This window comes from Muscardinus avellanarius, assembly GCF_963383645.1.
Source record: "Muscardinus avellanarius genome assembly, chromosome: 3".
NCBI classification, from domain to species: Eukaryota; Metazoa; Chordata; class Mammalia; order Rodentia; family Gliridae; genus Muscardinus; species Muscardinus avellanarius.
In genome coordinates, this window is record NC_137788.1 from 139,312,228 (window position 1) to 139,373,175 (window position 60,948).

Here is a 60,948-nt window from a genome sequence, read left to right on the forward strand (position 1 = left end):
GGTACTTGTGTGTTTCATACCTGGGATGAAACTGGGGGAATTCTACCTCCAAGCTACAACCCCAGCCCTATTTTATTTTTTATTTTGAAACAGGATCTCACTGAGTTGCAGAGGGCCTCGCTCAGTTGCTGAGGCTGGTCTCGAACCTGTGTTCCTCCTGTCTCAGCTTCCCAAGTACTGGGATTACAAGTGTGCGTCACTATGCCTAGCTTAAGCCTTTCTTCTTTACAGGAGAGGCAGTTATGGCAAGGAGGGGAAGCCGCCTGTATGACAGGACATTGGAAAAAATGCAGGAAGGCCCACTGGCCAGTGTTCTAGTGTGGAGGGTTGTACATATCTTGGCTGAGGCCAATCCCCTGGGGAAAGAAATCCAATTTTGTGTTTCTGAGGTCATGTGCTGTCTTCTCTTCCCCATCTCTTCCCTGCCTCCTTCGTGCTGGCCATAAGGCCCCTAAAGAGGAGTGGTGGGGTCAATGGAGGGGGCCAGGCATCTTTTCTGCCCAGTTCTGTGACTTCTTTGAGCGGCCATGGGTTGAAAGTTGCCTCCACACCAGCGAGTCCAGTGTGGCCTTTATAGTGCCACACACTGCCACAGGATGGCACTGCAAGTCTGTGGCTCCATTTCATCTCTTCTTGGTGTCCTCTGTTGTCGTGATTGGGATTGGCCTGGTCTGTGAGCAGCACAGGTGCCAAGGGCAGGATCTGGCTTGGGGCCTGTGTGGGCCATTGTGGTAGGAGGCCTGGAGGTTGGCTGGCCCAGAGGATCCCAGGCTCCTTTCCTGCTTGAGACTGGTGGCAGGAGGGCTGCTGACGGAAGGCCGTTTCTTGTAGTGTGGTTAAGTCTAGCCAAAGATGCCGTCTGGGGACAATAGCAGCTTGGTTCTGTGTGGCAGCTGTTGGGCACGTGCAAGGCCGTATGGGCGAGCGGAGGAGGTGACGATAGGCTGGGCTTTGTGCAGCCGAAGCCAGGTAGCCCTCTGACCAGTCCGGATGGTGAGACCCAGTCTGGGCCAGCTGCCTTCTTGCGTCGTTTCTCACTGCATCTTCAGCTCCGGCCAAAGTTACCATGGGAGGGCCCGGGAGGGGGACACTCAGAAGAGGAGGGAGTCAGGGCTGTGGCTGTGCTCAGGACCCAGCCCCTCAGCGGCAGAGGCTGGACATCTTTCCGAGCGTTTGTGGCGCTCCTCTTATAGATAATGTCCGAGTTTTCTTTACATACCTGTAGCTGTTTTTACTTTTCTGTTTTTGAAGTCAGTTTGTGTCTTGACGTGTCCCTTGCAATATCCCTATCGTTATATATGCTGTGTGCCTTATGAAATGCTGGGATCTGGAAAATCCAACCAACCAACCCACCGGCTCCTCACCGTCTCCACCTCTGCCTTTGACTGACACCTCAATCTGTCAATCGGAACCGCCTACCATGCGATTGGTCGGATGGCGTTTCGGGGGGCGGTGCATGCAGAGAAGCCAACAGAGCAGTAAGCGCAGCAGCCGGAGTGTGGAAGATGACAAGGAGGGCCACCTGGTGTGCCGGATCGGCGATTGGCTCCAAGAGCGATGTACAGCCACCTTTCGTAAAACTTTACCTCTCTACTTTCTACCCCCCTTGTTAGACAAGACCTCTCCTGCCTGGAGGGGCCTCTAGTGCGCGTGGCGCCTTAGTGGGGCCACCAGTAATTGCCTGAATGACACAGACACTAGCAACTTCTGTTTTTAAGAGTGTAGCAGTGAGAGAGAAACCTTTTTTGTTTTTGAGAATTTGAATGCTGTGAACTTGCAGGAGCTGCCACCCTCCCACCCTCCAGACTCTCATGCCCAGCTTCTTTTCTCTCGTAGATGAGATCGTGGGGAACCTGGGTGAAGGAACCTTTGGCAAGGTGGTGGAGTGCTTGGACCATGCCAGGTGAGTGAACCAGGACACACAGCTGGCTCCAGATGTGATCTTCCTAGGAAGAGCTAGGTTGAGATTTTCAGGGTGGTAGCTCTCAGTTTCCTTCGTTTTGAAGGGTGGCACCATAGCAGGGTTCTGACTTGTACATGTTGAGGTTTTGCTGATATCTTGAAACAAGGGAGAAATGTTGGGGATGCAGCAGTTACATGATACCCCTGTCTAAGAATTGCTGGTCAGTGAATGGTTCTGCTCAGATTCCCCACTTGGCCAGGGCTGCAGTGGTGGGTATAAGAACAGGGCTTAGGTCCTGGCATCTCTGTGGCCTGAAGCTGCTTCCAGTGAGCTTTTTCGGGTTCTTGGCCTGGCAGTAGGTTGGGAGTGCTGCCCAGCCCAGCCCAGGCCTGACAACCTCCTGGTCTCCCCAGGAGGTCACACAGGTCCCAAGCGAGAGAAATGAGACCCAGGGCTTTCTTACTAAGCAGGACACTAACTTCCCCCATGTGGGTAGGGTGTCATGTTGTCCCTGCCGCGTGGACCAAGGAGAATGCGGTATACCTGTGTGTGTGTTGTGCCACTGGGAGAACCTCACCCTTCCCAGGCCCAGCAGTTCCCTTACCATTTGTCAGGACCGGAGCCTTTGCTTCCTTGCCTGTGGTTCTGGGTTGCGGAGGCTACCCCCCCGCCCCAACAAGTTTCCTCCTTGTCTTAATTGCCCTCTTTATTGGTTTAGTACTTTAGCTTGTCTCATTTGAGCTATATGTTATGGCAGCTGTTATTTTAGAGAAAAAAAAGTTGCACAGGGTTTGCTTGTATCAATCTTGGTTGTGATGGAGCTGGGTGCCACAGTGCTCCCACAGTAAGAGGGCTGCTCAGTGATAGAGCTACCTAATCTATCTTGACCCAGCATGCCCAAGACTCTGGGTTCCATCCCCACCCACCACAAAAAGGTAAAGAGGATAGACCCAGGTGTTAGCTATCTCCGTAACCATGAGATAAAGCCAGAATGTGACTTAAGGGAAAGCTTCCCTTCATTCCCAGTTCTCATTTAAACACCCCTTGGACTCTGTGGCCCAAGAAGCTAGAGATGGGACCAGTGCATGTGGGGACATCTATAGACCAGTTGGAAATAGGGCAGATCCAAGAACCACAACACGTGAGGGCAGCTCAGGTATCTAGGCTGTGTTCCTCTGAGTAGCCAGAGGGAAAATGAGCATCTCAAGTCACTAAGTAGCAGGCACAGAGTCCAGAGGACCTTAGGGTACCCAAAGAGAGGGCAGGTCTAGTGGAAGGTAATGCAGAAGCAGAATTCAGCTAGTGAAAGAAAGGGCCCCATCTTCAGAGCCAGCAGACTTGGCTGAGGCTTCTTTGAAAGTGATACACTACCCATGTTGAAGATTGGGCGTCATGGAGGGATCCTGTGCTAGGAGAAGGCTGGAGGAATGGCCATTCTTCTGAGTTTCTTCGTTTCACAGAGAATCTGGGAAATGGGTTCCATCCTCAGTACCGCAAAAAAAAAAAAAAAAAAGTGCCTCTGCCCGTGGACCTCTGAGCTTGTCCGTAGGCTCCTGGAGGCCCCAGAGTACACACCCTTGCGGACAGAGGCCATTTCAGTCCCCACGGGGCATCTCAGTACTAGCTGTCCCTGACAGGACCCAGCAGCCAAGCCCCAGCAGGTTTCCTTTTCTGCTCAAATTCTGCATATGGCCTACTGGGGTGGGGGTGGGAAGGACAGAGCAGGAATTGTTCAAATCCTCGTTGGACGCCTCTCTGGATGCTGGTTAATGCTGTGACTAGGAGGAGGGAGGCCGAGAGGGTGTGGTAAGGGGAGCAGCCCGGCCTCACAGTAAGGATCCCACTGGTCCCTTGCCAGGCCTTTGGTCCATCCTAGAGCCCTTGGAGATAGGCTGCGAGCGCTCTGGGGCAGCCTGGCTGTTAGGCTGGTGCTGTTGGCAGGATTGGTCCTTACCCCTTTGCCAACCCCCCTACCCCCCTGGAGCTGGAAGTGGCTGAGAACATAAAGCCCGAGACCAGTGTGGAGGCTGAGCACGTTAACTGAGGCCAGGGGAACTTACTGTTGGGTGGCGTAGGGCCGTGATATGTGGGGCAGGCTGGGCCTCAGTTGTCTGCTTTCTTCAGGGCAGGCCACCTGGAGCAGGGCTGGTCAGGAGTTGCTGGGTTGCGTGTTGGGAGCTGGATGAGGGAAGGGCTGGGCAGCAGCTGATGAGACCTCTGCTTCCTTCCTGGACACCAGAGGGAAGTCTCAGGTTGCCCTGAAGATCATCCGCAATGTGGGCAAGTACCGGGAGGCTGCTCGGCTAGAAATCAATGTTCTCAAGAAAATCAAGGAGAAGGACAAAGAGAACAAGTTGTGAGTGTCTGCCAGGAGTAGGAGGGCAGCCTCCTGGGGAGTCTGTTCCTGCCCAGCAGTGTGCCCCAGGGGCTTTGCAGTGCCTTCTCACCACCACGCCGGTGCCAGGGGAGTTTGGCAAACTAGTCTTGCCCAAAGGAGTGTTGGTCTTCAGTCCAAGCTCCGTCTAGCCAGCTCTGTGTTCTGAGGAGGCCCTTTGCCTGCATTTGTGTTGGGGGCTGCACTGGGTTGTGAAGCCTCCAGACCTTCAGAGGAGTCCTCCTTTGGCAGACAGACACTGAACCTGTCCTCTTTCCCAAGCACTGTGCCAAGCCTGGGCCGAGCAGGTCTGCACAGGCCCTCAGGAAGCTCAGCAGTGTGGGGAGGCCTGTGGTGTGCTGGGTTTCCTCCAGCCCTCTCTTGGCAACCCCGAGGCAGGGCTTCTCCCATCCCAGAAGTGGGTGAGCTCCAACAGAACCCTTGCCCCTCCCCACAGCAGGAGGTCCAGTCCTTGCCCAGAGCTCACTTGGGTGATGGCAAGTGGGGAGATGTGCTTCTGGTGTTCTCATGTGGATCTGCATTGTAGTGTGTGACCCAGTGGCCTAGCAGCAGGAGGCACTGGCTCATCTGAAGGGGGTGAGGCAGCCCCAGCACAGAGCCTGAGCCCCACCCATCCTTCTCTCCCAGCCTGTGCGTCTTGATGTCTGACTGGTTCAACTTCCATGGCCACATGTGCATCGCCTTCGAGCTCCTGGGCAAGAACACCTTTGAGTTCCTGAAGGAGAATAACTTCCAGCCTTACCCCCTACCACACGTCCGACACATGGCCTACCAGCTCTGCCACGCCCTTAGATGTAAGTCCACCCTCAGATGAAGCATGGGTGGCCACACTCCTGCAGCAGTCCCCTCGTGGTCCTGCCTTGCCTCCCTGACTGTAGGACATTGCTAACCACTCTGTTGGGCCTGAGAGGCTCCAGGCAGGGCCCTGGGTGGAAGGCCTTCTGTCTTCAGGTAGGAACCTGTGAGGATGGAAGGGCTAGGGTTCCCTGGGTAGGGAGCTCCTGGGCTGAAGTCTGCCCCCAGGTGCTCAGAGAGGAAATGGGAAAGAACTCTCAAATTAGCCCAGGAACCAACTCTGCTTCCCACCTTCATGCCAAGGAGAAAAAGGTATTAGCCAGACCTGACAGCGCCCGTTAACCAGAAACCCTGAAGTGTCCTCAGTCTGCCTGCCGGCCTTGAACATATTTAGTGATGCCAGTGTTCAACGCCATCAGATTTGTGGCAGTCGTGGTAGTACTGACAGGCCCTTGGAGGGGAGGGGGTTAAGACAAGGCTGGGAAGCGCAAGGCCTGGGTTGTAGCTGGGACAAACACAGGGGAGCAGCTCAGCACAGGCCTGCACAGCTTGGGCTGAGGCTCACTCCAGCAGAGGGGCTCTCAGTGGGGAGCGCTGGGCCACACAGTTGTGCTGTGCCAGGTGGGAATCTTGGTTCTGAAAGTGGCAGGAAGCCACTGTTGGTAGGACTTAGGGCAGAGGCAAAAGGCTTCCCTGGTCAGGGCTGGCTTCACAGATATGTGGCCTGTGCAGTCAGTTGCACCTAAGTTTTCAATACGGGGATCTGTGTTCTCATTTCACAACACCCTGAAAATTATGTAGTGTGGCTTTGGTAAGAGACTGGAGAGTCCTAGTCCCTGCAGAAGAGATGAAGAGGGTGTTTGGATGGAAAACCATCTCTTCCCTAGACCCCTTATAAAGGCAGAGCCCTCTGAGATCTCAGGAACAGAGCTCTTGAGAAGAAAACCAGTGGAGAAGCAGGATGGGGTCCAGTTCCCTGCTGAGGTGGGGTGTAAACAGCTCTGGCAGTTGCTAGCTTTGGAGAGGTCTGGGCTAGAGCTTGCAGGAGGGCCAGGGAGAGACAAGGTTCTCAGGGTCTGCCTCCCCTTCTCTTCCACTTTTCTAGTTCTACATGAGAACCAGCTGACCCACACAGACTTGAAGCCAGAGAATATCCTGTTTGTGAATTCCGAGTTTGAAACCCTCTACAATGAGCACAAGGTAGAGGACTGGTGAGGCAAGGTGTGGTGCTCTCGGGGCTGGGTTACCAGCTGGTAAACTGATCTGACTGGCCTGCTCTGCCTTTCAGAGCTGTGAGGAGAAGTCGGTGAAGAACACCAGCATCCGAGTGGCTGACTTTGGCAGTGCCACCTTCGACCATGAGCATCACACGACCATCGTGGCCACCCGTCACTACCGCCCACCTGAGGTGATTCTTGGTGAGTGAATTGCCCCAACCTTGTTATACCAGGCGGTTGTCTGGAGGACACAGGTGGTGGCATGCTTGGCAGTCTGTCACCCAGGGTGGGTGGTGTCATGAGCCTTAGTCAGGACCTTGTGAGAGTCCCATCAGCCAGACGTCTCTAGGCTGGATCTCAGAGCCTCTCCCCATCTTGGCTTGCAGAGTTGGGCTGGGCACAGCCCTGTGATGTCTGGAGCATCGGCTGCATTCTCTTCGAGTACTACCGGGGCTTCACACTCTTCCAGGTACATCACTGAGCTAGATTCTAACCGGCTGTGCGCAGGGCACTGGGGTGGGAAGACCCCGCGGCTGAGGAGACAGGTGACTTCTGCGCCCCACTAGTCACGAGATGCAGACTCTTCAGGGTTGTCAGTGCTCAGGGATGGAAGAGGCTGGCATAGTTGGAGCGCTTGAGTCTTCTGCTAGAACAGCAAGGAGGGAAGATTGACAGGAGTAGAAGTTTTAGGCCATAGGCTTAGCATGAACAAGGGTGAAATGTGCCAGGCCTGCGCACCTCCAGGGGAGAGAGAGAAGCCCACCAGAGGTGTGCAGCTGGACAAGTCTACCTGCTGGCCCTGGGAACAGGCCGGCCTTGTCCCTGGTCCAGGCTTGTGTGCTGCCACCAGGCCAGGCTGGGGCCGCATTCTGTTGATAGGCTTCCAAGGCTTCCATCTGCTGGGGCAGGGATAGCACTTGCCCGTCTCTTGTCACCCCTTACTCTCTCTCCTTGAGGGAGCTGAGGCTGGACTGATCCCTCCTCACTGTGTCCCTGGCCTTCTGTAGACCCATGAAAACCGTGAGCACTTGGTGATGATGGAGAAAATTCTGGGGCCCATACCATCACACATGATCCACCGTACCAGGTAAGGAGCCCCCGTGGCTCTCAGGCGGTCCTCTTCCCGTTCTTGGCTGTGGGTCAACAGGGTGCCAGAGCGATACATGGTCCTTACTGGACATTCCATGACTCCTCCCAACCTTCTTTGTATGTCCCTCCGACTGAGCTGGCAAAGCTGCTGCCCTTCCCAACTCCCACCAGAGGCCTGATTCTGACAGCGTCTGCAAATTGATCTCCCTTGAATTTTCAGGAAGCAGAAATATTTCTACAAAGGGGGCCTGGTTTGGGATGAGAACAGTTCTGATGGCCGGTATGTGAAGGAGAACTGCAAACCTCTGAAGGTCAGTTTCTGGCTCCCCCCAACTCAACTCATGCCAAGGAGACCCCAGGCACCGGGCAAACAGCAGACCGGACGGGCAGCTAAAGGCTGCCTCCTCCATCCGGCTCTGTGGGAGGCAGCACCCAAGGCTGCTGGCTGCTGGCAGCGGGGCTTCCTGGCAACTGCCCCAGAGGGGCTTTTAGCCTTACCCCTTCCCCACAGGGTGGCTATGAATACAATTGGGGAACACCAGAAGAGCCAGATATCAGAGACTCTGCTGCTTCCTGTCCCTCTCCTCTGTTTTGGGAAGAACTAGGCAGGACAGAGGCAAGGGGGAGGGAAGACATGACCAGGTAGCCTGTCAACTACACTTGGTGTCTGGACAAGTGAATTTTGCAGAGGTGATGTCTACCCACCTGTCAGGACTTTGCATGTGGGGTAGAGGCACCAACCCAGTGAGATACCCAATAGCCAAAAAAGTCATGCCGGAAAGGAAAGCAGCTGCAACTGTCTGTCCAGAGGGCGGAGTAGAATCCTCCAAGGAGGCAGCAGTGCCGCCTCAACCCCATCCAGCAAGGCGTCCTGCAGGCAAGGGGACTGCTGGCTTCCCGCGGCCCTGTCGTCACACTGAGGCGCCTTGTGTCCCTGAGCAGAGTTACATGCTCCAGGACTCCCTGGAGCACGTGCAGCTGTTTGACCTGATGAGGAGGATGTTAGAGTTTGACCCTGCCCAGCGCATCACACTGGCGGAGGCCCTGTTGCACCCCTTCTTTGCTGGCCTGACCCCCGAGGAGCGGTCCTTCCACAGCAGCCGCAACCCCAGCAGATGACAGGAGCAGCCGGCACCAAGATGGAGAGGGACTGGGCTGCCTGCTGGCCCCTTTCTCCAGCCTCTCCCCCAGGCCTTGGCCAGAGCCACCAATGAACAGTGCAATGTGAAGGAAGGCAGGAGCCTGCAGGGGAGGAGGCCTGGTGCCCAGCTGCCAGAAAGCACAGATTTGACTCACGCTATTTATATGTTGTAAAGTTATAATAAAGTGTTTCTTACTGTTTGTAACCCCTGGTACCAGTGTGTCCATCTTGGGGCTCTTTGCCTTCTCCCTTCCCTGATCTTATTAATAAAGTCTTTCTTAGCAGCTCAGCCTGTGGAGAGCTAAGTGTGAACTGGGCCAGGTGCAAAAGGGTAAGCCAGTGAGCAGACCAGAAGCTGGGGCCTCCCTCTGGGCTCAAAAGCAGAGCAGTTCTGATCCCAACGTGGCAGGCCCATTACAAGACCTAAGAAGGCTACTTCCTGCCCCGCATCCCCACGGAGTAGGTCTTACCCATCCTGGTAGGAAGGGAGCAAGCCATGTGCACCCAGCAAGTATGGTCTACTGAGTCTCTCGAGACCATCCGGCTGGGCTGGTAGGCTGCAGAGGCAATACTTCATCACAACCTACAGAGCAGTTCACACAGCATAAAACTCAAGTCACTCAGCTTTATTACAGTGCTGGTTTTTGGTTCCAAGAGCTGCATGGATGATAAGCCTTGACCACCTGACTAGGGGCCCTTGGGGACTGGGCAGGATGCCTCTGAAAAGGGCTTGAGTCAGGAATCACACCCATCTTTAAAACCTCTGGAGAAGGCCAGGCAAGGGAGGACAGGGAGTGGCCCAGGTACCCCCTGGGGAGATCAGAAGGGGAGGCTCAGTCACAAACTCTTACGTGGTCACTCCACAAAACCACTGCCCCCAGGGACAACTTACTGGCACTAGAAGTGTCCCTCAGTCTCCACTGTGCCCCATGGGGGAGGGGTGCTGTAGTTCCAAGCAGCCAGAACCTGTAATGACTGCTAAAATGCCTGTTATCTAGACTGCTCCCCAGATTGTGGCCCTAGCTTGGGAGCTGCCTGCCCTGAGAGTGAGCAGTGGCTCAGGAAGGATGCAATGCACAAGACTACATGGTCCCTGGCCGCCTCCCATCGCTAGAGACAACACTGCAGAGAAAATAGGAGAAAGGGGCTGGCCTGTCCTGCCTTGCCTGCTCCTGGCTGGCCTCCTAGAAGAGATAGGCAGTCCAAAACCTAATGGCACCAGGGCCTACCCTGTGTCCAACAACCCTTGGTAAGCTTACTTTTCCACCCACCGCTCAATCAGTGGTGGGCTCAAAAAAAAAAAAAAAAAAGTACAAGTGCTTTACAAGCGGCTCCTGTCCCATGCCAGCCTCCAGGGCCCAGGCAGGTTCTAGGGTATGGCACCTTAGCATCTGAGCGGTGGGTATTCCTGTAAAAGCCTCGCCCCTAACCCATCTCAGTTGAGCATATCCAAGACAGGCCACCGGCTCCAAGCCTATGGGACTAGAATAAACAACCTGAAAAGATTCAGAGCTGGGTGGCATCCAGGCAGGAAAGGACATGCACCCTGCTCTGTGATGACAGCTGTGGAGGGCTAGCTCAGGGAACAGGCAGAGAGAGCCAAAAAGTAGAGCATGTAGGTACAGGTGAGGAGGCAGGGAATGGTGGCCTAGGACAGAAGCACCAGGAGCCCCATCTGGCTCAGCACCAGGCTTCCCAGGGCCTCCCTGTCCTGGACATGGTAGCAGTACCCTGAGGGGTCTGGCCTCTTCTGGCACTATGGTTGTTGGTAATAAAACCTTAGGTATATAACCTGTACTGAAAATGACAGAAAACCAGCATGAAATTTCAAACCAGTAACACCATCCTGATGCCACCCCCTTATCTGCCTCTCAGAGTGATGGAATGGATAGACTCTAGGAAAAATCCTGGGGTAAAATTTATACCAGCTCAGGAGAAGGGCTTAAAAGCCCCAATGAGCTTAGGAGGGGCTGAAGATGGAAAGCACAGGACTGCCCTCTGGTGGACGGGTGTGCTCAGCCTGGACTACATGATTAAAGGAAGAGAAGCCAGGCTGGAGAAGCTGGGGGGACACAAAGCCACACGCTCTCAGCAGAGCAGGTGCACGCCTCCAACAGGACCTGGCCCACCCTCCAAGATGCTCACCCAGGCCCAGCGGCTGTAAACCTGAAACACAGTCTGAAAGCTGCCTATGTCTGTAAACAATGCCCCACCTGGCACAGGGGACCAGGTGTAGAGATGCCTAGAGCCACTGTGCTCAGCCTGTCCCTGCCCCACACCCCAGTGAGAAAGCCTTTCTAAGAGCAGGTGATAGGCCAGCTGGCTAAGAAGGCGATAGGCCAGTTTTAAGTATTCTGTTCTCTCACAGGAAAAAAAAAATCCAAGAGAAAAACTTTACAAGGTCCATGAAGCTTCACATCCTTAAGGCGTTCATCGTCGGGTTCAGTGGCAGGAACATGGGACTGCAGGGTTCAGCTGCCCAAGGCCTCTCTAGGCAGAGTGCAGGGGGATGACAAACTTGCAGCCAAAGGGCGAATGGTAGTTGATGCCCACCTCCTGAAAGACCTGCTGGGGAATGCCAATGTCACACAAATAGACACGGCCTGCGTGCTCCCCCAGCGGCAGAGGCAGGCCTAGTGCCAGTGACCATTTGGCATCAATGCCCTGTTCAACTTCATGCACAGGAGGGTCTATGCTGAGTACTGGTGCCCGGTTCTGGTTGGCCCAGGCCACAGCTGCCTTGTACCAGGGCTGATCCCGCAGGAAGGCATTCTCAGGGCAATCCAGGCAGTTGATGACCAGGTCCACAGGGCTAGTGGGCAGATCTGCAGGTAGAAAGAATACCAAATGAACCCAAGAGCACACACAGCTCAGGGTGGGATGAGCATGCAGGTGGCCCCAAGAGTGTCTTGTTTTCTGGACACCTGATGCCTCTGAAGACTGGGCCAGGGCACACACAGTCCCTGGGAGTTGTCAAGGCCATCATCACCTGGTAGACCACTGTCATCATGAGGTTCCTGAGCTGAAGCGCTGTTCTGATGAGTGCACGGAGCTCCTCAGGACACTAGGCCCTCACCTCCTCTGCCTTGCAGGCAGGCCTCTCTATATATACATCTGACCAACCCTGGAGAGAACAGAGTCCACTACTCAGTCACAGCTCTTACAGGGAAGCCCAGCTCAGGGCCCAGCAGAAATAGGAGATGGACCCAAGACAATGAACAGGTGAGAGTGTGTGTGCTTATTCCACTCCGCACTGGTCTACCCACTTATGCTAGCCTGTCTGCCCTCTACTTAACCCAAACTTAAGAACAGGGAGAAACCATTTAAAAAGGCTCTACTGATTGGGTGTCGTGGTGCATGCCTATAATCCCAGTACTTGGGAGGCTGAAACAGGAAGATCACAGGTTCAAGGCCAGTGTATGATAACTTAACCAAGACCTTGTTTCAAAATAATAAGCCAGGCGTGGTGGCGCATGTTTGTAATCCCAGCATTTGGGATTACTGGAGGATCCGGGTTCACGGCCAGCCTCAGATACTTAGGCCCTCTGCAACTTAGTGAGACCTTGTTTCAAAATAAAGAATAAAAAATAGGGCTGGGTGTGTGGCTCGGAGGTAAAATGCCCCTGGGTTCCAGCTCCAGTACTGAAAATATAATAATAATAATAATAATAATAATAGTAATAATAATAATAAAATGAATAAAAAATGTCCTCAGATAAAATTCCCACTAACAACATCACCCCTCCCCAGACATTTTTTATACCTCTTGAACTAGCCTAAAAGGTTAACCTGAGAATAGCAGAGGCCAGACCAAACTCAAGAGTCATCATCGCCAGACTTGCTTCCTGGAATATGAAGCCTTTTGGGTATCCAGAAGAACCGCTTGAAAATCACATTAGGGACTCCAGCCCACACCTGGCCCCCATCTCAGCTTCTGGTCCACAGTAATGAGATTCCACAAGTAGAGGCTCATGGCTTCCTTGCTCAGAACATGCCAGTAAGTAGAGTCCTCATGGGTCATGAGAATCTCGAGAGGGAGGTGCTGCCTGCCTTCTGCGCATGCACAGGCTCTGCCCCAGACTTGTCACCTGCCCTGTAAGGCTCTCTCTGGTCATATTTACTCCCATTCTTCTCCCCGTTCTTACTTAAACCACTCTCTAATCAGACTTTCCCCCACTCCAGCTTGCTCTTGTCGAGCTCACCCGTGGCCGCCACACTAGATCCAATAGGCAGTCCTCAGCCTTCCTGTGAACTGAGACTGGTCTGCCGACACACTTGTCACAGTCTCCTCTCTCATCTGGCTTTCAGGATCACCCTCTGGCTCTTCTTACCCCTCCCTGACCAGTCCAGCTGTCTCCTTTGCTGGGCTCTCAACTTTGACCTGAAACAAAGAGCTAAGCCCTCGGCCCTGTCTCTCTTCTCTTCTGGATTCCTCCTGGCTTTAGTATTACCTATACACCTGGAACTCCAGGATGGATCCTTCCTTTCACTCCAGAAGCATTCAACCTCCTGCCAAGCACAGACCCCACCCACCCGACAGCATCCCAAACCGAGTCTCTGCTCTTCTTCCCCAAACCCCCTCAAGTCACAGCCCCTCAGTATTAAGTCAAGCACCTGTGCTCTTAGTTCTTCTCTCTCACTCCCTACACCCCATGTGTGGGTTCCACCCTTAAAACCGATTCAGAATCTAACTCCTTTTCACCACCTCACCTGCCACTGCCTCAGCCAGTAAGCTCTTGCTCCAGTTCTCAACAGCATCCCAGCCACCCCCTTCCCTGGGCTTCTACTCTCAGCACCCAAGACACCCGCTGTGAGCTCCATGAAAGAATGGATTTTTTTTAAAAAAGTCTGTTGCCACATCCCCAGGACTAGAAACAGCACCTGTTCTGTAAGCGTTTGTGAAACTGGTAAGTGGGTCTCTAGCTCTCTATCTGAGTAGTGGGAAAGGGTGAAAGGAGATGGATGGGAAGTGGGCAGTTAGCTCCAGATTCCTCAGAGGCCGAGTGCTAGTCACCACTGGGTGGCAGCACGAGACCATCAACCACCGACGGAGGCCTGCCCAGCCTAGGACGGGACTCACTTTTTCTTCTTTTGCTCTGATGGGGATGAAGCCAAGAGCCCCAAACATACAAGACAGGTGCTTGCCATTGAGCTACATACATCACCAGCCCTGGCACTCACCTTTGAGACTAGATACTTGCTGGCCTTGAGTCTTGCTGAAGAGAGTCAGCTCATTGGTGATGGACTCCAGCATCTTGACAAAGCTGGGCAAGAACAGGACGACGTGTGCATCGTGGTTGGCTAGGTGCCTTCCACAGCTGATACCCTGAGCTCCCTTCACATGGGGCCCGCACAGCAGGGCCACCGTGGGCCTCTGGTGAACATTCTTAGGATTCAATCTGAAAGAGAAAGCAAAAACGCAGTTACCAATTACGGACTGGCCAGTCCCTGAGTCCCATATAAGACAGCAGGCACCAGCTGTTCAGGGCTCCCTCCACTGCTCAGCAAGTGCGAGACTCCAAAGTGGCCAATCCACAGCAGGCCAGGCCCACGGGTGCCAGTCCACTCTCCCACGCCCCGTCACTTCCCTGCTGGGTCCTCCCACCAGGGAGTTCACCCAGATCTCACTGCAGACAACACTGCTGCCAGGGTGCTGCTCTCTGACCCGGGAACTCTTACTGGTTCTTTCATGTGGCCTGTCAGGTCCCAACTTTGTACGGGGGAGATCTACGCAGCTCTGCAGCCTTCTCCATTCCAGAAAGGCTGGGCTCATTCTCCCCTCCTCAGAAAGCACTTCTTTTTTAAACTTCCACCTGCCCCTTTTCTTTTAGCTCTGGCTCAAGGTTTACTTCTTTGAGGATTATTCTAGCTCATACTAATTTTTCTCCTTTACTCAATCCTAATAAATTCACAGTAAATACCAATTTAAGATGGTTCGAAACTGTTCTCAATATCAACTGCCAATCCAAGTTCTCTTCCTGAGTTGCCAGTGAGCTAGTAAAAGCAGTTCTAGAGCTATTACTAGTACCTCTTTCTCCCACCATCACCACCAACTGGGGTTCCACCCAGGGACATCTCTGCCTCTGAGCCACTCCCCAGATCTTTTTATTTTGAAACAGGGTCTTGCTAAATTGCTAAGGTTGGCCTCAAACATGCAATCCTCCTGCCTCAGCCTCCTAAGTACTGGGATTACAGGCATGTGCCATGGTACCTACTTCATCGGATGCTGTGTGGATTAATTAATGTACAGCAATGAGCAGTGCCCCACACAAAGTGGCCAACTGATGCTGCCCACAGAAGGGGCAGCTGCCTTGGATGAAGCAGTCACTTGCTACTCAAAGCCCAAGTCGCCTCTAGTCTCAGAGAAGCCACTAGTAGTAAGGAGGTTTGGAAGACGAGCCCTGCCTGGAACTGTGCCCAAATCATAGGCAGCACAGCTGGCTCAGGAGGCAGGAAGGCGCTGAGATGAGACTGCAGAGCTGTAAGTCCCTGCTTAGGGATGGGACAGTGATAATCATCATTTACCAAAGGGAAGGCGATAATAGATGTTGTTAAGTCAGGGAGGAGCTCCCTAATGGTCTCCATATCCAAATAAAGTTTTGGGAAATGAGCAATATGCACTTTGTAAGTGCGAAGCTATTCATTATCCCCACTGCTTCTGCATCTGGAGGAAGTATGACAAGTGCTTCTCTGCTGACATCTGGCTCGCCATATCTGTTCCCCAAATGTACTCTCCCTCACCCTGTCATTTCCCCAACAGAAGGAAAGCAGAGCTCACACCACACACCCGGCAGTAGGGAGAAGAGCCCAGGCAGCAGGAACAGGCCCGGGCGGAGCGGAGGCCCGGCTCCACCACACCAGCAGTGTGCTGGGCAGTCCTTCGGCCTCTGGAGCTGCTCACCTCCAAATACGAGGCCACAATACTGTGATGGTGGATGTCTGAGGAGCACTTTAAGCGGGAAGCAGGATCAATCAAGGGACAAGGAATAGTGACTCACCCCACGCCAACGGGTATGGAGGGACCTCACATCCAGCTTGGATCAAGCCTTTTTTTTTTTTTTTTGGCACAGTACTGGGGCTGGAACCCAGGGGCATTCTACTTCTGATACCTCTGAGCTCCACCCCCAGCCCTTTTTTAATTCTTTATTGAAACTGGGTCTCACTGAGTTGCAAAGGGCCTAAGTAGCTGAGGCTGTCCGCGAACCGCGATCCTCGGTCTCAGCCTCCCGAATGCTGGGATGACAAGCGTGCCCACCGCGCCGGCTCTGTTAAGTCTATTTTAATGTGATCACGATGACTTCAGAAGGAGGCGGCCTTGTAAATGCAGAGGGCGCGTCTTCCTCCTGCTTGCTCCACCACAGCACTGTGACTGGAAACCTCCCCGACTACTGCAGAGCAGGAGCAGGGATTGGCTCTTGGCACCCTCACTGCTGAGCACAAGGTCTAAGACATGGTTTCAGTAAATATCCACCAATAAAATAAAGCATGTCTCCTAATACACGAGCTGGAGGCAGGTAGGAAGGGGCGAGCCTGCGCTCCCTACCCAGCTGCAGGTGGTTCTACAGGTTCTCAAGCATGGAGAGCCCATTTGCATCGCAGGTGTCTAGAAGGCAGGCCTCTGACATTAGCGAGAGCCCAAAAGCCAGATAACTGGCATCAGAAAAGAAAGGAAGAAGAAGAGGAGAGGACCTGAAATCGGGAAATGGGCAGAGGAGGACAGAGACCCTGGCAGCACCCAGGAGAGTGACTTCAGAGTCTCACATGAGATGAGAGCAACTGTGTAGCCGCTGTCCTGTCTGTGTGTCGCTGTGGGAGGACTCGGCTGAACATTCACGCATTCACCCTGCCCGTCCACAGACACTAACCTGTTGGGGCCTCCGAGCAGGGTCAACGCCATCTGACTGGCGCACACACCCGTCATCTCCAGTCTTCGTTCCAGGGTCAGTCCATGCTTCTCGGCCACAGACAAAAGCTTTTTATGTAGCTCATAGGAAACACTTGGGACCACCAGGCCAGAGTCTGTGGGTCAAAAGGAGGTGAAGAGAGAAGGGAAAATGACTATGGGAAATTGGGTAAAAACGCGCATACTCTGCCCAGGATTCTGCAAATGCCAACAACTTAAGGCCGACCCTCACCTGCCCCCTCTTCCTCTTCTGGGACTGAGGCATTCTTTGTAGCCTCCAGAGCTTAGGCAGCAGATGATGAAATATGTCACAACTTGTTCCAGGTCATCAGAGGGCGCAGGAATTAACTCATGCTCCCTCAGCAGTTGAGCTTTTGGACCAGGAAGGACATATCCACCATTATGTTTTTGGTACCAACAAAAAAACAAAACAAAAAAAAAAGGGCTGGTACACAGAATGCAACAGCAACCTATTAATTACATGAAAAGAGAACATGTGGCTGGGCGCAGTGGTGCACACCTGTAATTCCAGTACTTGGGAGGCTGAGGCAGGAGGCTCGCAAGTTTGAGGCCCAGCCTCAGCAACTTAGTAAGACCCTGTTTCAAAATAAAAAAGAAAATAGGGTTGGGGATATATAGCTCAGAGGTAGAATAGCCCTGGGTTCAAATCCCTAGCAAAACAAAAACAAACACAAGCACACAGAGAACATGAGCTGTGTGCTATTGTGCATGCACTGGATCCCGGGGACTCAGGAGGCTGAGGCAGGAAGATTGCAAATTTAGGGCTATCCTAGGCAGCTTAGCAAGACTCTCTCAAAATAAAATTTAAAAGCGCTAGGGATATAGATAATTTGCAGAGCACCCCTGGGTTAATGTCCAGTACTCCCCCCACCAACACACACAATAAATAAGCATGGCTTTTCTCAAGGTCGAGGACAGGCCATCTCAGGCAGTGGGATTTTCCTCACAAGCGGCCCCTCATCTTGACCAAGAAATGGAACGGATACTAGCTATCCTTCTGACCCGCTAGAACGCTGCCGTTCTCCTTCATTTTGAGTCAAAAGGCTCATTTCATGTGTCTATTCCCTACTGGCTTTTCTCTACTCTGCCCTCTTTGCTTACGTAATTCAGGGAAATCAAGGGATTTCATACTAGTTTTGTCTAGATAGATCAGATGTCTTTCTAGATCTGGGTCCTCAGCTACACGGTAAGCCAGGTGTGGTGGCACATGCAGGGAAGTGTAACTGTAGAGTCATGTTTCATGTGAATCAAATCAAAAGTAAAAAATCAAAACCAGGGGAAAGTCTGTAAATCTATCTGCTGATTAAAAGTAAAGCCATACACTGGGAACGGTAGCACACGCCTGTAATCCCAGTTCCTGGGAGGCTGAGACAGAAGGATTGTAAGTTTGAAGCCGGCCACAGCAAATCAGTGAGGCGCACATCAACTTAGTGAGAGCCTGTTTCCAAGTGAAAAATAAAATAGGGCTGGGAGTACAACTTAAAGGTAGAATGCACCTGGGTTCAAGCCCAGAACCAAAAAAAAAAAAGTTGGGAAGAAAAAAGAAACAGAGTTAAGTACTTTCAAATATGATCAACAAGCCAGGCATGGTGGTACATGCTTGTAATCCTAGTACTTGGGAGGCTGAAACAGGAGGATCACAGATTCAAGGACAGCCTCAGCTACTTAGTGAGGCCCTCCACAACTTAGTGAGACCCTGTTTCAAAATAAAGAATAAAAATCAGGGCACGGAGTGAAGCTCAGAGGTAGACTACCCCTAGGTTCCATCCCCAGACCCACTAAATAGATAAATAAATAAATAAATAAATAAATAAGACAGCTTATTTATTTATAAATAAATAAATAAGACAGCTATTTATTTATTTATTTATTTATTTATTTATTTATTTATTTATTTATTTATTTGGTGGTACTGGGGTTTCTGGAAGCCCTTCTACCTCCGGGCTACACTCCCAGACCTATTTTTTATACTTTTTTTATTTGGAAACAGGGTCTCCTAAGCCAGCGCGCGCAGCTAGCTTCGAACCTGCGCGATCCTCCTGTCTCTGCCTCCCAAGCGCGGGGATTACAAGCGTGCGCCACCACGCCCGGCTGACAGCTATTTATTTATTATAAATAAATAAATAAGACAAATATGATCAACAAATGTTTATAGAGAACAAAACATTAAGCCAATGGTAGGGTGAGGAGTGGTAGGAGAGAAAAGAAGTGTGAAGACAGATGCTACTTCCAGAGCCTTACAATATAGATGGAAACAAACAAAAAATACACATGTGCAACCATTAGAAAAAAATATACAACAGTCCTAATCCTGAGCGCTAGTGCCAAGCATAGATTTCAAATTAGTAGCTGCAGACAGGAGGTATCAAATTCTCAATGTGAAACACCCCCTGAAAGATAGGCAGGACTGCCTGATCATGCAGGCCCAGAAACTCCGATGGTTCCAAGCTAAATGAACTGATTATTGCCTGTACTCCTAGCACTACAGGATCTGCTAGAATCTGCGGTTCCCCAAATCAATCGAGAGACTCTCACGGTAGTCCACCTGCAATTTTAGAAACGAGGCTCACTGGCTCTGCTCAACAAAGAGTTGTGACACTTGGTACAGGACCACGGGTTTTTCAATCCAGGCAACTCTGGTCCAGATGACGTAGAATTTGCCTCTGCTGTCTCTTTATGGCTGCCCTTCAGACTGCCCTACCTGTAGCACCTGAGAACACAGGATGGGGAAATAAGGTGGGGCTGGGGCTAGGGGCACTATGGTAAGCATCCATGTGGCCGGGGTCCGTGGTGTAAAGAAGTGATGTGGAATGTCACAGGAGCACAAAGAGCTTCAGTGGCTGCATCTAAAATCCAAATCTATTTCTCCTTGAATTACTTCTGAACACACACATAAGCCAGGCGTGGTGGTGAATACTTGTAATCCGAGCATTCAGGAGGCTGAGACCTGAGGATCGTGAGACCCTCTGCAACTCAGTGAGACCCTGTTTCAAAATAAAGAATAAAATATAGGGCTGGGGTGTAGCTCAGAGGTCTAATGTTCCTGAGTTCCATCCCCAGACCCGCAAAAAATAAACAAACAAACAAACAAAAAAACACATAATGCAGAGAACAGATTTCCCAATTACCAGTTAAAAACACTGCTGGTCTTAGAAGCATTAGAAGGCTACTCAAGAGACTCCTGGTGACGACCAACAGAGGAAAGTGGCCAGGGTTCCAAAGGCAGAATGGAATGCCAACTCTGTCAGTATGGAATGGTGAATCAAATTTGTCCCGAAAATAAGACGTAAGAGGCATGACCACCAAGGCTCAAAGACTTAGCTGGACACGATGGGAAGAGCAGAGCCACAAAGAAGGAGGAAAAAACAAACCGAGGCTTCGACCAGCAGCTCCCCTCCCAAGTGGAAGTCAAGAGAATCGAGTCTGGGCAAGGGGCGCCAGAGCTAGATCAGAGCGCTTCATTCTAACTTCAACTGGATCCTTAGCAAGAAATAAAGAGCGCCGTTATCCAGGTCTTCCTACTCCTAATCTCAGCAGACATACTGTGGAGCTAGAATCACCCTTCAGGCAAAGCTAATGGGACAATTTCCAGAGTCAGCAGCACCCCACTGCCCCACGTCTGCACTTGTACATGTGTGAGGACAGAAGAGGGCTACATAGTGGAAACAAATGGCCAAAGTTAAATAAAAAATCTACCCAAAAGAAAGGACTCACGAATAGAGGAAAATGCATTAGAATCTGGGAAACAAAGAATGCCTTCTACCTCTCCAAACTCTGCCCTTGGCCTAACCAGCTCATGCCAATCTCCCACAACGCTGCTGACTCACATTCGCCAGCGTCTGTCTAGCCCACTCACAAACCTCTCCTCCTCTGCCTGGTAGCTGCCCGTGCCCCAAGGCTTCCCCTGCTCTCCCTCACAGAAGCCTTCCGGATCCGGCCTCGGGGAGCTCTCCTGCCTCTCACACCCTCACATGCCTCAGTATCTTTCCATCTCCTGTTACAGTTTAATAACTTGAAGGCAAGGACTGTCTTAAGGCAACTGACACATAATAGGCAGTGTACGACCCAAATTGTCTTAAGTATGTCTAAAGACTTTTATGAGTATTGAGCAAAGATCCTTCTCTGAAGCCTGACCTTTCTCCTAAGCAGTGTTCCTTGGGGATCTCTCACTGCTGTACACAGAGTACTCATACATATCTAGCATTTATTTTTCATGGTACTGGGAATTGAGCCTAGGGGCATTCTACCTCTGAGCTACAACCCCAGCCCTATTTTATTTTTATTTTGAAACAGGGTGTTGCTAGGTTGAAGAGAGTCTCACTACATTACTTGGGCTGTCCTCGAACCTGTGATCCTCTTGTCTCAACCTCCCAAATACTAGGATTATAGGCATGGACCACCATGCCCGGCCCACACCTAGCATTTTATATTTAAATTTAACACTCCTGTGTGCACCCCCCCCCCCCACACACACACACCCGATCTGCTTTCAAGGAATTTTAAATCAGAAGTCTGGATCAATCCAGAGAGATGCTGATTAATTGAGGGGGTGACCACTGGACACTATTATTTTGCAGAGTAGGCCCAAGCTACAGGAAAGTCTGACATCTGTTACTATAGGAGACAGCAGCCCTGCCAAAGAACCCAAAGGGCTCCAGAGTGAAAAGATTTGGGTTAAACAAAGAGGTAATTTGACTGCTTTTCCCATCAACAGACCAATTACAACACTACCCCTCCATCCATACACACAGCTGGCAGAGTACTGCCAAAAGGAGTATGAGCAATTAGTGAATAATGGCGTGGACACTGTCGACACCACTTAACATGAAGTCAATAGGAAGGACACAGCAGCAAGCTGTGAGAATCCCTACACCCAAGCCATAACAAATGGTAAGAAGCATTTTGTTCTCTTGCTCTCCTGGAGATTAGCAGGAAATAAAATATTTAGTATTCTGGAACACGAATGCCACAAAGGCCAGACTGGAGAGTTACCCAAGCTACTCTGATAAACTCTTGATCTAAAATGGTCCGTTTCTGAAAGAGTACTAAAGAGAAAAGACTGTAGTCTATTAAACTGTCCCTCTCTCCTTAAACTATATTCTTTCTCCTTATACTATATTCTTTCCTCCTTAACTTACCACATTCAGAAGAGAGAAAGAGATGTGACAGGTAAGAGACCGTGTCTCTCTGGGCCTTGTGTTCCTATCCGTGAAATGAGAAAACTAAGCCAAGTGACCAAGTAACTTAACACTAATATTTTATGGTCCTAGATCATTTCTCCATTATTCTAGATACTTTGTCTTATTCTGATCCTAACATATGGACATTAAATCCAACTGGAAAAGTGTTTTCAGCTCTGGATTATCTGACTACTGCTCAATAAAACCTACTTGAGGCTTGTGCCCTGACGCTAAAGCAGAGATGAAAATCACCTGTAAAAAGAAGTTGCTCTCACCAAGCTAGGAAAAACCTAGCAATTTAATTAAGTCTAATTCTATGCAAGGCTGTCTACCCTTACACAAGTAATAAAACTCAAAGGAGCCTAGCAGTCACACTGTCACTGTAACTTAAGAAATGTCCTTAGTAAAAGGGCATGCCTACCACAATCTGCTAGTTCATAAAAGACTGAAACAATTTCATAGTCTTTCTTAAGTCTGACAGTCTGCCCATTTTTCACATGGAAAGTACACGCAAGCAAGCTCTATGCTCACCAAATACAACAGAGCCCTACTATTGTCTACAAAGAAAGCTATGTCTGATTTTCTTCTGGATGCAATTAAACTATCTCCATAATTCTCCCTATAACCACACACATTCAATATTTATATACCCTACACTTCAGATTTCAAAACAAAACAGTTCCTTCTCTAGTTGCTAATGATTTTCCTTTTAGCTCTTAGGACTACTTAAGAACAGTTTACAAACCACTGTTTCAAGAAGCCCCATTAAAGCCAGCTGTGGTGGCGCACACTTGTAGTCCCAGTACTTGGGAGGCTGAGACAGGAGATCTCACAAAATCAGCCTCAGCTACTTACTGAGGCTCTCAGCAACTTAGTGAGACCCTGTTTCTAAATAAAATATAAAACAGGTCTGGGAGTGTAGCTCAGAGGTAGAAAGCCCCTGGGTTCCATTCCCAGTACCACACACACACACACACAACAGCCCTGTTAATAGTGTGACTTGTGAGGAAGGGGCAGGACCAGGAATGAAAGTGACCACCTCTCCCATAGTTGCCTTTTTTTTTTTTTTTGGTACTGGAGATTGAACCCAGGGGCATTGTATCTCTAAGCTAGACTTCCAGCCCTTTTTAATTAATTCATTAATGTGTGGATGTACACACATTAATACTCGTGATTGAACCCAGGAGGGCATTATACTGCAGAGCCATACCCCAAGCCATTTTTTTACTTTGAAATAGTCTCACAAAGCTGCTGGGCTCACTTCAAACCTGTGATCTTCCTGTCTGTCTCCCAAGTACTGGGATTAGAGGCGTGTGCCACCACACCCGGCTTAATTTTGAAACAGGATCCTGCTAGGGTGCAGAGACTGGCATTGAACCTGCAATCCTCCTGTTTCAACCTCCCTAGTATTGGGATTATAGGTGTGTACCGCCCCATTGGGTTCCACATGTGCTTTAAGCTTTGTAGGCTATATGTTTGGAGAAAAGAATCTAACTCTAAAAACAAAGCACAAACTTAAAACTCACTGAGGTAACAGAACTAAACTATATATACAGTGACATATAAAACTTATCACTACACTACTGTGTTACATGAGAATTATACTAATCAAACTCTCAAACAAGGACAGCATGACAAACAAATGTAATTTATTGAGACTCTAATTTTAGCCAGTGGTTTAAATCATCTGTTTTTGCAAGTAGTTAATAAAACAGTGCTGAGCTTTTGAGGAAATGTAAAGTCAGTATCAGGAAACATAGATCCGATTATTAAATCTAAATAGTTCCTAAACTTTTAACTGTCAATCACACACATTAAACCACAGGTTCTTGCTGGGTATGCTTATGTACATTTGTAATCCCAGTACTTGGAAGGCTAAGACAGGAGGATCATAGGTTCGAAGACAGCCTCAGCAAGTAGTGAGACTCTCATCAACTTAGTAAGACTTTGTTTCAAAATAAAATAGGGCTAGGATGTAGCTGGGAGTAAGAATGCCCCTGGGCTCAATCCCCCAGTACTACTAAAAAATAAATAAAAATAAATAGGACTGGGGGCATAGCTTGGAGGTAGAATGCCTCTGGGTTCAATTCCCAGTACCAAAAATAAATCAATAAATCATAGGTTCTCAAACTTATTTGGCATAACAGCCCCTTTTTAGGAAGAAAAAAAATCAGAACTCCTCTGGAAATTTACCTTCTTTAAGCAAATAAAGAGAAAGATGCAGTGACAAATATGCATTTTTTATGTATCTATATTTCATTCCAGCACACCCCAGGGGGTGGTACTGCCCACTTTGGGGGCCTATATGCACTAAATAAACAGCAGAAAAGATATTGCCAGAAATAGGATATAAATGCACATATAGAGAAACTCTTCCTCCACAGTGGTAAGGTGCTGAAGTGACCACAATCCCCAAGAGGCAATACTGGACCAATCACCAAGCCAGTTAAGTTATTTCGTAGTGCAAGATTCTAATGCAAAAAACTAGGTCTCGCTGGGTGTGGTAGCATGTGCCTGTAATCCCAGTACTTGGAAAGCTGAGTGAGTCATGGCCAGCCTCAGTTACTTAGTGAGGCCTTCTGCAATTTAGTGAGACCTTGTTTCAAAATAAAGAATAAAAAATTGGACTGGGGGTGTAGCTCAGTAGAACACCCTGGGTTTAATCCCCAATTCTGCCACAAAAAACCAAAAAAAACAAAACAAAACAAAAAACAGGTCTTTCTGCTTCAAGCATAACAGAATAATAGAAAGGGAAGAGTAGACTATGGGATGTGGGACCTGGTATAACTCACCTGTGCAGAACTCCTTGCCCACATTGTGGGGCACTGTGATTCGTCGGTAGACAATGGGCTCAGACTCCAGGATGTTCTCATCGTGGCGGTACCGAGCAGGTCTTTCATTTGGGATGCCCCGGGATCGGGTACCACTTCTCCTCTCATAGGTATCAATCTCCTCAAACACAGCTGCCTTGTCAAAAAGGGCCAGATTCCCTTCAAAATCAAAATCTGTGTCTGGAATCTCTTCAATATCATCCCCAAAGCACTCGTCATCTTTATTCTTCATTTGGCCATTCTTGATACCACTTTTCTTTGGTGTTGCCTGATTTGGATGCCTGCTGCTAGATGACCCTGTAGAAAAAACAGGGACTAATGTGAGTGTGCCCACAGGAAGTGCTCAATAGAAGTAGAAAATATAGCCGGGCGTGGTGGCGCACGCTTGTAATCCCTGTGCTTGGGAGACGGAGACAGGAGGATCGCGCAGGTTCGAAGCCAGCCTTGCTGGCTTAAGAAACCCTGTTTCCAAATAAAATATAAAATAGGTCTGGGAGTGTAGCCCGGAGGTAGAAGGGTTCCATCCACAGTACTACCAAAAAAAAAAAAAAGAAGTAGAAATATAGTACACTAGTCCTTTGTGACGAATGTTATAGGAATCAAAGGGAAAGATAAGCTCTTTTTTTTTTTTTTTGGTGGTACTGGGGTTCCTGGAAGCCCTTCTACCTCCGGGCTACACTCCCAGACCTATTTTTACATTTTTTTAAATTTGGAAACAGGGTCTCCTAAACCAGCGCGCGCGGCTGGCTTCGAACCTGCGCGATCCTCCTGTTTCTGCCTCCCAAGCGCGGGGATTACAAGCGTGCGCCACCACGCCCGGCAAGATAAGCTATTTCTAAATCTGTTAAGCAACACAAACTTCCACATCCTTCATGTGGAATTATAAATTTCAAATATTATCCAAATAACTAGTTAATGAATAAGAATGAACAGTACTCCTGGGAAATCTTAACTTGTTCTGTTCTTCATTGGAAACTGGCAATGACAGAAGCTTTTTTGACAACTTAGTATCAGAAAAGATGTGGAAGAAGAGCAGCAGCCTCTTCCCACAGGCCAAGGTGGCCTGAGTATGAATGTCCTGCAGTCACTTAGGAGAAAAATGCCTCTGCATTAAAAGAAAACCACGTCCTCATTACACGAGGCCCAGAGAAAGACTATTCAACTGGCTTGTGTTTTAACTTACCCAGCAAGCAACATTCTGATTTTTTAATATACTCTCAGGCTACCTGGTTTAGACAACAGATTCCAGATCTTGAGTCACATCACTCTAAACTGGTGTTCTGACTTCCAAGCCTGTCTTTAGAGTTTTGGTGAAGTTCTTTTCTCAAGTCTCCATCTCTTCTAGGTCAGCAGTTTTGAAGCATCAAACATGGCAAGGCCCATATTAAAGTGGCCCCGCAGAGGCTGCACAACGTGCACATCAACACTCGAGCAGCCAGCCACTCTCCACCGCTCAGACCAGTCAGCGGCGACGCTAGCCGCCGGAGCAGAGGGCCACAAAGTTCTCCACATCACCACTCCCCGAGAAACTGAATTAGGTTTATATTCTGATCCCCACCCAAGTACCCTGAGAGTGCAGACCAGATAGCCTCTGAGCCAAATTGAACTTTTATCAAATAAACAGAGACTGAACACAACGACTGAAAACAACTCAAGCAGCAGTTAGAATGATCAAGAACAACGCCCCTCACAAATTCTGTCCCAACTACACTACAATAATCCATCTGATAGCAACCCTCTACAGTGGGCCAAGAGTCAGAAAACATATGATCTAGATGCAGTTGTCATTAAAATGTTATATAATCTTATACCCATCACCAACTTCTTAGGGTCTCTTTCCTTATAAAATATTAACTTGTGCCAGACATTGTGGCGCACGCTTGTAATCCCCGCGCTTGGGAGGCGGAGACAGGAGGATCGCGCAGGTTCGAAGCCAGCCACGCTGGCTTAAGAGACCCGGTTTCCAAATAAAAAAGTATAAAATAGGTCTGGGAGTGTAACCCGAGGTAGAAGGGTTTCCAGGAACCCCAGTACCACCAAAAAAAAAAAAAAGAACAAAAAAAACTTGTGATCTCCAGCAGGGTTTCTAGGCAGTCAGTATATATTTGCTTGACAAACTAATCAACATCAGCAAAACCTACTATTAATCTGAAAAGTGTGTACTATAAAATATAACTCATGGTTAAGTCTTACTAATGTCAAGGACTGGTATAGAAAAGGCTGTGTGGGCAGTAAAGATGTGATGTAAACCTCTGGGGGAAAAGCACAAAATTTCGGCCTAAATTATGAGGAAGATGAAGAGTGGTAGAGACACCATCAACAGCTCAGATTATGAACCACTATGAAATTAGTCAAGTTTGAGTTAAGCTCCATTTTTAGTCATTTGCCAAAGCATTTAATGAGAGCATGCTATATGGCACAGTATATGCTGAAAACGCAGTGTATAACCAAAACATGTTGCTCAGAGGGAGGAGAAATGAAAATTGTGGAAATATATGTGAGTCATATAAGTTTAACAGGCTCTATTTTTTAAATTAATTATGACTTTGTAGCTCAGCTAGTAGGCAGGGTGTGTGTGTATATATGTAGTTTTTTTTTTTAATACTGGAGACTGAACCCAGAGACATTCTATATCCGTGCTACACCCCCAGCCTGATATTTTATTCTTTACTTTGAAAGAGTCTAAGTTGCAGAGGGCCTCACTAAGTAGCTGAGGTTGGCCACAAACCTGTGATCCTCCAGTCTCAGCCTCCCGAGTACTAGGATTACAAGCTTGTACCACCACGCCCAACTGAAAGGAACTATTTTTGCAGTAATATTTTAGTAATGGTTCAAAATATTTTTATTATGAAATTTATAGAGAGTAATTACCCATGTCATTGGTCTTTAATTTTATGTGTGTGTGTGGGGTACTGAGGGTGGAACCCAGGGGCTTTTCTACCTCCAGGCTATACTTCCAGACCTATTTTATACTTTATTTGGAAACAGGGTCTCATTAAGTTGCTGAGAGCCTCACTAAGTAGCTGAGGCTGGCTTCAAACCTATGCAATCCTCTTGTCTCAACCTCCCAAGCGCAGGGATTACAAGTGTACACCACCATGCCCAGCCTTGTTTTTAATTTTTCTTTATTTAAATACTGGGCCTCTGTGTTGCCCAGGCTGGCCTTGAACTCCTGAACTCAAGTGATCCTCCTTAGCCTCAGCCTTTTGAGTAGCTGGTACTATAGGCACTCAGGATCTCCCACAAAAAAAATAAAATACTTAGGAATAAATTTGACCAAGGAGGTAAAAGATCTCTACAAAGAAAATTATAAAACACTGAAAGAAGAAATCAAAGAAGATCTTAGAAGATGGAAGGATCTTCCATGTTCATGGATTGGCAGAATAAATATCATTAAAATGGCCATCCTTCCAAAAGTGATCTACAGATTTAACACAATGCCCATTAAACTACCAAGATCATTTCTCACAGACATAGAAAAATCAGTCCTTAAATTTATCTGGAATAACAAAAAGCCCAGAATAGCCAAGGTAGTTCTTAGCAACAAAAACCATGCTGGAGGAATCACAATACCTGACTTTAAACTACACTACAAAGCCACTGTAATAAAAACAGCATGGTACTGGCAAAAAAACAGATACATAGACCAATGGAGTAGAATAGAAGAACCAGAAACAAGTCCACACACTTTCAGCCAATTGATTTTTGACAAAGGGGCCAAAAACATAGACTGGAAAAAAGATAGCCTCTTCAACAAATGGTGTTGGCAAAACTGGTTAACCATATGCAGAAAATTGGAAATTAATCCCACTTTCTCACCCTGCACAAAAGTCAACTCAATATGGATCAAAGACTTGGAAATCAAACCAGAGACGTTGAAGCTCCATGAAGAGGGCATAGGTCCAACACTGCAACACATAGGCACAGATAAACACTTTCTCAACAAGACCCCAAAGGCACAACAAATTAAAAATTGAATCAATACATGGAATTGCATGAAACTGAAGAGCTTCTGTTCAGCAAAGGAAAATGTCAAGAACTTCAATCGAGAGCCAACAGAATGGGAGAAGATTTTTGCCACCTACCCCTCCGATAGAGGACTAATCTAGAATATACAGAGAACTCAAGAAACTCAACACTAAGAAAACAAAGCATCCAATAACAAAATGGCCAAGTGAACTAAATACACTTCACAAAAGAAGAAATTCAAATGGCCAATAAATGCATGAAAAAATGCTCAACATCACTGGCAATCAGAGAGATGCAAATCAAAACTATCCTGAGATTTCACCTAACTCCAACTAGAATGGCAATCATTCAAAACACAAACAACAATAGATGCTGGCAAGGATGTGGAGAAGTGGAAAACCTAAGACATTGTTGGTGGGACTGCAAATTAGTGCAACCACTTTGGAAAACAGTATGGAGAATCCTCAGAAGAATGGGAACAAATCTACCATTTGATCCAGCAATACCACTGTTGGGTATCTACCCAAAAGAAAAGAAACCAAACTACCAAACTAATACGTGTGTATCTATGTTCATAGCTGTCCAATTCACCATAGCCAAACTATGGAACCAGCCAAGATGCCCATCAACAGATGAATGGATTACAAAACTGGGATATGTACACAATGGAATTTTACTCAGCCATAAAAAAAACTCAGTTACATTATTTTCAGGGAAATGGATGGAACTGGAGGACATTATGCTAAGTGAGATTAGTCAGTCACAAAAAATAAGAAAGCAGATGCTTTCCCTAATATGTGAGAGTTAGGGAGAAATGGGTCATAGGAGGAACTCTAGATGAAAAAGGAAATCCTATGGAGGAGCAAACAAGACAACCTAAAGGAGGAGAAAGGAGGGGGGAAGAGGAAAATCTCTAAAACACACAATGTACTTAAACATATCGAAGTCAACCACTAAGCCTAGCAAGGGAAGGAGGGACGGGGAGGGAATGGGGTGGAAATTGGGTAGGGGTTAAATCAGTGATGTGTACGTGTCTGTACACACAAGTTTTTTACCCCAATATGATGTATGAATATTATGCACCAAAAAAAAAAAAAGGGTGCTAAGGGTGTAGCTCAGAGGTAGAATGCCACTGGGTTCAATCCCCACTACTGCAAAAAGAAAAAAAAAAAATGAGAGAATGAGACAAACAGATGCTACATCCAGCTAGTTATCACTCTGAGGACAAAGCAGACATGCAAAGAAGGGCTTGGAGCAGTAAAGCCCTGACTGTACTACACCTGCAGATGGCATCTCTGGACTCAACCGCAGCATAATTCTTTGTTATCTAAGTCACTGAGTTTTCTATTATTCACCAAGCACCTTGATAGTCTCCATTTGTACTTTTACATTTACCAAAAGCTTTCTCACAAAATCACTTAATTTGTATAATTTCTAAAGCATTAGAGAAGCAGGATAATAAGGTGGCTTTAATTATCTATGGTCAACTACTAGCTTAATGGAAGAAAGACACTAAAAATCTCAATTTGTCATTTTTCCAAATTTATGTCCCTGGCACAATCTTAGGCTTTGATATACACATTATCTGTTTCTAAACAACCTGATTAAAATGACAAATTCTACAAATGAGAAGCTGAATGTAGTGGCACACGGTTGTAATTCCAGCATTTGGGAGGCTGAGACGGGAGGACTGCGGTTCGCAGACAACCTCAGCTACTTAGTGAGGCCCTCCGCAACTTAGTGAGACCCTGTTTCAAAATAAAGAATAAAAAATAGAGCAGGGGATTTAGCTCGGAGGTTGAATGCCCCTGGGTTCCATCACCAGAACCCCCCCACATACACCTACAAATTAAGTACCCTGCTCCAAATATACATAGCTAATAAATGAATTAGGATTTGAACTTGATTGGATTCCAGAATTAGACACAATTTCTCTATATATGGAGTAGGGAAATCAGGTAGTTCTGATAGAGTAAATTTAAAAGAACCAGCAGAGAGGTTCATGTTCAGAAAAAGAGCGCACAAGCCGGGCGTGGTGGCGCACGCTTGTAATCCCCGCGCTTGGGAGGCGGAGACAGGAGGATCGCGCAGGTTCGAAGCCAGATGCGCGCGCTGGCTTAAGAGACCCTGTTTCCAAATAAAAATGTAAAAATAGGTCTGGGAGTGTAGCCCGGAGGTAAGAGCGCACAAGGTAAAAGCAAAAAAAATATTCATTATAGCACAACTCTAAAAGAAGGAATTCAAAGGCAACGTTTTTTATCCTGTTCTTATGCATAGGAGCATCTTCCTAATTCATAAGAGAAGTCCTTAAATTTCTTATGACTGCATAAATTACAAATTATATAGTATTGATATACAGTATATAGGTCATACCTACTGATGAACTTTTAAGCTATTTCTCATTTTTACTGTTACAGACTCAGCCCAAACACATTACCTTTAGTTACCACTGCTGAAAATCACTCCAACCTGAGTACTTATGACTCAGCACTTACCTTATACTACTTTGTTTTGTAGTCGATCTGTGTTCTTATTCTAACACCCTAAGGAGTTTATAAGTCAACAGAGGGCAAGAACCATGTCATTTATGCCTGTCACTCAGTAGTATACCGGGTCTATCATTAAGTACACAAATCTCTATTGAATTAAGAAATCAAAACAGCTCTATCAAACAAAGCAAACATCAACATAACAAACAAAAGTTTTCAGCCAGCTTGGTAGGGCATGCTTGTAATCCCAGTACCTGGGAGGCTGAAACAGGAGGATCACAGGTTTGCGGCCAAATTCAGCTACTTAATGAGGTCCTCCTCTCAACTTAATGAGAACCTGTTTCAAAATAAAGAAAAAAAATAGGGCTGAGGGTGTAACTCAGAGGTAGAATGCCCTAGTATTCTAGAATCTCTAGTATTGCAAAAAATAAAAAATTAGAATCTAAAAATTGGAATCTAAAAAGAGGTTATAAAAGGTCACAGCTAGGCGTGGTGGCACAAACATGTCGGGAGCTAAGAAAGAAGGATCGCAGATTCGATGCCAGCCACAGCAATTTAGTGAGAACCTGTTTAAATAAAAACAAAATAAAAAATGCTTCCCCTAATCAGCAATAACTAGGAGGAAAAAGGTAACAGGAAGAGGTCGAGTTATAGAAAGGGCCCTATAGCGAAGCAATTAAGGTGACCAATCAGAGGGTATGGGATAGGGGAGGATGGAGCCTCTTCAAAATTCAGGAGGTGTGTAAACAAATGTATCAAAGTTAATCAACAAACAAAGATGGGATCCAGGGAGGGGGAGGGAATGGGATGGGGAGTGGATGAGGGCTAACTGGATGATGTGTGCTTGTATATCCTCTCAAGTCTTGTATTCCAGTGTGACGTATGATTACAATGCCCCAATAAAAAAAAAAATTAGCCGGGCGTGGTGGCGCACGCTTGTAATCCCCGCGCTTGGGAGGCAGAGACAGGAGGATCGCGCAGGTTCGAAGCTAGCCCCGCGCCCTGGCTTAGGAGACCCTGTTTCCAAATAAAAATGCAAAAATAGGTCTGGGAGTGTAGCCCGGAGGTAGAAGGGCTTCCAGGAACCCCAGTACCAAAATAAATAAATAAATAAATAAATAAATAAATAAATAAATAAATATAAAAATAAAAAATAAAACAGCCGGGCATGGTGGCGCACGCTTGTAATCCTCGTGCTTGGGAGGCAGAGACAGGAGGATCGCGCAGGTTCGAAGCCAGCTGCACGCGCTGGCTTAGGAGACCCTGTTTCCAAATAAAAAATGTAAAAAAATAGGTCTGGGAGTGTAGCCCGGAGGTAGGAGGGCTTCCAGGAACCCCAGTACCACCAAAAAACAAAACAAAACAAAACAAAACAAAAAAAAGGCCTAAGGATGTAGTCCCAAGGTAGAATGTCTTCTGGGTTCAATCTCCAATACCACAAGGAGAAAGAAAAATACTAGGGAGGGAGAGGCACCTTGAGATTAATTAAGAGAAAGAAAGTGAGACATCAAAAATTATGCTAAAGCCGGGCGTGGTGGCGCACGCTTGTAATCCCCGCGCTTGGGAGGCAGAGACAGGAGGATCGCGCAGGTTCGAAGCCAGCCGTGCTGGCCTAAGAGACCCTGTTTCCAAATAAAAAAGTATAAAATAGGTCTGGGAGTGTAGCCTGGAGGTAGAAGGGTTTCCAGGAACTCCAGTACCACCATAAATAAATAAATAAATAAATAAATAAATAAATAAATAAATAAATAAATAATAGGGCAGCTTGGGGATTACAAGCGTGCGCCACCACGCCCGGCGAATTTAGCCATTGTTTAAAAAAAAAAAATTATACACCGGGCGTGGTGGCGCATGCTTGTAATCCCAGCATTCGGGAGGCTGAGACCTGGAGGATCGCGGTTCCCGGACAGCCTCAGCTACTTAGTGAGGCCCTCTGCAACTCAGTGAGACCCGGTTTCAAAATAAACAATAAAAAATAGGGCAGGGGTTGTAGCTCGGAGGTCTAATGCCCCTGGGTTCCATCCCCAGACCCGCAAAAAAAATAAAAAAATAAATAAAAAATAAAAAACTATGCTATGTTTGTTGTATGACACCAAGATGAAGTTATTGATGATAATACAAGAGGGAGTATGAGGCAAGGGTTTCAGAGGAGAATGTTCAGTCATGTCCACCAATGATGGATGAAGCTGGGCAATTCATCAATGAGCAAAGATAAGGTAAAAGAAGCAAAATGAGAAAACAATTCTCATTCAGATTAAATACCAGGCTCCTGAAACCAGGTGACAGATCAAGAATAAAGCTCAGAAGAAAAGATATAGACACTGCTAAAGAGGAGCCCACAGAGATACAGAAACAGAAAGAACCACAACTCCAAAGAGCCAAACACGGCAAGCAGTTCAGACTTCCCAAATGACATTGGTAAAGGGCCACTTACTCTGGTGATGATAATGCTGACTTTACAGATCATTAGTGGCTTCTCTAACAGTGTTTAAACACTAGACTAACACCAGTACAAAAACAACACATTTTGCTCAGTTAAAAAAAAAAATTTTTATAAATAGTACCTACTTCCGATCATGCCTCATGATGCAGAGCTACTGAAAAGCTAAGCAGAAAGACAAGGAAAACAAACAAGGCTGGCTATAAAACTCAGCATGCTGACAAAGGTGCTCCAACATAAAGACTAGCGTGGATGACGCCTTAAATCTGCCCTAATGATTCTGGGCACTGAGCACTACTTTTGGCTCTGCTATAGAACTCTACAAATATAACTTGCAACCAAATCCACAGCTATGTATTTAGAAGGTTCTAGGTCTGCTTGCTTTTGTTGTTGGTGTTTTTGGCCCTGCAGAACTGAACTCAGAGACATTCTACCTCTGAGCTACACTCCAGCCCAATTTTTTTTTTTTTTGGAAACAAGGTCTCACTGAGTTGTAGAGGGCCTAAGTTTCTGAGGCCGGCTTCAAATCTCTGATCCTCACATCTTGGCCTCCCAAGTACTGAGATTACAAGTGTGCACCACCACACCCAGCCCTTTCTTCCGTGATCCTTTAAATGCACGGTCTTCCACTCATTCCAGATCTATATACTAGGAACCAGCTATGTTCCAACACTGTCAGAAAAGCAGGGAGTAAGAGACATTTCCAAGAGGAAAAACTGACATCAGCAAGGTTCAAGGCTATAAAGTAAATGAAAAGAACCAAGACACTCAGTTGTCTTACTGTTTCCTTTCCCACACTAAAACTCTCTCAGTACTTGGCTTATTCATCCCAAAGGATCTGGCTCTGAATTAAGCAACCTGGTCTTTGGCCACTGGGTGAAACACTTCTCTTGGAAAAAATTAATAGTGGTTTCCATACTTCTTTACCTTTCAATTACAAGGGCCAAGTTTATGTTAAGACTGAAGGCCAGCCAATTTCCTATGCCATTTCTCTGCCACCCTTTAACAGAGAGGCCCTTTGGCAGGGAAACATCTTGTGACAAATCCACTGTTGTGAAACCATTGGTGACACAATTGATGTTTTTTTTTTTTGGTCACAAACATATTATAAAGCAAAACTTTGTCCTAACTTAGCATGCTAAAGGGTACCTGATGGTCAAACTATGAATTTTAATGCCAGACTCAATAGACTTTGTGAGAAGGTCTGAGAATCTGGGACCTTCTGGTTGATTGCCTTCTAAATTCTAGGACCTGGCTAAGCGTGGTGGCAATACTTGTAATCCCAGTACTTGGGAGGCTGAGACAGGAGGATCACAGATTCAAGGACAGCCTCAGCAAGTAGTGAGACTCTCATCAACCTAGTGAGACCCTGTTTCAAAATAAAAATTAAAGCCAGGCATGGTGGCGCACACTTGTAATCCCAGCATTTGGGAGGCTGAAACTGGAGGATCATGGTTCACAGACAGCCTCAGCTACTTAGTGAGGCCATCCGCAACTCAGTGAGACCCTGTTTCAAATTAAAAAATAAAAATAGGACAGGGGGTGTAGCTCAGAGGTTGAATGCCCCTGGGTTCCATCCCCAGACCCACAAATAAAAATAAATAAATAAATAAATAAATATAGGCCTGGGGGTGTAGCTTAGAGGTAGAATGCCCGAGTTCAATCCCCAGCAAAAAATTAATTAATTCTAGGCCCTGAATTTTCAAATCTGTTAGATATATTAAGAACATTAAAAGAAAGCCGGGCATGGTGGTGCACCCTTGTAATCCCAGCATTCGGGAGGCTGAGACCAGAGGATTGCGGTTTGTGGACAGCCTCAGCCACTTAGTGAGGCCCTCCGCAACTTAATGAGACCCTGTTTCAGATTAAAGAATAAAATGTAGGGCAGGGGGTGTAGCTGAGACATTGAATGACCCTGGGTTCCATCCGCAGACCTGCAAAAAATAAATAAATAAAAATAAAAATTTCATTTAGAGCCGGGTGTGGTGGTATATGCTTGTAATCCTAGCATTTGGGAAGCTTAGACAAGAGGATTGCAAGTTTAAGACCAGCCTCAGCTACTTAGTGAGGCCTTTTGCAACTCAGTGAGACTCTGTTTCAAAATAAAGAATAAAAAATAGGACTGGGAGTATAGCTCGGGGATAGAATGCCCCTGGGTTCCATCCTTACTTAACACCACCCCCCCAAAAAAAAATCATTTAGGAGGTTGAGGAATAATCCCAAGATGGAATGCATAAGGTGACACTCTAACTATATTATAAACATATGAGCTAGGCATGATGGTGCATGCCTGTAATCCCAGTACTTGGGAGGCTGAGACAGGAGGTTAACTCTCAATAACCTAGAGACCCTGTTTTCAAATAATAAAATTGGTGTGAGGGTGTAGCTCAAAGGTAGAATGCCTCTGGATTCAATTCCAAGTACCACAAAAACAAAAGAGAACAAAAATAAACATATTAAACAAATCAATGAAGTGGGTGAGAAACCTAAGTAACCCTTACAATAAATGGTGCCTGGGCCGGGTGCACACTTGTAATCCCCACGCTTGGGAGGCTGAGACAGGAGATCGCACAGGTTTGAAGCCAGCCTCAGCTACTTAGTGAGGCTCTCAGCAACTTAGTGAGACCCTGTTTCCAAATGAAATATAAAATAGGTCTGAGAGTACAGCCCGGAGGTAGAAAGCCTCTGGGTTCCACCCCCAGTACCATACACACACAAAAGAAAGAAATGAAGTATTTAGGGTTAAAAAAAAATCCCACAATATGCAGGGAGCATGTCAAAAGAATATGGGAGGTAGGTGTGTTGGCACATGACTATAATATCAGTATTTGGGAGGCTGAGACAAGAGGAACACAGGTTCCACCCCTAACCTCAGAAAAGAAGCAACCTAGCAAGACCCTCTTTCAAAACAAAATATAAAAAAGGGCTAGGGGTGTAGCTTGGAGATAGAATGCCCCGCACGCGTGCACACAAGCACGCATGCACAAAAGGATTACGGGTACATCTCAGAGGTAGAATGCCCCTGGGTTCAATCTCTAATACCAAGAACAAACAAAAAAAGCCAGGTGTGGTGGTACATGCCTTTAATCCCAGTACTTGGGAGACTGAGAGTGGAGGATAACAGGTTTGAGGCCAGATTTGGTAATCTGGCAAGACCTCAGCAAATTGGCCCGATTCTGTTTCAAAATAAAAAAGGGGTAGGGGGAAAGCTCAGAGATAAATATTCCTGAGTTTAATTCTTAGTACAAAAAAAAAAAGAAAAAAGAAAAAAGAAAAAGAAAAAAGGACATGGGAGCCAGGAGCAGTGGCATGCACCTGTAATCCCAGCTACTGGGGAGGCTGAGGCAGGAGGACTTCAAGTTTCAGGCCAGCCTAGGCAACTCATTGAGAACCTATCTCAAAATAAAAAGTAAAAAAAAGCTGAGAATATAGCTCAGTGGTAGAGTACTTGCCTATTAAGTCCCTGGGTTCAATCTCCAGCGTACTGCAATGAAAGACACAGACAGACGGCCTGAAATACTTTATTTTTAAAACTTCCATCGTTTTTTCACTTCCATCATTTCCAAAACTTAAAATGTTAAGTCTCTCATGCAGGGGCCACATCACACACTAGAATCACACAGCACACTAAAACCTCCCTTCAATGCCACAGAGACTACAGACAAAGGCAACAAGAAACATCTGAAATTTTCTGTAATCAACTCCCTGCATGGGGGTTCCAGGGAGACCTAGCTCACTTTAAATTCTGCCTTCTAGCTGGGCGTGGTGGCTCATGCTTGTAATCCCAGCACTTGGGAGGCTGAGATGGGAGGACTGCATAGATTTGAAGCCAGCCTCAGCTACTTAGTGAGGCTGTCAGCAACTTAGTGAGACCCTGTTTCCAAATAAAGTATAAAATAGGTCTGGGAGTATAGCACAGAGGTAGAAAAAGCCACTGGGTTCCATCCTCAGTACCACACACAAAAAAAAAATCTGTCCTCTAAAGCTAGGCATGATGGCATGATGGTACATATCTGTAATTCCAGTACTTGGTAGGCTAAGATAGGAGGATTGAAGGTTCAAGACAGCCTCAGAAAGTAATGAGACTCTCATCAAGTTAGTGAGACCCTACTTCTAAATAAAAATAAAATAGGGCTGGGGATATAGCTCAGAGGTAAAAGGTCACCAAGTTCAACTGCCAGTAAAATACACACACACACACACACACACACACAAATTAAATTGTGCCTACAGAAGTAACACCATAGTATGAATCCTCATTTAAATTCCCTAATATATTCTGCTACTATTTCTGGGAACAAAAACATTAAGTAAAAGCTAGAATAATCTGTCATCTAAAAGTAATTTTTTAAAAGAACATTCATATTTAAGCAACATAACAGATGCAAGTGAATCTGTTATGATTTGCCATTACATTACTCTAATGAATATGCTAAAAAGCATAACAGATTCTAGTGAATTAACTATGGGTTCTAAAGTCAGAAAATGGCATTCAATAATTCATTATTACCAAACAAAACTGGAAAGCTCTACTTGATGATCCAAGTGAATGCTCTACTTGATGATCCAAGAGGGACAGTAAATAGAGCAAATTTAAGATGGGCAGTCTGTCAGAAAATGAAAGATTAGAGTGATGACACCAGTCCTTTCCTCATTACAGTGATGTCTACACCACCTTTCCTCTCTTATTCAGATAAGAACCAAATAAAAAGAAAAAACTACTCCAGAATTCCTGCCGTAGTCCAAGTGCAGGTTCCAGTTGGACATGACTTACACTATCAGTTGCCAGATTTTAAACATCATCATAGTTAGTTTTAATGAACTCTAGGCAGACCACTGGTTTTTCTGAAGGAAGGAAAGTCACAGGAGTGGACAGGAAACTATTTAACTCTAACAACTCATTTCCTTCCCCTTGACATCTTGAGAGACTGGCCCTGGAGAGAACTATGCTATACTTTTGAGAAACTCTGCCAAGCATTCTTTTTTTTTTTTTTTTAAATAAGGGTAATAAAAGACTCGCTTAAAAATGAGCAACAGATAAGAGCTTACAATCCTTGAACAAATGAGTTAAGAAGAAAGAGCAACTTGAACCTACTTACAGGAGTTATGTCGCCGACGGAAACTTTTGGACTGACTCAAGGACTCCATGTGCCTGTCCACATAGCTTTTTGAGCACTGCTGCTGCTGGGGAGAAATGGCAACATCTTGGCTCTTCACATCAGTCCTCTTAGGGATGTTCTGAGGAGCACTACTGGAAGAGGCTGGTTTCTTAACCAACTTGCCTGTGCCATTCTGACTGATACCCGCTTGGTACCCAACACCAGCGGGGCCTAATTCTGTCTGATGAAGGTCTCCAAAATGCTGGTTGTCTCCAGGACCTGGTATCTCCAGAATTTTTAATTCTGTTATATCACCTGCCCTGAAATACACAAAAGATTTCAAGTCTCAAAACTGTAATAGTGATAACCAGGATGAAACTGGGATCAACAGTAAAGAGCTACACCTTTGCACTTTGGTGAGTAGGTAAGTATTAAGAATGGTTATACCCACAGGAAAAGGTTATACACGGGTATGTATTGGGAGGAATTATCAGAAAATCAAGAAAGCTCTCGCCTGATGGCATTTTGTCTGTTTGTTGGTGTGTAAGTGTAGGAGGCTGTTTGTGAAACCAGTAAAAAGAGGTATGTGAAAACACAGTTAACTTGAGACCTATTGTCAAATACAAAGAAAAAGGCTCTCCTGCACCTAAGAACTTTAGATATGGGCTACAGCATACTTCTGGGGATAAATTATAAATCTACAAAGGGACACATTTATGCATTAATAAGAACTGTCAACATGAGAAAGAACAAATCTAAACCTGAGAAATAAAACATGAAACCATAAAAGACAAAAAAAGATTATGCTAACTATAAAAGAATACTGCATGTTTGACTGAGAAAAGAAACAGGTTTCACAAACTCTGAATCATTAGCTGAATGCTAATTACAAAACAAGGTCTCTGCTTAGAATGGGAGCTGGACTGTGAAAGCTAAGATTGCAATACCTGATAAGACTCAAAAAGAGCCCCACCCAACAGAATCCTGGCAAATCAGACCTAGTTCAAGGGCCACAGACCACCACTGGGTTAGAAACAAGGGCCACAGACCACCACTGGGTTAGAAACAATCAGGGGGATTCTCACCTGAAGGTGACTTCTGGAACAAGACACTTCACTCCATTGTGGAAAGGCCGGGTGAGAGAAATGGTCTGGCTGACCTGATCCACTGCTGACACTCTGCCCTGATAGACACCCAAGCTTTCTCCGCAGTTGATAGACACGATACTGCCCAGCCAATCTGCAGCCATGTTCCAGAAGTGAGATCACGGAGAGGAGAGCTAATCAGTGTACCTTGGAGAACAGACAAATCTTTAATTCAGCAAATATTATGTCAAGTTCTATACTAAGAGTTCCTTAATAATACACATTCTGTCAAATCCTTAAATGAGGCAATAAAGTATAAAAAAATAAGAAAAGTTTTAGCAAGAATATGCATACTAATATTACTTAATATGTACAAAAACTCTGTAATTGCTTTAAAGTACATACATTAAGCCGGCATTCCATATTCCAGCATTCTAATTCCAGCATTCGGGAGGCTGACTGGAGGATTGCGGTTCGAGGACAGCCTCAGCTACTTAGTGAGGCCCTCTGCAACTCAGTGAGACCCGATTTCAAATTAAAGAATAGCTGGGCGTGGTGGCGCACGCTTGTCATCCCCGCGCTTGGGAGGCTGAGACAGGAGGATCACATGGGTTCGAAGCTAGCCTCAGCTACTTAGTGAGGCTTTCGGCAACTTAGCAAGACCCTGTTTCCAAATAAAATATAAAAAAGGTCTGGGAGTATAGCCCAGAGGTAGAAAGGCTCTGGGTTCTACCCCCAGTACCACCAAAAAAAATTAAAAAATAAAAATAAATAAAGATGATATTGAGCTGAGGATGCTAGTACACTCCTATAATCTCAGCACTTGGGAGGCTGAGACAGGAGGACCGCAGGTTCCCAGCCAGCCTCAGCTACTTAGTGAGGCCCTCCACAACTTAGTAAGACTCTGTTTCAAAATAAAGAATAAAAACAGGGCTGGGGGTATAGCTCAGAAGTAGAATGCCCCTGGATTCAATCCTTAGTACCAAAAAAAAAAAGTTATGTGCATTTACAAATATTTCACAACTGAAACCCGCTATTTTGTATAATTATTTAGCACTGATTTTAAGAATTCATTTTTTAACACAAAACAGTAAATTTAAATTAAAGTGCCACCAATTGAGTTTCTCATCAGATGAATGCACTAAGCATGGGTGCTTCATCCATTACAGAATGAATACCTCAATATGAAAAGAACTAGTTGAGCCAGGCATACTGGCAAACACCTGTGATCCCAGTACTTGGGAGGCTGAGACAGGAGGGTCACAGGTTCAAGGACAGCCTCAGCAAACAGACACCCATTAACCTAGCAAGACCGTTTCCAAATAAGAAATAAAAGGAGACTGGGAATCCCCAGTACCACCAAAAAAAAAAAGGAATCTACAGGTGACGCATGAAGCAAGAGATATAGGAGCTACAAAGAAATTAATCTTTGGTGGCTTTTGTTTTCTCTTTTATCAACTTATTACATATATTATCTCTACATTTTTTAAGTGTACAGCTCCATGAATTCTTACATGTCAATTCACCCATATTACCACCACCTAAATGCCCCAGAAGGCTCGACTGTGTCATTACTCTGACATCATAAAAGGTCAGTTTAGTTTATTTTTTAATTTCACGTAAATGGAATCACAAAGGTTCTCTTAAAAAGTCTAGCCTTCTCTGCTCAGCAATACAGCTGTGAAATTCATCCTATTTTTGCACATACCAAAAGTTAATTTTTCTTGTCTGTTCTGTGTTATATAAGTAAGCCACAAAGTATTTATCTATTCTATTGTTGATAGAATATCAGGTTATTTCCATTTCTGAGCTATTATGAATAATTCACTTTTGTTGGGGGTATTCTACCTCCAAGCTGCACCCCCAGCCTATTTCATTATTTTTATTTTTTGTTTGTTTGTTTTGGTGGTGGTACTAGGGATGGAACCCAGAGGCTTTCTACCTCTGGGCTATACTCCCAGACCTATAAAGATTTTATTTGGAAACAGGGTCTCACTAAGTTGCTGAGAGCCTCACTCAGTAGCTGAGGCTGGCTTTGAACCCGTGCGATCCTCCTGTCTCAGCCTCCCAAGCGCGGGGATTACAAGGGTGCGCCACCACGCCCGGCTCATTATTTTTATTTTGAAACAGGGTCTTGCTAGGTTGATGAGAGTCTCAATACTTGTTGAAAATGTCCTTGAATCTGTGATCCTCCTGTCTCAGCCTCCCAAGAACCGGGATTACGAGTATGCACCACAACACCCAGATAATAATCCACATTCTTATATTAATTTCATAGCAGACAAATGTACCCAATTTTGCTGCACATATTACACAGGAAATCACACAGTAGAATTGTATTTTGCATTATTAGAAATTGCCAGGTTTTTTCCTCTTTTGACAAATGGAAAATGTCAGGGGTCATCATCTGTAGAAAGGCTAAGTAAACTTTCTATTATTGTTATGTATAGGGGCATGAGGCACGAGATAAAACACATCTACCTGTGGATCATAGGCCAAAAAATAAAAAAAAAGCTTAAGGCACTTTTCTAGTCCACAGCCCTACCCACAAGAGGAAACTCCACCAAAAATATCTTGGCTTCCAAAAACTCATGTTCTTTGTAACCGTTTGAACTTCATACTGAGCATCAAGTAAAAATTGTGTGCCTCATACATCTAATTTACACTCATTAAAAAAACCACGATGAGCCAGGTGTGGTGGCGCATGCTGTTAATGTAGCCTCAGCTACTTAGTGAGGTCTTTTGCAACTCAGTGGATCCCTGTTTCAAAATAAAGAATAAAAATGGGTTTGAAGGTGTAGCTCGGAGGTAGAATGCCCCTGGGTTCCATCCCCAGTACCACAAAATAATAAAATAAATAAATAAAAAAGATTAGGACCCATATGAGGTTCCCAAATGAAATAAAAACTGCTCAGAAGCAGTCATTTATATTTAGGAGGAATTAAGATCTATATAGGAACTGGGTGTGGTAAAGCATGCCTGTAATCCCAAGAGTTGGAGGCTGAGACAGTAGGATCACAGGCTCAAGGCCAACCTCAGCAATTTTTTTTTTTTTTTTTTTTTTTTTTTTTTGCGGGTTTGGGGATGGAACCCAGGGGCATTTGACCTCTGAGCTACACCCCCTGTCCTATTTTTAATTTTATTTTGAAACAGAGTCTCACTAAGTTGCAGAGGGCCTCACTAAGTAGCTGAGACTGTCCCGGAACAGCGATCCTCTGCCTCCCGAATGCTGGGATTACAAGTGTGTGCAACCACGCCAGACTTCAGCCTCAGCAATTAAGCAAGGCTCTCAGCAACTTAGTGAAATTCTGTTTCAAAATTTAAAACTAAAATAGGTCTAGAGGTGTAGCTCAGAGGTAGATTCCCCCTGGGTTCAATCCCCGGTACCAAAAAAGTAACATAAGATAAAATATACTAAAAGGCCTATATGTTAAATTAGTCTAAATCCGTGGCTAGAGAAGAGGAAGGGAAAAAGAACCATCTGAGTTTGCGAGTTTCTCACCTGTAACCACAGAAAGGGGATTACGATTCTTCCTAGCTCTGCAAATGGGAGATTGAAAATCAATTGGCCAAGCTTACAAGGAGATTCCTCCCACAAACTAAAACACTTTAACAACTCAACAAGTACTGATAGAGCAATGAGTATCGCACAAAGGGTGCTGAGATTAAGAACCGCGGACTTAATCTAGGGGCAGGAATGACTTCGGGGGAAGTAGCCGGGGTTCCAGAGAAGCTGTACCCTGGCAAGTACCAATTTCTCAGCCTCCCTCTCCTCCCACACCCCAGGTCAGTTCCCAAGCTCCCAATCACAGACGTGGCACTCTCCCTCCTTCCTGCCGCCTAGCTCCCTGCTCAAAAAGGAAACTGAGGCACTGTGAGCTGTAGCCGCCACCGCCAAGGCTGGACTAAAGAGTCCAGGCACCTCACAGTCCTCAGACTCCGTGGAACCCCGCTGCCTCCCCCCCCCCGCTCCAGCTCAAACCAAAATGCGGGGGCCAGCCCTCGTCCGCGGCCCCCTCCGCGGCCGTGCCCGCCTCCCCGGGGTCCACACGACTCGGAGCCGCACAGCCTGAAGGCGCGGGCGGCGCCCCGGCAGCCCCCTCCCCCGAGCACCCCCGCTCTCACCTCCGCGCCGCCTCCGAGTGGACCCCCCAACGCCCAGAGACCCGCGGAGGGGCCGCTCCACACCCACCGCCGGATCCGCCGCCGCCGGAAGCGCGCGCGCCGCGCGCCGCCGCCGTGAGGTCACTTCCGGCGCGACGCGTGCAGACCGGAGGGCCGGCGCCGGGCGGCGCGGAGCTAGCGGAATTGGGGAATTGGCGAGAACGCCGGGAGGGAACTGGCCAGGCGCCGCGGTGGTGAAATCTGGGCTGGGACTGGCGTCCTGCACCCCGGCTCCTCGGCCTAGGTTCCTTTGGGGAGCTGTCCTTGCAGCCTCGAAGAAAAGTTCCTGCTTCTCTTCCTGCGGCCGTAGCGCCGGTCGCCCAGATAGGGTGGACGGCTCGCGGCGGATCTTGTTCACGCGGGACGGTTTTCCTTGCTAAATTGCAGCGGCGGTTCGTAATAAGCAGACCGCCCCTTGCACCGATGGACTAAAGGAAACAAGAAATGGCTTCCGTGGTTGATCTTCAAAGATGAGCGGCTCTGCTCATTTCGGGGTTAGAATCAGCCAGTCTGCTGACTGCTCTTCCCGAAACTTCTTAAAACTGTCCCCTCTTTGGCGTCGGTGAGCCTCGGTAGCCTTTATTTTGGAGAAAACAACAAAAAAAAGCATGCCTTTAGGGCCTCGAGCCAGGGTAATAAGGAATTTCCGAGTTTAGAATTTGCAAGGCCATTCTTGAAGCCTCACCCCTGGTTTGGGAACCGCTGCTTTATCAGGCCTCATAGAATAGAGTAGGTGTTAGTGTAATCTCAAACGTGGTTCTACAAAATCAGGAACTTTTAAGCCGGGCGTTGTGGGGCACGCGTGTAATCCCAGCATTTGGGAGGCTGAAACAGGAGGATTGAGGTTCACGAACAGCCTCAGCTACTACTTAGTGAGGCCCTTTGCAACTCAGCGAGACTCTGTTTCAAAATAAAGAATTAAAAATAGGACTGGGGCTCTAGCTCAGAGGTAGAATACTCCTGGGTTCCATCCCCAGTACTGCAAAAATAAATAAAAATAAATCAGAGTAAGAAGAACTGACATTTTTAACATGAAATATCTCTTAATGCATTTTATTCTTGTTTGATATCTTTGATCAGAGTTTTGAAGATTTCCTCATATGTTAGATTTATACCTAAATATTTTGAGGGTGCTAATGTCAACATATCTTTAATTTCAAATTCTATTTGTTCATTGCTGGTATATAGGAAAGCAAGTAACTTGTGTATATTAACCTTGTATCCTTCAACATTACTATAATCACTACTTCCAGGAGATGTTTTTCGGCTGTCTACATAGATAATCATATTATCTACAAATAAAGACAGTTTAATTTCTTCCTTCCAAAACGATGTACTTTTTATTTGCTTTTCTTGTCTTGTTGCATTAGCCAGAACTTCCAGAATGATAATGAAAAAAATGGGGAGAGAGAACATCATTGCCTTACTAAATTTTTCACCATTAAGTAATGTTAGCTGTAGGGTTTTTGCAGATATTCTTTATCAAAATGAGGCAGTTTCCTTCTATTCTTGGTTTCCTACGAGTTCTTTTTTTTTTTTTTTTTTTTTTTGAGAAGTGTTAGTGTTAAATACTCTTTATTTGGTGGGGCGTGGTGGCGCACACTTGTAATCCCAGCGCTTGGGAGGCTGAGACAGGAGGATCACACAGGTAGCCTCAGCTACTTAGTGAGGCCCTTTGCAACTTACTGAGACTCTGTTTCCAAATAAAGTATAAAATAGTTCAGGGAGTGTAGCCTGGAGGTAGAAAAGCCCCTGGGTTCCACCCCTAATACCACAAAATAAAAATATTCTTTATTTGATTTTACACATAAAACACACGAAAATGCCTTCCAATGGGTAAAAGGTAGCATTTTAGATATAGAGAATTCTAACTAAATTGCATATTAACAAAAATACAAAGTAGACATTGCATCCTTTTCTTCTTTTCTCTTTTTTTTGTTAGTACTGAGAATTGAACCCAGAGGCATTTTACCTCCAAGCTACACCCCAGCCTTATTTTATTATTTTATTTGGAAACAGGGTCTCAGCCTCACTAAGTAGCTGAAGCTGGCCACGAACCTGCGATCCTCTTGTCTCAGCCTCCTGAACCTGAGAACTTCCTGTCTTAGCCTCCCAAGTACTAGGATTACAATCATGTGCCCGGCTTGCTTCATTTTCAACCATTGCCTTAGGGTAATGAACACATATTGAAACAGTTAAGTCTTGCTTATTTCTAATAGCAAAGGGATTTCTCCAGTATTTAAAATATTCACGTAACCAACTATATAAATCTAAATATAAAACCAGTCTTCGATAGGTTTGGAAATGGCATTCCTCATTTTTGTGAAAAGTTGAACATTACTAATAAAGTCCAACCATATCTTTAAAAAAGGAAAACAGTGGTAGCATTTCCTGAACTGGAATTACTATCAAACAGGAAAAAATACCCATTTAACTACAAGCCAATTTTACTTAAATCAGAACTCTCCAACAAAAATTCAGCCAGCCACTGATGATCTGAATTCTGGTGTATGAGATTATTTAAATTATAGTACACCTAAGAAAGGCCATGAGACATTTGTAATAACTAAGCCAGTAGCTATTAGTATCTTTTTTGAGGTAAGCTCTTAAGTCTGCCCTTTCTCCCTTTTTCTTAATGCAGTGAAGACCATGTCTGTCCTAGGGATGTACTTTTGGGGATTCTCCAAATATTCCATCAGTGTATGCTCCCCCCAGGCGATGCCTTTGTTCTTGTTGGCATCTGTGTAAGAAGATCCAGCAGCCTGACCTGTCTCTTCCTAAACAGATCTCGGAGATGTGGCCCAGGCTTGGGCTTGCCTCCCTTTTCCACAGTGTGGCACTGGGCACACTTCCGAACAAAAATCTTCTTGCCTTTGTCAACATCACCGATTTGTAATTCGCTTTTTCATCACTGGCACAAGGAAAGTGTCCAATGGGAAGCCAAACATCCCCTCTGTATCCTACCAATTCTTAGCATGAATCGATGTCAGATTTTTATTTATTTATTTTTTGGTGGTACTAGGGGTAGAGCTCAGAGGCTTTCTACCTCCGAGCTATACTCCCAGACCTATTTTCTATTTTATTTGGAAACAGGGTCTCACTAAGTTGCTAAGAGCCTCACTAAGTAGCTGAGGCTGGCTTTGAACCTGTGCGATCCTCCTGTCTCAGCCTCCCAAGCGCGGGGATTACAAGCGTGCGCCACCACGCCTGGCCTCAATGTCAGATTTTGTGAGATACTTTTTCTGCATCTATTAAAATGACCATTTAATTTTTTTCTCTAGCTTTCTGATGTGATAGATTAACTAATTTTCAAATGTTGAACCAGGCTTGTATAACCAGGATAAATCTCACTGGCCACAGTGTAATTCTTTGGGGTGGGGGGGGGGGAGGGACTGGGGGTTGATCCAGGAGCATTCTACCTCTGAGCTATACCCTCAGCCCTATTTTTTTATTTTATTTTGAAGCAGGGTCTCACTAAGTTACCACAAGCTGCCTTTAACCTGCGATCCTCCTGTCTCAGCCTCCCAAGTACTAGGATGTCAGGCATGCGCCACTGTACCTGGCTGTGTGTAATTGTTATTTGTGTGTGTGTGTGTGTGTGTGTGTGTGTGTGTGTGTGTGTGTGTGTGGTACTGAGGGATTAAACCCAGGGGCATTCTACCTCTGAGCTATACCCCAGCCCTATTTTCTTTTTTTTCTTTTCTTTTCTTTTTTCTTTTTTGGTGGTATTGGGGTTCCTGGAAGCCCTTCTACCTCTGGGCTACACTCCCAGACCTATTTTATATTTTTGAAACAGGGTCTCTTAGGCCAGCGCGGCTGGCTTCGAACCTGTGTGATCCTCCTGTCTCCGCCTCCCAAGTGCGGGGATTACAAGCATGCTCCACCACGCCCAGCTTGCCCTATTTTATTTATTTTGAAAAAAGATCTCACAGAGTTGCAGAAGGCCTTGGTAAGTTGCAAAGGCAGACTGAATCTTCGATCCTCTTGTCTCAGCCTCATTTTTATTTTTATTTTGAAACAGGGTCTCGCTAAGTTGATGAAAGTCTCACTGCTAGCTGAGGTTGTCCTCAAACCCACAATCCTCCTGTCTCAGCCTAAGTACTAGGATTATAGATGTGCACCACCACGCTCAGTTTCCTGTGTGTGTGTGTGTGTGTGTGTGTGTGTGTGTGCACAAGCGCCTGTTCTGAGAATTGAACTAAGGGGCATTCTAACTCTGAGCTATAGTCCCAGCCTTATTTTTTTTTCTTTTGAAACAAGTTCTCACTAAGTTGCTAAGGGCTTAAAACCTGCAGTCCTCCTGTCACAAGTACTAGCATTACAGGTGTGCATCACCACCATACCCAGCTATCTTTATCTCTACCTTTTTTTTTTTTTTTGGTGTTATGGGGTTCCTGGAAACCCTTCTACCTCAGGGCTACACTCCCAGACCCATTTTATATATATATATATATATTTTTAATTTGGAAACAGGGTCTCTTAAACCAGCAAGGCTGGCTTCGAACCAGCGCCTCCTGTCTCCACCTCCCAACCGCCGGGATTACAAGCGTGTGCCACCACGCCTAGCTAATCTCTACCTTTTTGTTATTTTCTCTTCCCTCATCTTTCTTCTCTCTCTCTCTCTCCCCCTCTCCTCCCCCTGAGGACTAAACCCAGAGTCTTGTACATGCTAGGCAAATGCTCTATCACTAAGCTACACATGCCGCTCTGTCCTTTTTTTAAATTTATTTTTCTTTTTTGTGACACGGCGGATTGCACTCAGAGGCATTTCTGCCTTCAAGCTCCACCCCTAGCCCGATTTTATTTCTTATTGTAAAACAGGGTCTCAAGCCAGGCATGGTGGCGCATGCTTGTAATCCCAGTATTTGGGAGGCTGAGACAGGAGGATCGTGGTTCACGGACAGCCTCAGCTACTTAGTGAGGCCCTCTGCAACTCAATAAGACCCTGTTTCAAAATAAAGAATAAAAAATAGGGCTGGGGGTGTAACTCGAAAGTATAATGCTCCTGGATTCCATCCCCAGTACTGCAAAAAAAAAAAAAAAATGGTCTTGCCAGGTTTGTGAGAGTATCACTACTTTCTGAGGCTGTCCTCAAATCAACAATCTTCCTGTCTCAGTCGCCCAAGTGCTGGGATTACAGGCGTGCATCACCATGCCCGACTCTCTGTGTCCTTTAGTGATGTAATGTTCGCAGCCCAGCTGTGTTGGGGCAATGGGATAGGTTGCTGAGAGGCCACAGAAGACACTAGAAGGTGGGATATGAGATAAGGTTTATTGAGAATGTTTTTGGGACAACCAGTGCCAACAGGCTGGACAGGTGCTTCACCAGAAGGCCCAGCAGTGACAGGCTGGCGGTGCACTTGTGTTTCACCTGGTGCCCTGGACTTCTCCAGAAAGGCCCATGGCAATGGGCTGGACAGGCACTATTTCTCTTCTTACATAGTGCCTCTAGTGTTAGCCAGAAAGCCGCACCTCTTACCCCTCACTGCTTAGCCGAGGGGCAGGCACTCAAATGAGTATTTTTCTCTCCACAGCGTTCTGACTCACGCCAGATCCCACAAGCTGAGGGGCTTTATAAACCAGGTGCAGAAGCAGTGACACCGTTAATTTGCTTGGTTTCCTTTTTTCCATGTGTGACCAGCATCCCCTGGAGCAGCTGTCTTGGCATGCACACAAGAGAGCAGCTCTCTATAGATGACACCAGCTTGCCCAAATGCCTAGCACACCTGGGAAAACCCAGTATCCTTCGAGATAAGAAGTATCTGGACACAGGGTCTCACTAAGTTGCTGAGAGCTTCACTAAGTAGCTGAGGCTGGCTTTAAACCTGCATGATCCTCCTGTCTCAGCCTCCCAAGTACTGGGATTACAAACACGCGCCACCACACCCGGCTCACCGAGTACTGTTTTTATTTTTTTTTATTTTATTTATTTATTTTATTTTATTTTATTTTATTTTTTTGGTGGTACTGGGGTTCCTGGAAGCCCTTCTTCCTCCGAGCTACACTCCCAGACCTATTTTATATTTTTGAAACAGGGTCTCTTACGCCAGCACGGCTGGCTTCGAACCTGTGCGATCCTCCTGTCTCCGCCTCCCAAGCGGGCAGATTACAAGCGTGCGCCACCACGCCCAGCTCCCGAGTACTGTTTTTAAAAACAATCTTGGCAATGCTGAAAACCTGAACACAATAGATGAATGTCCTAAGACCCACCTCCACCCACCCTTGCTGAGAAAGGAGCACTGACAAGAAAGGCTCTGGGCAGCTGGGACTGATTCGGTGTCCACAGCTAGACCTCAGCAGAATTACAAGCAGCATGATGCTCACAGGCCACTTGTTCTCCTGCTCTCCAGTTCTCCTCTCACAGATCACCAAGCTCAGACATGGTTACTCCATGACCATGGTGAATGAAGCAAAGCGAGCAAGGCCACTGCATAATTTTGTCTAAGCACAAGTAAAAGCAGGGTCCCTTGTGCAACCTACCAAGTACCCACTCTTAGAATTGTCCCCGCTGTTCAACAGCGTCCAATGTAGAGCTGACGCCCACTTCCTGAGACCTTCCCCCGCGCCGCCCAGCCAAAGCCTAAACACTACAATCAGCTCTTTCCAACACCAGGCTTCCCCGTACCTCCTCTTTTCCCTGCCCCCCTATTTCTTGGCAATCGCTAGCGAACTTTCTGTCTCTATGAATTTATTATTCTGTATATCTTGTATAAATATAGAATCATGTAATATGTGGCCTTCTGCATCTGGTTTCTTAAACTTAGCATGTTTTCAAGGCTCATCTATGTTAAAGCATATTATATATAAAAGTAGAGTGTTTTTGTTTTTTGGTGTTACTAGTAATTGACCCCAGGGGTGTTGTATCCCTGAGCTACATTCCCAGCCCCATTTTATTTTTTACTTTGAACCAGGGTCTTACTAAGTTACCACATCCTGGGCTCTATCTGCAATCTCCCTCTCTGTCTCTAAAGTACTACAGTTACAGACATACAGCCCCTCGTCCAGCTAAATGAGTTTTTCGGGGGTAAGAGTACCGGGGATTGAACCCAGAGGCATTCTACTTCCAAGTGACACCCCCAGCCCTGTGTTATTTTTTATTTGGAAACAAGGCTTGCTAAGTGGATGAGATCCTAAATTACTAAAGCTGTTCTCTCATTTGAGATCCTCCTGTCTCAGCCTCCCAAGTACTTGGAGTACGGATGTGCACCACCACGCCTGGGTAGATGAGTTTTTTTTTAAGTTTAAGAGGCAAACACCTCTAATCCCAGTACTATGCAATTAGTGATATCCTCAGCAACTTAGCAAAACCCTGTTTCAAAATAAAAAATAAAAAGAGCTGAGAAGCACCTTGGAGGTAAAATGCCCCTGGTTTCAGTCCCCAGGAACACACACACACACACACACACACACACACACACACACACACTGCTCTAGATGTCTACAGCTTGTTTCTCCTGGTGTCCTGAAACTCTCGGTGAGTGGGAGGTCTCTCTCTACTCCTGCCAGAAAGCAGGAATGTCAACTACACGATCAGGAAGACAGCTGGTTTGGCGTGGAACTGGGGAGGTTCACATCCAAGATACAGCTCCCCTCAGCCCTTTGGGCAGAATCATCCCTGGCGATGTGGGTCTAGCCTTCCCTGCCACTTGATACTTGCTCTCTGCCATCCCAGATGGGCAGGGGCTTTTGACTTGGAATGTGGGCTACAGGCTGCTTATGGGAACCCCGCATTCAAGGATCTTCTCCACCTATGCTTGGCCTTGGGCTCTACTACGGCTACAGAGCCTGGAGGACCAGAGCATGAATACTGAGGAGCAGGTTACAACTTCTGAGATGAGAGTTCCTTTCAAAAAAAAAAAAACAAAAAAAAACTGTGATCACAGATCTGGGCGTGGTGGTGCACGCTTGTAATCCCAACATTTGGGAGGCTGAGACAGGAGGATCCCAATTCGCAGACAGCCTCAGCTACTTAGTGAGGCCCTTTGCAACTCAGAAGACCCTGTTTCAAAATAAAGAATAAAAAGTAGGTCTGGGGTTGTAGCTTGGAGGTAGAATGCCCCTGAATTCTATCCCCACTTACCCACACACAGGATAAAAAAAACGAGGGGGAGAGCCAGTGAGGTGACAGAGTCTAGTGCCCTAGGCAGACTGCCCAAGAGCAGGAACTGCCACCTGCACCCTCACCGCCACCTCCCTCCTCTCTCCACAGTAGCACCCAACATGGGATTGGGCCCAAGGTAGATGGAGATGACATGTCTTTATTCAAAATTCAAGAACTGACCACCATAGGACTTCTGAGAGTGTCACTGAGTATTTAAAAAAAAATTTTGGTGGTACTGGGGTTGGAACCCAGGGTCTTTCTATCTCCGGGCTATACTCCCAGACCTTTTTTTAAAAATTTTATTTGGAAACAGGGTCTCACTAAGTTGCTGAGCACCTCACTAAGTACCTGAGGCTGGCTTCGAACCTGTGCGATCCACCTGTCTCAGCCTCCCAAGCGCGGGGATTACAAATGTGTACTACCACGTCCAGCTTACCATAGGACTTCTGGATATGATGATGATGATGATGATGATTATTATTATTATTATTAATTATTTAGTTTAGGTAGTGATTTCCTGCATGCTTCGCAATACTTGGTTTAGATTTTTCTCTAGTGCATGAAACAAATGGTCTTCAGCTCTTATGTATGATAAATGCAAGCACAATGCAGGCTAGAATAACAGTCGTGTACAAACATTTATTTAAAAAAAAAAACACTTTTTTTGCGGTACTGGGAGTGGAACCCAGGGGCTTTTCTACCTCCGGGCTATACTCCCAGACCTATTTTATACTTTTTTTTTTTTTTTTTTTTTTTTTTTTTTTGCGGGTCTGGGGATGGAACCCAGGGGCATTTGACCTCCAAGCTACACCCCCTGCCCTGTTTTTTATTCTTTATTTTGAAACCGGGTCCCACTGAGTTGCAGAGGGCCTCACTAAGTAGCTGAGGCTGTCAGCGAACCGCGATCCTCCAGGTCTCAGCCTCCCGAATGCTGGGATTACAAGCGTGCGCCACCACGCCCGGCCTATTTTATACTTTATTTGGAAACAGGGTCTCACTAAATTTCTGAGAGCCTCACTAAGTAGCTGAGGCTGGCTTTGAACTTGTGTGATCCTCCTGTCTCAGCCTCCCAAGCACTGGAATTACAACTGGAATTACAAGCATGTGCCACCACACCACCACACCTGGCTTATTCTTTATTTTGAAACAGAGTCTCACTGTGTTGCAAAGGGCCTCCCTAAGAAAGAGCTAAAGCTATCCTCCAACTTCAATCCTCCTGTCTCAGCCTCCCAAATGCTGGGATTACAAGCCTGCACCACCACACTTTTATACTGGGTGTAGAGAAGGAGACCAGTAGAGGATGACTAAAATAACATTCTTCACCTCAGCCCTGCTCCTAGTACCTGGAGCATTGCAGTCCCTCTGTCCTCTGCTCCTCTTAGACACAAGCCCCAGCCCCTCATGTATAGAAACAGGGGCCTTCCAGGCAGGCAGCCCTATTTGCTCCTATCTGGAGGTGAGGCAGACAATGGTGACCCCTCTCCAGGAACACTATCCCAGCCCATGTGGTCAGATCGCTCAGCCTCATCTAGGTGGCAAGACCACCTCTGTGCCAACGTCTAGGGGTATCTCTTCCCTTTCTTCTGGGCATCTCCCAATGGTCAAAGAGGTCAGACGGGTCCTAGCATGGTCTGCTCTACCCAGCCAGCTACTGTGCCCCAGGGCTTCCAAAGAGCTCTTCAATGGGTCTCAGAGCCTCAGGGCCTTATTACCTTACAGGCCTTCTAGCTCAAGGTCAACTTTGAAAGGCTCCATCAGCTCCTGGGCGGCCTCTGCCGTGTTCACTGTCTGTACTCAATATGCAGAGGGGCAAGTTCAGGTTAGTGGGCAGACACGCTCCTTCGGGCTTGCCTACAGCCCATATTACAAAACATCAGCCAAATCAGTATCTGTGAATTTCAAGTTGAAGGTCAGACAGGTAGGTGGACAGCACCTTGCACTCGGGCCCCTGAAGCCTACAAGAGCGCAGCTGCACTTGGAAGTGCTCACAGCAAGCATGCTTCATAGTCAGCCCGTAGATGGGAGTCATGTCCACCTTCACGCCTGGTGACACGCTGAACTCCAGCTGCTGCAGCAGGATGGCCAGGAAGAGAAAGACCTCCAGGCGGGCAATGGTCTCCCCGATGCACTTCCGCTTGCCCAGGCCAAAGAGAATGACCTTCTCGCTCAGTGTCTTGTCCACAGCGCCATTAGCCGTGAGAAACCGTTCAGGTCGGAACACAGACGGGTCACCCCATAGCTTCCTGTAACCGGAAGGAGGCAGCCGAGGCGGCATCTCAGGGGCTCAGAAGCCTCAAGCGGGTTGAGCCCAGAGGACAGGGGATGGGTAAGTGGCCCCTGGACAGGAGAATCTGAGGCCCAGGAGACAGTGGGTCCCGCCTGCCCCCGGGGGTTCTGCTATCTCTCTCAACTTACTGGTCGTGGTTGATCTGCCACTGGTTCACAAAGACGCAGCGCCCCTTGGGGATATAAAAGCCACTCAGATTTGTGTCTCTTGTGGTGCTGGAGAGGAAGAAACTCGGTGAGGTTCAGGGCCACAGGGGAATAACCCTGTCCCCCATTCCATGTCCCTCCCCCGGCCCTAACCAAGTGGTGGACTAGAGTAATGCCCAGTATGAGGCAGCAGTGGCGCTGAGGCCTCACCTGTGAGGGATGGTGAAGGGGAAAAAGGAGGTGTGTCGGAAAGTCTCCAGGATGAAGGCTTCCATATAGTGCAGCTGGGGCCTGTCGGAGAGCCGGGGCCGCCGCGCCCTGCCGATCACTGTGTCTGCAGAACACAAAAGTCCAGGTGGATTAAGGGGCTGCCCAGACTTTGGAAGGGTCTCCTACCTGGGTCCCCCCTTTTTTTCTTTTTTTCCGGTACTAGGGATGGAACCCAGGGCCATTGTACCTCCAAGCTACACCTCCAGCCCTATGTTTTAGTCTTTTTTATTTTTGAAACAGAGTCTCACTGAGTTATGAAGGGCCTCGCTAAGTATCTGAGTCTGCCTGTGAAGCCAGTCTAGTCTCAACCTTCCTCATGCTGGGATTACAAGCGTGCGCCACCAAGCCCAGCTTGATCCCTTTCAACGGGAATCACCACCTACCCAGCTCCTCCTGAATCTTTTTCTGTACCGTAGGGTTCGTCACCAGGTACATGAGACTCCAGGAGATGGCAGTTGTGACTGTGTCAAACCCTAGACAGGAGAGAACAGAGGGAAAAGTAAGGCAGGTGGCAGGTCAGGGCACAAAGGCATAGAAAGGATACGAGTGGTAGGTCTTACCAGCTCCAAAGATGTCCAGAACAATACTCAGAATCTTCTTATCTGGCAGCTGAATATTGGCATTCTCATCCAGCCTCTTGTCCTGATAGCGCTCGATCAGGCTGTCTGTGATGTCCCGGATGTGACCCTGGGCAGGGAAGGCACGGAGGTGAGCAAGATCCCAGGCCAAGACCTCCCTCTCCATCCAGGCCTGGTCCTCACTCTCGCTAGCACCTTTGTTCAGGAGGTGATACTCTGAGGCTGCCACCCCATCTTCTCTCTGCCTCTCCAAGATTCTCCCCTTCTCTAACTCAAGGGACACCTGATGCTCAGAATCTGATACAGTTATCATCTGGATGTGCTCTTTAGCCTTTTTGTATCATGGATCCAAGAGACAAAGGCTTTCACTCTTCCTGGTCCCTGCAATAACTGGCCCATGATTTTGTGTGGAGTGGCTATTCATTGGCTCTTGCTATCTGACAGAAGCACAGAAGGACTAATCAAGAAAAAGTTCTATTTTCCCACCAAGAATGAAGTCCACTCACGAATGGCTTCAAACTCCCAGGCAAAGCCTCCCTGAGAGGTCTCATGATTGATCCTTTATCTTTGACCTCCCAGCCCAGACCCTACCTACTACCCACCAGCCACTGCCCCTCCCCAGCCTGTACCTTCTCAAATGTTTTGTAGTGCTCTTTAATTATCTTCTGTATGAAACTGTTAAACTTCTTATTCAGGTCCTTGAAGGTACTCAGGGTAGGGTTGGGCAGGTAGCGAAGGACGGGGGTGAAGTCAGCCGGATAGCCAGCGGCGGTCACCTCCCCAAACTCCTTACTCAGGCTGACGAGACTATGCAACTCTTGGCTGTCATGGTCATGGAGTTGGCCAAAGCACATGGCATAGATGACATTGGTCACTGACACCACCACATGTCCATAGGGGTCAAAGCGCCCGGATTCTGCCATCAGCTCCTGGAACCTGCTGATTAGCTGCTCTGCCTCCCTGCTCACGTACTCCTCCAGGTAGCAGGAGGATGCGGAAGCCGGGTCCGAGGCTATGGAGAAACTCTTCAGGGCGTTCTGGGCCAGGCGCCGGCGGGCAGCCCACACAGGTCCGGAGTCTGGGCTGAAGGTCATGCTCTGGCCCTCAGAAATAAAGGTGAAGCTGTAGAGGTCGGGCCGGCCCTTGAAATCATCCCCCTGCCGCACCAGGGCCTGGCGGATGGTGTCCAGGCCGCTCAGCACCACCACGGGCGTGGAGCCGATGTGGATCTGCAAGACGTTGCCATACTTCTGCCTCAGCTCGGTCAGCGCCAGGTGCGGGTTCTTCCCCAGCGTCAGCACGTTCCCTATCAGGGGCCAAGCCCAGGGCCCTGGTGGACTCTTCAGGCCTTTGGGGAGCCGACGCCTGGGGGCTCGGACCGCCCAGAATACCAGGCAGAAGATGGTGGCAGCCAGGAGCAGCTCTGTGGCTGAGTCAGAGATTGGGAGTCCACACAGAGAAAGCATGGTGGGTTTAGGGGTCCTCAAGGTGGCTGCTGAGAGGTGGGCCAAGAAGAAAGAAATCAAGCCATCAGATGGAGGGTGGAAGGAAGCAATATTGTAAAATGTCAGTTTGCTGCTCAAGGAAAGGAGAAGCCTTTCCAGCCAGAACTGATGGCTGGGCATGAAGGAGAGGAGGTGAGAAGAAGTGGTTGACCTGTCTCCGCGTGCCAAGCCTCAGTAGTCCTGGCTGCATGTCTATGTAGGAGGCTGCGATAAGACTCAGAGAAGTGAAGTACCTCAAGGTCACACGGTCAGGAAGTGGTGAATGGACCCAGTCCAAGTTGCTTATTTCCAGAACACCGTGTGTGTCTGTGTGTGTGTGTGTGTGTGTGTGTGTGTGTGTGTGTGTGTGTTTTATTGGGATTGAACTCATGGCCTCATCTATGCTAGGTGAGTGCTGTATCACTGAGCTACATCCCAGGCTTATTTTTTTATTTACTTTTTTTTTTTTTTGCGGTATTGGGGATGGAACCCAGAGGCATTATACCTCTGAGCTCTACCCCCAGCCTATTTTTTTATTCTTTATTTTGAAAGAGGGTCTCACTGAGTTACAAAGGGCCTCACTAAGTAGCTGAGGTTGGCTGCAAACTGTGATCCTCCTGTCTCAGCCTCCCGAATGCTGGGATTACAAGCATCCGCCACCACGCCCGGCTTACCTACCTAGGTATCTTTTAAGCTGATACTAAACAGTAATTGTGTAAAAGTACAGCTTTTGCCGGGCGTAGTGGCACACACTTGTAATTCCAGTACTGGGGAGGCTGAGACAGGAGGATCGAGGTTCCTGGCCAGCCCCAGCTACTTAGTGAGGCCCTTTGCAACTCAGTGAGACCCTCTTTCAAAATAAAGACTAAAAAATAGGGCTTGGGATGTAGCTCGGGGGTAGAATGCCCCTGTGTTCCATCCCCAGTACTGTAAAAAAAAAATATATATATATATATATAGATAGATAGATATAGATATAGATATAGATATAGATAGATAGATAGATAGATATAGATATAGATATAGATAGATAGATATAGAGAGATAGATAGATATAGAGAGATATAGATATAGATATAAAATCTTTTATTTTTCCCCCTAACACATTAAAATAAACCATAATCAGTATGTCTCAGCCTGAGTCCCTTTGAGTCCTTTCCACTACACTTGGGAAACCCGTGCTATGGGGGGACTTAGGGACCACCCTCTCCCTTGGCTTCCTTTCATAATTGGTAAAATGACATCCAGAGGGGACACTAATTTCCCCAAAGTCACCCAGCAACCAGTGACAGAGCCAGGACTCAGGACTCTTAGGCAAGTCCCCTGGAGAGCAGACAGCTGCTGTCACAGGCATCTCCTTTGAAGATCAATGAAAAAACCTCAGTTCTGTGCTACTCAATTGCAGAATCTGGGGAATCCCAGCAGACCCTGGGTCAGGGTAAGGAAGCAACAGGGAATGAGCCACTGCCCACGCCACTGGCACTCAGAGGGCCGGCTGGCTGACAGTCCACACATGGTGCTGCAGCCCCGGCCTTCTGAGTCCAAGTGACCCACACAGTTCAAAAGCGACTGGAAGCCGGGCATGGAGACACAAGCCTGTCATCCCAGTACTTAGCTAGACTCTTGGCAACCTAGCAAAACCCTGTTTCCAACCTAAGACTGAAAAGAGATGGGAGTAAAGCTCAGAGGTAGAATGCCCCTGTACCCTGTAACACACACACACACACACACACACACACACACACACACACACACACACACTAGTAGCAGCAGTAGCAAAGCAGTTGGAGACCAGCTCGACTGAGTTCCCAGGAACAGAAATCCAGGTTTTTGTTGTGCTCAAGTCTCAGTGAATGAATAGTCTGAGCTCCCCCGTTTTGCAAGTCACCAGAGAGCAGAGAATAAATGGAAGGCTCCTGCCAGGCGAGTGCTGTAAGAAAACTTTAAACTGGAGCCAGGTAAATCAGGAATAGATCTAAACTGAAGCTAAGACGATTTTCTCTCTGAGTTTGATCTAAAAGCGATGTACAAATTCAACCTTTCCAAGGCATCAGGCTCTGTCTAGACTGCTAGTGTACTGGACTAGAGCTCAGGAGAGCCAATTTCCACTTGGACTGGCCATTGACCTTTCTGGTCTCCAGTTATGTCACCTGTATAAAGAGGGTAGGACAAGACCTCCCAATTCAGAGTGCCCGGCTGGATCCTAGGGAAGAGAAGACCTTGACCCAAACCACCCTGGGGAACCTCACAGTCTTACCAGCGAGGTCTCCCTGCAGGAGAAGCACACGGGACAGGCAGGTGTGTGTCCTACCTCAAGCACTTCAGCCATCTCAGTGGAGGAGCACACTAGACCCCCTCCATGAGAAAACTAGCGATACTGTCAGCTGTGATGTGCTCTGATGCCCCTTCCTACACAGTGTGTGCCCCCAAGGACTTCTAGCCTTTGTAAGGTGGTAAAAGGCCACGGGAAAGCAAGGCGTGGTGGCACACACTTGTAATCCCAGTACTTAGGAGGCTGAGACAGGAGGGTCAGGGTTCGCAGCCAGCCTCAGCTATTTAGTGAGACTCAACTTAGTGAGACCTTGTTTCCAAATAAAGAATAAAAACGAATTGGGCTGAGGATATACCTCGGAAGTAGAATGCCCCTTGGTTCAATCCCCAGCACCACACACACACACACACACACACACACACACACACACACACCCCACAGGCGATATGACTAGGGAGTGTTCAGGGACTGATGTTTTCAGCTCCCTGCACCTGGCAATCTGTCACCCTGACAACCTCCCAGTGAAGGACAGAGGAGACAGTCAACAAGATAAGAAAGGCCCCTAGGACTTCTGATCAGTCCCTCCACCCCCATACTAGGGATTGAACTCGGGGGGTGCACTACCACTGAGCTACATCCCCAGTCCTTTTTATTTTATTTTGACACAGGATTTGGCTAAGTTGGCCAGGCTGGCCTTGAACCTGTGATCTTCCTGCCTCAGCCTCATGAGTAGCTAGGATTACAGGCATACCCCACTGCACCCAGCTTCAGATCAACCTCTCTTGTCCAGGTTGGACATCTCACCTATGATAAGCCACCTGGGACGGTAGAGGCTGCCAGACTTAGCTTTCAGATAGAGCAGATACAGTAGTAAGAACCCAGCCCATCGCCCCCGTTCACCTTGCCCATCCAGAGAGAAGCCCCCGCAGCCACGCCCATCGCAAGCCTGCAGGAGGGCTTGCAGTGCTCCCAGCTCCCCTGCTGTGTTCTCATTCCAGCACCCCAGGTGACCCTGATGGGAGCTCCACGGTGCTCAGGGAGTCTGTGGGGGATAGAACTGGAGCCTGGAGTCCTGAAAGGGGTGGGGTGGAGGTGGGGTCTGTATCTAGAGACCTGATCCTTCCTCTGGCCTCAGTTTCCCCAGCAGGGGGCTAGACTGCCTGCTCACTAAAGATGCTCTAGGCTTCCTTTTTGGTGGCACTAGCCCAGTCTACCTAGGAAGAGCAGGAGTCACCCCATCTTCTTCTAAGTGAGGGTGGAGGGACACGCAAGTGGGAAGCTGCCCAACACTCACCTGTGGCTGTGAGGAGGCCCTGAGCTGAGAAGAGTGGGCTCTGGGGCCGGGGACCCAGAGAGGCTCAGGGAGGCTCCAAGGAGCTGTGACCTCCAGGGTAAGGGTGAAGCACGCCTCCTTTATAGGAGGCTGTGGGAGCGTTCGGCCACGGCCACGCCCCCTTCCCTGGCACGCGGTGATAGGAAAGGGGGGGGGCTAGGAAAGAGAAGGGGTTGGGGATGGGCAAGAACTCGTTACAGGCAACCTCATCTAGGTGCTGGCACGGAGGAGTGAGGGATGGGGTCACCTGGGACCGCCACTTCCAAAGCACCGCAGGGCAGCGTCGCACCCAGCCGATGGAGGGGTTTAAGGGACCGGTCCCCTGCAAGCCCGAAGAGAGAGGGTCTGAGGGACTCATGGCCATCATGTTTGCGCCCACCAGAACACCGGTGTGCAAGCCTCTCCCCGACTACCAGCCTCCGGGGCCAGGCAGGCAGGGGCAGGGCGGACGCGGTGACCTCTCTCCACCTGGTTACTCAGTCCGGGTTCGCGTGAGAAGCGCCGCGATCCCAGCACGCAGGTCACGAGCTCGGGAGGCCGAGGCCCTATCGGACCGCCCAGACCCCAGAGCCCGGCGGCTAGCCCAAGTGCGCGCTCCTAGGTGGAGTGGCGAGAATGGCTGGCAGGCAGGCTGGCTGGGCGCTCAGTCGCCGCCCAGGGCCGCCTCTGGGGTCACCGGAGGCACGCTGCAACTCTGGGAGACCCGCACCCGGGACCCGCCGGTCCTCGAGGTTCCCTCTGGGGTCCGGGGGTGCT

General features: G+C 47.3%; 3 protein-coding genes and 1 pseudogene across 5 annotated transcripts in view; 1 reads left to right on the forward strand and 3 right to left on the reverse strand.

Annotated features, from left to right (window-relative positions):
- The window catches only part of CLK3 (CDC like kinase 3), a gene marked incomplete at both ends in the record, with an annotated part of 14,385 nt that extends 5,867 nt beyond the window's left edge, over positions 1 to 8,518 (forward strand). For both annotated transcript variants that reach the window (XM_080691796.1, XM_080691795.1), the window contains 10 exons: positions 1,463 to 1,559; positions 1,837 to 1,903; positions 4,143 to 4,259; positions 4,926 to 5,092; positions 6,199 to 6,293; positions 6,382 to 6,511; positions 6,697 to 6,779; positions 7,318 to 7,397; positions 7,620 to 7,710; positions 8,342 to 8,518. In XM_080691796.1, the coding sequence (XP_080547922.1) occupies positions 1,463 to 1,559; positions 1,837 to 1,903; positions 4,143 to 4,259; positions 4,926 to 5,092; positions 6,199 to 6,293; positions 6,382 to 6,511; positions 6,697 to 6,779; positions 7,318 to 7,397; positions 7,620 to 7,710; positions 8,342 to 8,518 (1,104 nt within the window). The remainder of the gene's footprint in view (positions 1 to 1,462; positions 1,560 to 1,836; positions 1,904 to 4,142; positions 4,260 to 4,925; positions 5,093 to 6,198; positions 6,294 to 6,381; positions 6,512 to 6,696; positions 6,780 to 7,317; positions 7,398 to 7,619; positions 7,711 to 8,341) is intronic.
- A 2,512-nt stretch (positions 8,519 to 11,030) lies between these two features.
- Positions 11,031 to 39,721, reverse strand: EDC3 (enhancer of mRNA decapping 3; the record flags this gene model as incomplete). The annotated part of the gene is made up of 6 exons (XM_080690870.1): positions 11,031 to 11,365; positions 13,722 to 13,939; positions 16,406 to 16,559; positions 24,437 to 24,772; positions 38,473 to 38,792; positions 39,558 to 39,721. The coding sequence occupies 6 exons, from the start codon at positions 39,719 to 39,721 to the stop codon at positions 11,031 to 11,033; spliced, it is 1,527 nt and encodes a 508-aa protein (XP_080546996.1).
- Positions 39,722 to 43,802: 4,081 nt separating this feature from the next.
- LOC308260362 (cytochrome c, somatic-like) lies at positions 43,803 to 49,124 on the reverse strand (annotated as a pseudogene). Its single transcript has 4 exons — positions 49,093 to 49,124; positions 46,269 to 46,621; positions 43,948 to 44,097; positions 43,803 to 43,856 (listed from the first exon to the last, which is right to left on the reverse strand). The product of its transcript is annotated as a cytochrome c, somatic-like (transcript).
- Positions 49,125 to 53,704: 4,580 nt separating this feature from the next.
- On the reverse strand, positions 53,705 to 56,569 carry CYP1A1 (cytochrome P450 family 1 subfamily A member 1; the record flags this gene model as incomplete). Its single annotated transcript, XM_080691658.1, has 6 exons — positions 53,705 to 54,065; positions 54,238 to 54,324; positions 54,466 to 54,589; positions 54,909 to 54,998; positions 55,086 to 55,212; positions 55,733 to 56,569. 6 exons carry the CDS (start codon positions 56,567 to 56,569, stop codon positions 53,705 to 53,707), a joined length of 1,626 nt encoding a protein of 541 aa, XP_080547784.1.
- Positions 56,570 to 60,948: the final 4,379 nt, after the last annotated feature.